The 71,859-nt window shown below is 45.3% G+C and overlaps 4 protein-coding genes across 4 annotated transcripts; 2 read left to right on the top strand and 2 right to left on the bottom strand.

Moving 5' to 3' along the window:
• Positions 1–1,569: 1,569 nt before the first annotated feature.
• LOC107194132 (transcription factor Sox-8-like) lies at positions 1,570–6,039 on the top strand. The gene is made up of 4 exons (XM_015583698.1): positions 1,570–1,690; positions 4,674–4,851; positions 4,926–5,013; positions 5,437–6,039. The coding sequence occupies exons 1-4, from the start codon at positions 1,570–1,572 to the stop codon at positions 6,037–6,039; spliced, it is 990 nt and encodes a 329-aa protein (XP_015439184.1).
• Positions 6,040–6,273: 234 nt separating this feature from the next.
• On the bottom strand, positions 6,274–9,288 carry LOC107194034 (85/88 kDa calcium-independent phospholipase A2). Its single transcript, XM_015583593.1, has 3 exons — positions 8,957–9,288; positions 8,785–8,875; positions 6,274–8,695 (listed from the first exon to the last, which is right to left on the bottom strand). The coding sequence occupies exons 1-3, from the start codon at positions 9,175–9,177 to the stop codon at positions 6,635–6,637; spliced, it is 2,373 nt and encodes a 790-aa protein (XP_015439079.1). The 5' UTR covers positions 9,178–9,288; the 3' UTR covers positions 6,274–6,634.
• A 1,017-nt stretch (positions 9,289–10,305) lies between these two features.
• Positions 10,306–26,026, top strand: LOC107194194 (guanine nucleotide-binding protein G(I)/G(S)/G(T) subunit beta-1). Its single transcript, XM_015583778.1, has 7 exons — positions 10,306–10,784; positions 19,601–20,100; positions 22,605–22,750; positions 22,838–23,131; positions 23,439–23,640; positions 23,759–23,975; positions 24,421–26,026. The coding sequence occupies exons 2-7, from the start codon at positions 20,044–20,046 to the stop codon at positions 24,525–24,527; spliced, it is 1,023 nt and encodes a 340-aa protein (XP_015439264.1). The 5' UTR covers positions 10,306–10,784; positions 19,601–20,043; the 3' UTR covers positions 24,528–26,026.
• A 6,917-nt stretch (positions 26,027–32,943) lies between these two features.
• Positions 32,944–36,014, bottom strand: LOC107193921. Its single transcript, XM_015583460.1, has 4 exons — positions 35,890–36,014; positions 34,166–35,770; positions 33,409–33,902; positions 32,944–33,237 (listed from the first exon to the last, which is right to left on the bottom strand). The coding sequence occupies exons 1-4, from the start codon at positions 35,930–35,932 to the stop codon at positions 32,944–32,946; spliced, it is 2,436 nt and encodes an 811-aa protein (XP_015438946.1). The 5' UTR covers positions 35,933–36,014.
• Positions 36,015–71,859: the final 35,845 nt, after the last annotated feature.

The following is a 71,859-nucleotide window of genomic DNA, read 5'->3' on the forward strand; positions in this document are numbered from 1 at the left end:
GGATCAAATAATCGTGGGCCAGAGCAAGCCAGCGAACTGATCCGCCTGGTACCGTAATCTTAATTAATAGATGTCATAGGTAGCTGCACGGGGGTTACGACGAATCCACTGCAGCGAGTTGTTCCCGCGGTTATTATACATATAGTGTCTTCCGGGGTATAATCGGGGTGAGTTCGTAAAAACAGCAAGGGCTTGGATCATCCACGCCTTTAAATATTCCGGTGGCAAATCAACCCCAGTGACAGTAAATGTATTATATTTCGCGGGTGGTTGTTGTTGGAGACTTAGAATATTTGTTATTCCCTTAAACAGTTTTAAGCCCTATAAAGAAGAAAATATTTCAAATTTGAAGGGTACAAAAAATATGTCAAATACGTAATCAAAGAAAGTAAACGGGACACATTTGGACCACATTGGTGGGAGGGCACAGTTAGCAGCTTGTACCCTTAAAGGTATCACACACTAATTGAGAGGGTCACACCTAAAGTCACTGTAGCTCGGGGAAGCGTTATATCTATCTATATCGTTCGATATGGCCGACCCACGTCACGCGCAAGAGAATCGACGAACAACGACGAGATCGACTCGATTGTATAAACTTTCGAAGAATAGGTACGCTCGGGGATAAGTAAGGCAGGATCCGAGCGCGAAGGACGCGAGAAAACGATCCGTGGAAGAGCAGAAAAGGAAGAAGATCCTAGGCACCTCCCCACCAAGAGAGAGCAGAGGTGGTCCACCGGGAACCGCCTCCACGATCTACCATCCAACGTTCGGTTGCGTGTGCCAGACGTGTGCTCGCTGTTTCGTGGACCAACCTGTGTGCCTGGTCCCTGAACAGAACCCTCCACACACCGACACCCGTGTCCCCGCATCCGTGTTTCTTCTCTAGTCAGTCAGTCAGCCATCGGAGTCTCTCCTTGATCATCCGCGCACGCCGTTTCTCCTCCGTGCTGGTACCTTCGCGCGATTCCGGCTCGAAAGTGTCCATTCCTGTTCGCAGCCGTTCGATCGTTCGTCGTGAATCCACGATATTCGAGGGTGATATAGTGCAAGTATATCGCGACAATGAATTCAATTGAATCGTCAACATTCTCGACGATAGTGGACGATTGAGACGCAGTACAGGATTACTCGTCGATCGGTCGTCGACACGCGAAAGATACTTATACTAGATAACGGGAGGATTCGACCAAGAAAACGACGGAAGTCGATGCGTCGCCGATATCGGATATTCGAGACAGGACGAGAGGGTCGAACCACCGATAAATTACGCGCTCCCGATAACCCTTGGGATTAATTGTCGTTCACTACGCCGCGGTCACGATTCTTTACGATCCGCCTTTTCACGTGAACGAAGGAGACAGAGTCCGCGATAAACGTGAAACCCCACCGATAAGTTCGACATTTCGCCGAAAATTTCTTACCGGGGACCTCGATCGGGGACTCCCTTCCCCCATCTGGATATCCTCCTATAGGGGCCCTGGCAACTCGAAGAACTCGTTCTCTCCCATCGCGAATGCGGAGAAACTGGATATTAGATAAGTGATCAACGAGAAGAATCCGAGAGTGATGGAGGCTCGTTGCGATAACGGCGTGTCGTCGGCGACGGAAACGAAAGCTGGACCTTCGTCGAGCAATGGCGAACAATGCAGCAGCACGTTGGACGACGCAGTGGGCAAGTTGCTACAAGGTTCGCTGTGAATCGATCATACAAGGTGACAAAAAATAAATGCATATTTTGGTTATAATTTCAATCAATCGGGACAAAAAAATAATACATGGCTATGAGCCTTATATGCCTTTCTGTGCATAGTTTGAAACGCTTGGGTAAAATGTTTCGCCACTCTCCGCACTACTTCGAGATTAAAATACGGACAATTAAATAAAACCAAGCATCTCTGAAATATATTGTGAAATTATTCTTCTAGGACAATTCACATTTTATTGCATTTATTTTTCGTCACTCTGTATTTATTACGTTGAATCTGTGTTCATTCAATTAGAATCTCTAGCTTGACTCACCGTCGAGATTTCTTATCGAGTAGACGCTTCACTCTGGACAAAAAAGAACGTTCATCGGAAATAGGATATTTCGGGGGAGATAGCGATCGACGGAGCTAAACGTATTATATTATGTACCCTGGATCACCCAACGTGCACGGTACATAAACGTTGCGCGTTCGTCGTCTTTTTCGTGTGTCGCGCTCGTTTGTCCGCGCGCGCGCTGTATAGACGGGCGTCTTCATTGGGTCGTTTAGGGAGGACACTTTAATTGGCACTGAAAGCCGGCTTCGGTGGCTGCCTCCTCAGATTTATCTGCGCGATACCGCGCTACGGAACGGCAGGGAAACACGGCCGAGCATGATGGAAGAGATCGTGTAGGACCGACAGGGGGGCCAAAGGGGTCGGAAGACCGCGGAAAGACGATTCCGTGGAAGATTTAAACGGCAGGTGCTGCGAACCGAGCGAGACCGCTGAACGTTTGCCACCGACGCTAATTATGCTAGTACGAAATTAAATCGGAGACATCGGCTCGGTTGGAGTACCTAGCGAAAATTATGGCGGAAGGTGGAGCCAAGAGGGCAAAACGGGGAGACCTGGGCGTTATTTACGAAAACGCATCACGTCCGAACTCTCCCTCTCTTTCTTCCACGATGCAGTTCGAACTACAAGTTTCCTTTTTTGAAACCATTACATTACACGATCATCCGATTCCGTTACCTTTTCTAGATACATTAATCGTTAGTATAATTTATGAAAAATTAAACGAAATTCATTGATCGCAATGATGGCATATATACGGGATCGTTTCTTGATCGAAAGATTGTGTTTATAGATAGGGTTTAACGTACGAACGAGATCAATTGATCTGGCACACGTGTCGGACCCCACGGCTCCCATCTCTCATTGGCCAATAGAGGAAGGTGTCGATGCGTTTAAGGGATCTCCTCGTTAACAAGACCGTCCGTCGGCATTGGACGGTCTTGTAAAGGAGTTAATGTAGCAAGCGTCGACGACAGGTCGGCATTGACGAGACGTACACCGGTTCATTCAGCGGGCCACAACCCCTTATTGTGAACCGGGCTCCCGATCTTCCCTGAAGGAGCCGTTCATACCACGACGGAAAAGTATCAAAGTTCTCGGTCAACCCGATCCCATCTCGGTCGATTAATCAATTCGTCGTTAGTTACGCGTACATATACATACCCGTTGTTTCGTTCGGAGCTGGCTCGAAACTTTGGCCGTCTGCTCGAAATTCGTGGCGATCGAAGGGGGGGGGGGTATTCTTCAGGGCTTCTGCTAGAGAAAAAGCAGCGTAGAAGAAAAGTCTTCTACCACTTGGTAAATTTATTCCAGATAGTGAAATAAATGTTAAATCGAATGTTAATTTGGCATAAATTTCAGAAACTTCCGAATTCAAATGGTAGAAGTCCCTTTCTCTACGCCACTTTTTCCCCTAGGGGAAGCAGAGTTTGCTCGCGAGTGTACATAACGTTTCGAACGGCTGAAGGAGACGGGCTTGTCGAATACGGGCGATTAGTGACGAAACCCATAACCTTTCCAGCCCATATATATTTTTCGCGCGAAACTTTTTCTATTCCCGTCGGTTTTTAGGGTGCGAGGTGCCCTTCCGCGTTTCCACGGAAAATATTCTGGGTCGGCGTGAAAGGGAACCGACAGAGAAGCCGCGTCGGTGGACCGTGTCCCTATGGTAATTAGCTCCCACCGAATCCACCAGGGTCCTCGGCTCCTGGTGACATTTTACCACGTGCACCGTCCTTCCATCTAACCTTCCTTCCCACTTGTGTGTTTTTTCCTCTCGACGATCACCCCGATGCGACAATTAGAAGCAGAAACGGTACGCACACTTCGAAACGATCTTCCGTCACCGTGGCTACACAACTCTTCCTCGTTTCGGCTCGTTCTCTCTTCCTTTTCCTCGTCTTTTTTTTTTCCTCTTCGGAGCTCGAAAGCCCCCGGGAACTTTCGTAACCGCATTAAACATAAAATAGATTTATACACGTTGCACGCTAGATCCGTTTTAACGAGAAGTAGCTTCACGTTTTATGTACCCCAGGCGGCACTCGTGTTCCCACGACGAAATCGAGCCGGTTAATTAAACCGAGAAAATGTACGAAACGGAACGATATTGTATACTTTGGTTCGAATTGGAATCTCTCGACTTGCGAGATGAAATTTCGCCGAACGGAAAACTCGCGATGACCCGAATAATGTTTCTCGAAGCAGCGGGGTCGGCTCGTACAGCGATACAGAGAGAGCAAAAAGGCAATAATAATTAGTCTCTTAATGCGCGTCTACGATCGGTCGATAAAGACCACCGTGCTCGGGAACTCTCTTTCATTTCCAACTCGTAAAACTTCTATCGCGGTTCGTCTTGGCCGAGGGGCCGCCAAACGTCGACGAACGAAGGTGGCGAAGGGAATGAAATCCTCGTCAAGCAGGTTTCGCAAAGGATACAGGTGTCGCTTTATCTGCTATATTCCTTTACGATTCAATTCCGCAGGAAGATAGGCCGCAACGCACGACTTCCGGTACCGCGTGTCCCGTATTTCCTCCGTTGAACGTTCACCCAACATGGAAATATAGATGTATATTTCTTAATATACGCTCGCGATTTCGTATGTATGAAATTGTGAAATTGTCTTTCGCAGGCTACGATTGGACCCTACTTCCGGTAACATCTCGCGCGGGAGGACGAAGGAGCGCCCACGTGAAACGTCCGATGAACGCGTTTATGGTCTGGGCTCAGGCGGCTAGACGCAGGTTAGCCGATCAGTATCCTCAGCTGCACAACGCCGAGTTGTCGAAAACGCTGGGAAAACTGTGGAGGTACATTGTCATCGTTGTTTGTTATCGTGACGATTATTATAGTCGCGGCGAATTGACGCACGTTCATCCGACAGAATTCTAAGCGACGGTGAGAAGCAACCGTTCGTAGAGGAGGCTGAGAGGCTGAGGAACGCTCACAAGAAACAGCATCCACATTACAAGGTGATTCACGTTTGTTCACTGTCTAGCTTCGTCATCATACTACGATCCTATAAGTGGGCGATGGAAAAGAAATAGGGTTCGTAACTTCTCGGGTAGATAGTTCTAATAAACATACGTTGAAAAACTAATATGTTCAAAAGTTATAAACAATTTTAATATGTTGTAAAAAGGATTCATATCCGTAAGAATTTAATTATAATTAAATTAAATTTTTTGATATCGTACCGCATGGAAACAAGGGATTACCTTATCACTGCATCTTTTCCTGGTTACGGTAGATTTTCTACAATTTTTGTTAGTTTTTTTTTAGAATTTTCCAAATACATTTCTTCGTCATTTGACGAGTACTCTATAGTACATACCCTAGAAGTTATAGACCCTTTTTTTGTATGACCCTCTATATTCACACGAATGAAATTCCAGTATCAACCACGTAGAAGGAAACCAAAACCGGAGGAACAGATGGGTATCGTGATGCATCGAGCTACCTTGTCGTCTCCTGGCACTTCTCTTGATTCTACGAGCTCGTCCGAGTGCACGTATCCCCGTCTGTATTCGGATACCGGGCTGAAAACGTACGAAAGACCAACGTATCACGAGAGCAAACCTACCTACGATCTGTCCAGGTCATCTTGGCCCAGCGACGCGACCAAGTACCCGACCGATCACGAGAGTAAACCGTACGAATCGAACGCGAAGAGTTACGTGGACGCGAAATGTTACGAGGCTGTCAAATATCACGAAGTGTCCGCAGCGAAATACCACGACGCAGTACCGAAATACTCGGAGCTGCAAGCGAAACCTTACGATTTACCGAAGTACCCGGAAAACTTGAAATATCCCGCGGACATGACGAGTCCTACTAAATCGTACGCGTGCGTGCATAGTCAGTATTATTCCGCTCCCGAGGGATACGCGATGCACGAGGACAACGATTATCAGACGCAGGGTGTATCGACTCATTCGTTTTATCCTTATATATCCGCGTCCATGACACAGCCTCCGTATTACATGGGACCCCGATAGAGATCGTTTCGTGTTTTTCTTCTCTCGTGGAATTCACCTGGATCGATAGGAATCTGTCGCGAAAAAAAATAAAAAAAGAAGCGTTTAAGGTGACCATAGGATGAGCGTGGAGCCTTTGGGGATAGATTTCGATAGACTGCTTGATGTTTCTTTCTCTACGTTTGCTATTTATTATTTGTCGGAACATTTTTCTTTTGCAGTTAAATAAAGAAACAAATAGATGAGTAAACGTACTCGAATAATATTAATATCAACGAGGTGTATCTACAATTTATATTTATATCTTACAATGGCGAGTATTGGCATTTCGACTACTCCCCATCCCCTCTAAAACCAGAACGACGGCGTTGAGGATACGAGGGACTGCAAATATTGAACTAAATAAATTACGCGTAATCCCAGGGCTATCTGCGATCGACAGTTAAGTGTATAATGAAAAATGATCTATAGTCTAGACATATCACGTAACTACATATTGGAAGCGATCGTTTTGATAATGCGTTCCACACAACGACGTAAATTTAATTTAGTGGGACTGTGTCCTCTTATTCCCCGTCTTCGATTTCAAAAGTAATATCAACAATTATGCAACATTTTAAACGTCACGATTAATCAACGCAGCTAATTCCTTTATTTGATTCCTATTCGCGTGCATGAACGCTTGCGCCGACCATATCATATCGGCCAGGATTTCGTCGTTCTTCTCATCCATAGCGATATCCTGCGAGAGTTGGGGATTGAATCTGTAATAAGGTACCCCGATCATTGAACACCAACTCCTGGCACGATCGACGACCCTGCCGTCGCTGGCTGTCGCCTGATCCACCAGCAGCTCCGCGAGAACCCGTATTCCCATGGCGAATTTGGCGGTATCCCATAGAGTCTCCGGAAGAAAGACATCTATATCTTTGAGTGGACTAGTAGGGACCAGCCCTGTGCCAAGAGACACCACCAACGAGAGGGGAGCGATGTCTCCGCGACCAATGGCCTTTAAAGCGAGATTATACTCGTGAATCTCGGTCATGGCATCCAACGTCGGGTTATTTGCTATTAGGCCACCGTCGAGGAACTTTCCAAACGCCCGAAAGTATGATGGAGCGGCGCCGGTTGCCCGTGCCGCATGCCACAATAACTGTTCGTTCGGCGGTAGATATGCGTTAGATGTCGAACTGTCTTGAACTTGTAGCAGTGCACTCGGAGAATCGTAATTGCGGAATAAGTGAAGCACGACTGGTTTCTTGTCCGCCAGAACACCGGTAATCATTACCTTCGGCTTCTTGATGTCTGACATGACCTTAGTTGCTCCCAGACTTTCCTGTAACAGGTTCTCCAGACCTTCGCTATTGTACGGTCGCATGCCAACAAAAGCTTGCTCCGTGATGCGGAAGTAGAGTGCCTGACATTCGCGCAGGGACTTGCCAGTCGCCAGGCCCAGTGCCAGAATACCACCGGTCGAAGTACCGGCGATCCAATCGAAACATTCTACGATAGGTTTCTTGAGAACCGATTCGATTTCCAAAAGAGTTTGCACAAGGATCAGGCCGCGAATACCTCCACCGTCGAGACAAAGCAGTCGACCACCCTCGACCCGGTTATTCTTCTGCGACGCCATCTGGTCCATGCCGGAGACATGAAGCATTTGATCTAGTATCGTTCGCGGAACAGCTGTGGGAGGTTGCTGCGGAGGGACACCATCGAAGTTTTCGTTGAACTTGCAGCCTATATTGCACTCATTCATATCAGATGAACAGCGCTGAGCCCCAACCGCATTCAGAATATACAGAATCTTCGGACCGTCGTTGTTTTTCATGTTGACTCGATGCCTCGGTGTCTCAGATTTCCAATTTCTAGCGTCGATGTCTGCTCCAAAACCTATTAGCATTTGAACTATCGCCGGTGTGCCTTCAGAGACCGCTAAGTGTAGCGGAGTGTTACCATCTTTGTCCACGATGTTTACAGAAGCCATGTGACTCAAAAGAGCTACTACGCAGGGTAGACGCTTCCTCATTGCCATTATGTGTAATGCCGTCCGACCGTCGAAGTTCAGAGCATCGATATCACAGTTAGTTTCGATCAGGGCGTTAATCACTTCCCTGCTTAGGGACCAGTGAAGTGGCGTTCCGCCGAATTTCATGTCTTCGGCATGAAGAACGTTCGGTTTACTATGAAGAAGATCGCCCACATATCCCGGACTAGAAGGTTCTCCCTCGGACGCAGGAATATTCACGTCCGCACCAATCAAAAGAAGCGCTTTCACGCAATCCGGTTTATTATTCAAACATGCGACGTGCATTGGTGTATGACCATTGCTATTACGACTATTCAAACTAGAAGGAAGGTGTCCACCTAGAGCTAGAATTATTTCTTTGGAAGATGTAGCTGCAAAATGATACACAGTGTTGGCATTATGGTCTAGATGCTCTAAGGAACTTTTAGCTTCGATCAGCATCTGTACTGTACGCAGATTATTGGTTTGTACTGCAACTTGCAGAGGAGATACTCCAGTCTCTATGTCTCCACTGTTTAACTGGCTGTTCACAACAGCATAAGTAAATGCATTGTATAAGGCGAAATACGCTGCCAAATGTGCCAATGTCCAAGTAGGATGTTCCACTAGAGTATCACATATTTTTTGTATCTTACCCACACTACACATCTATAGACAAAATATACATAAGTAATGATAATGTTAATTAACTACTTCCCCATTTCAGTCACCATAAGTACAAGACAAAATATAATTACCTCTTTACAAATTTGGACGAGTACAGGAACTTTGTCTTTGTACACAATGAAATGCTGTTCAGCTTGTTGCTTATCTTCCGACCTATATAAGCTGAAAACATTAAGTTAATAGATAATGCTACATGAAATAAACAGAAAGACAATATCAAACGAAAAGAATATATGAAAATACCTGTACGCCTGATGCAACGTTTCCGTGTAAGGTCTATGAAGAACGATTTCATACTTTTCATTTCTGGTTCCCGGGCCATAAAGAACGATGGCATCCTCGCGGCAGTGAATATGTCGATTACAATACTGGTCTGGCTTCACTTCCTGTACTATATGTGGCTGTACATCCGCATTAACAATGTTCCGAAGAACGTTATTGGCGATCGTTCCCAGCCAAGTCATAATAGAGAACTTTTAGGTTATCGATTGAAACGACGACAGCAACAATTTCTGATTATTTATTGAAGATGGTTCTACTGACTCAATATGCTATGTAATCCGTTATTAATCATTTCCAAGAATATGTAGTTATGACATAACGTCGGTGGTACAAAAAATAAAGTTAATGTGCGTCTGTATGATAACCATGCAACACATGCATGAAACTCAAGCCTTGAGTCTCAAGGTTAGGCACAAAAGCAACCTCATATTCTCTATAGACATTATAAACAAAAGTCCCGGAGACAGTACTGACAATGGATTTTCACGTGCTGATCGTCACCCCCCTAGCTTTGTGTCCCTATATACGTGAGATGTTCGTCGAAAAGACAATTTCTTTGGAAACAATTAGTCGACATTTTTGGCATTCCATACCATCAATTGTGATTCTGACGATGTCAAAGCTTCATAAGATTGCAATAAATAATTTGAGACCAAAGACAACATTCTTGAGTTGTTGCAAAGATGAGATATAGAATAGACCTAACACCCAGTGTAATTTCTGTCACATACTTCGGGGGCTCCAGAGCCCCCTATGTACTATTTCAGTATCAATATCTGACATTACCGATAAAGCATAAATTCTATGAGTACATACATGAAGGTTCCATCTGGCGTGACCTTTTACATTTAAAACATTACTCATCTGCCATCTCTCGGACTACTACTAAATAAAAATAATTCAAAACATTGTCGCTAGATGGCTATGGAATTTTTCATTTTGCAGCGGGACTGTAGGTGCATGGATGAAGAAGTACACGTAAAGAAGGAAAGGAAGACGTATTTCGTTCAGTTTGCGACTACACTTGTCATAAGAGACCCTAATATTGCATGTACAAATTGTAAGTTCTTAATTGCTTTATGTATCTCAATCAAATTTGCATTTGGCCAGAAGAAATAAAAAAATAATCGTCGGAAAGACGTCCCATTTCAATTTTGAAATTGGCGGCGCGCGACAGGAGGCGCCACCGGTGTTCGGGTTTCTTCGTGTACCGGCGACTTCGTACGGGGTGTACGGGGTCCACGAGACTGGAAGCACGGAGCCCCGCCCTGCCGCCCGCTAGAGCCGTGAAGCAGCAGCAGTAGCAGCGACAGCAGCTCCGCTTGCTTCGTCTCAGTAATTTTTTGTTATCAATGAAAACAACCGCCTGAACGCCGTACCGTTCGACTGGTTGAGACCAATCGCGGGATATACGTCGTGCCCGTGTTTTTATATCTATCCGTTCCACGTAGTGACTGAAGTTAACCTTAAACGAAGTGGCGGTCTCGGTGGTGTCGCGAAATAGTCCCGCGGCGGAGAGAGAGACTCGTCCCGGTCGTTAGACGTCGTCGACGAGAGTGCGTTTATTTCGCTCCGTTTCTCGGCCACAGTGTTTCGAGACGGAGACGTGTGAAAAGGAAAGTGCATCGTCATCGATGTGAGAGATCGAGGCTAGGAAGAAGGCCCGCCGCAGCAGGAGGGAGGGAGAGAAAGAGGGAGAGAGAGCGAGAAAGGAGTCGTTCGTGGGACAGAGAGGCCGTTACATCGAACCGGGAATTTTGGCAAGCGTCGCTCCGTTAGGGAGCTCCAGGTAGGACGATCATTATTTATTTATGATGATTCACTGTTTTCTATTTTCGTCGATCGTATCGCGTATTTAGATACGTGTTAGTCGTGGCCGCAGCCGGCCCTTCGACACGATTCCGAGTAGCAAAGATGGCGGCCGCCTAGGCTACGCTGTCAAATTTTCCCGTTCCGTCATCGCGGTTATTTTAACACCGAGACCGTGTTTCCGCCCAGTTCCTTGCTCCACGATACTATTCGACATTGTTCACCGGTGAGAAATATTCTCAATCTTGTTTGTATTCTAACGGATTGAACGTTCTTCGATCGATTTCTGGAGCCTATGAGTCAGAACCGCCGGCTCCAGCGGTAATGAGATTCTTCCTGCTTAAGCTGAACTTTCCTCGTACAAGAATTTTCACTGCGTAAAAGGAATCTGGGGGGACGGAAATTGTTAACGAGCCCGGCGCGGAATAGCGAACCACGAGAACTGGCTTTTTAACAGAACTTCTGGCTCGCTGGCAATACCCGAGATTACTGCAAATTTACATAGGGGATCAATAACCATTAATTCACGATGCAAGCCGGGGTATTTCATTATCTGTTAATGCACGCCTGCGTCTAGTATTTAGTAGCGGGATGTGTGCGAAATGTCCACTTCCTTCAGTTCTAGTTTCTTTCCGTACTACACTACATATTAATAATAATAATTAGATTAGGAATGTTTATGTCAAATCTTTATACGATATTTTACAAAAACCAGGATCAAAAACAGATTCCTCTCTATTGTTAGTTCTCCAAAAAATTGTTATAGTAATTTAAATTTGTATAGGTTAATTTTTAAGGGTGGACATTAAAGATTTCTTTCGTTCAGGGTTCCATTTGATTCAAAATCAAAGATAAGCTTCATTTACGTTCTTTAATTGTCGATCAATGATCACTGTGCAATAATTGAGATTGGATGATAGAAGCGGAATGGTAATATATTGCTTAGAAATTATTATTCATCCATTGGAAGAATAACATCGATATATTAACGCATAGCATTCGTTGTGTTTTTCTTTTTTGCATTATTACCATTCGTGAACACGCGCACGGACGTTCGCTGCGGTTTTCTTATCTCCGGTTTATAATTATGCACGAGTAGGAAGAAAACCGTGTAAAAATGAACGGGGGTCACGTACGAGAAACAGCCGATAAGATGGCGGGGAATTGTTTTCGTTGTGACACCCGCGTTGTTGACGTTTATTTAACTAGTAGCCCAGCCTACGCGAGTTATCGCACGGGCGGCACGAGGACCGTAATAAAAGGAGTCTTGCATAATGCGTCGAGGCCGAAATTTCCGCGCAAAACAAACTGCGGCCCATTGCGCGGCAGCCCCCGGGTGTATCGTGGACGCTATACTTTTGCGAAAACGTGAATCCGCCGGATAAAAATACCGCGACGCCACTTTGTGCATCGGGTACTACACGTGTTCGCCGAAAATATGACACTTTCATCATCGAGCCACACGTTTCATAATTATTACCCGAGGCTGAACATTTCACGCTCGTACGAGCCTTCGAGAAATGATCAATCACAGATTCGAGACTTACTTTGAAAAATTGCACTCCATTGCCAATCAACTTTCTGCGTTAGAGAGTCTTCGTTACGTTAAACGTAAATCTATTACTGATTTCTATATATTATTCTATTTCAAAGTTGAGATTGTTGAATAATATTTCATGCTAAACTATTAAACGTTATTTCGATTCATCGTTGAGTATCCTAGAAGTCAGACCAATGGAATTCAATGAAATGAGCCGTCTCGATATAAGCTTGTCCCGTTATTCCCATTCCGGACGTCTGCGACACGTTTGAGACCAGCGTTGATTTTCGAAATACAAAGAACGCGTCCTGTCCTTGTTGTACGGTTACTCCAAGGACACCCCCTATAGGGGTTGCTTTCCAAGAGCCGCGAAGAGACGAGCGTTACAAGCAATTTTCGAAACGACTCGTCTTAGAAAGGACGCAAACGACCAGAATTGCTGGATAATGCGCCGGTTGCTTTCGTTATCGTTACTTCGCTTCTCTGGCGCGGCGTTTGTGGCTGAGTTATTTACTCTGCCGATCAGTCTGAGTCACAGAGGGGAAAATGAACGACAAAGGAAATGGAATAACCGAGTTGCGCATCGGGGGGGGGGGCGACCTTGAGGAATTACCGGCCGATTTTGAAACGTTTCATTCTTATCGTCCGAAGATAATTTTAATCCGCGATTGATTCACCTTTTTGCACGGAGAATTCTATCCGTTCTTCGAGGAATTATAAGCTTTGACTGGGGAAAAGTCCACGGTTCTGTCGAGATCACGAGAAGAAACGCCGCGGTTCTGGCAAAGCAGGAAAAAAAAGACGACTCGGCCGGTACCGCGGGAAGACGCAGTCTGGTCCGCGATTGGCCGGCCAATTGCTGCTGGCAGCTGTCTTAATCGTCTTTAATTGGTTCGAAAGTCGTCGTAGTCCCCAAGACAAGTGGTGGTGTGTGCCTCCGGCTCAATTGACTGCGTTCCACTTGAAAGATGCGACGCCGATGGTATCTGTTATCGGTCCTGCACCCCTCGATTGACCGGGAATCAATTGCGTTTGGCCGCGAGTGACTCACACGGATCCGGCAGATAGCCGTGAATTCGCGGGAACGATAAGTGAACCTTTACCGATCAATAACTGAAAACGATATTTCTATCGATCGATCGCCATCGACTCAAACCTGACCATCTTAACGTTTTATCGACCGATCCGTTGGGTACATACATCCATTTAATGCTCGTGTTATAAGATTGAAATTTCTTGCCAAGTTTCTGGGGCATAGGCTGAAGTCTTCGTAGAAAACAAGGAGGTATATGACACTCTTGTGTTACAAACAAACATCGGTTTTCCCTTAGTTTAACGGAAATGATGTGTCGATAAGGTGTTCATCGGTCGAGCCATGTGAACGAGCTCGAAGTAACGTTTTCACAATTTATTGCAATTCGTCAGACGTAGAAGTTACATTCGCGATAACGTTCAAGGAGCAATCTTGATTCTCGGTGCGTGTAAATAATGCTTATCGACCCTGCTATTCGAAACCAGTCGAAATCCTCGTAGATAACAGGGCCGCGTATCGCGCACGCAGTATCCTCTCTGCACTCTTCTTCGATAGAAAACACGATCGCAAATGACGATCGGGTTTCGTAGGACGGTTAGTGGGTCGCCAGCTACTTAGCCGGCACGAAAGCAATGCCAATGATGTGTTTCACTGGCGAACCCCCTGTTCCTCCCTTCCTTCCTGTCACCCTCCAACCCCTCCTCTCCATTGCGGGGTCACGTCCTGTTGCGAGTTCCCCTTCGTCCGCCATGGGTTATCCCTCCTTTCGGCCTGCTCGTCGGACGGACCAGTTGAAAACGAGCCGACGAAAAAAGGGTTGTTGATTCTACAGCCGAAGCTACGTCCTCGACCGTTCGTGTCCAACTGAAACTTCCCCCGGGAGACTCGAATTTATTCTTTCGGAAACTTTATTCTCGAGTGTTACCGGATCTTCAACGGTACTATACTCTTGGCAATTACGCGGAGGGTACTAACGAAGATTAATGTATACAATCTGACCGAAAAGTCTAATCTTTGGCTCGTCCAGTGGTGCAATTGAACCAATCAGAGAATAACGCGACCGATAATGAACCGGTTCGGAGTGTTCGAACGACGGTATGCCTCTTCACGAGAGTCTAATTTCCTCGAAGCTGGTCCACGAGCCTTCTGGATTCTTGGTTAATCCAAACATTCAAGTGCCTGCTTCGCTCTCTCTCTCCCCTTCTGACGTCACGGTGATCCGTAAAAATAGCGAAACGATCTATTTGCGGCTTAATTTCTTCACGCAGCACAACGATGCGGTTCAACTCCATCGAAATTCGAACTCCGTTCAGAATTACCATTAAATATACAGCCACGTGTCTGTTCGAGGTTCCATTTTCCAAACCGATTGTAAACGTACGCATACGAAAATATTGAAAAATTCAAGGAGAGACATTAAGCTCGGTAAGTCGAATGAAATTCGTGCCAAATCGCGCCGCAGATCGTGAAAAGAAAGTCTTCCCATCGGAAGTTCCATATTCAGGTTACTTTCTGACGTCACACAGTCTGCCTTCTGACGTCATTCACCTGCCATCACCTCTGCAGTAGTGTATCGCCCATCCCGCCCCAGCCCGCTTGGGATTCGTCAACCCCTACACGTCCTCCTTTTCACAACCCCTTACGCTGGGTACGTATCTTAAATGTATCACCGACGTGTACGTTAGAAAAACCAAGGGAAAGAATTTCTCGACTGGATCATTACTCTCCCGTTTTGTTCCATCCCTTAGTATCCTCGATCAATTCTCGATCTCTCAGCACGCGTTTTTTGTTCGTCTGCGGTGGATCTATACTCACTTAGATTCAAAAAAATATTTTCTTTGAGAGAAATCGTCGATCGAAAGACCCCACCGACACATCCCTTTTTCGAACCCTTAGAGTATCTTGGGAACATTACAGGTGCTGGTCTTTGAGGTTGATTTCCTCACAGTTGAAGTCGATCTATGCTTTATGTATGTTTTTGTTCTTTATACTGCCTAGAGTCGCATATGATCGCGAATATAGACGTAGTGTCGCGTAGTTGGGTGACTCATAGCTGCACCTAAATTAACTTCTGCTCTGAATTCTTAAACGGGATTCGTATAGGAGTCGGTTAATTTTCGATTATGTTTTTTCTTTCTTCTCTGAGACAGTTTTATCGATAGTTGCACCACCACCTGCCTGGTAGTCACAGGCCGCGTTAAATAGATCGCCCGCGCGCGATTGTAGGTGCGCTCCTCGGAACGGGCACAATTTACGTCTGTCTTCGCGATCGATGCTTTCAAACGGGGAGAAGCCGTTCGGAACAAAACGAACAAGTGTTTCTCTTTGCGGTGCAGTTTGCAGATTGATTGATAGATCGATCGGCTTGCGTCACGGATTATTTTAAGCCTGACGCGTTCTTTATGCTCGTACCTATTCTCAGACGGTGTGTCTGTGTGTGTTTTCACGCCGAAAGTTGGAGGATTCGCAAGGAAAATGTATTCTTTATGAATTTCGAGCTTGAAATTCGTGACCAGGACCGATGTGAATCAACCGCGATGTTTGTTGTCGGCGATCGCGAATGATTCTCGACTACTCTGTCTGATCGATAGAACGTTTATTAACAGAACCTAACAATCCAGCCACATCGTGTGTCGCTGCTGGAAGCTCGATCATCTCTGATTCCACGCGTTTCGAAAGTAGGTCGTGCTGATGTGAATTACAGTCATCAGCTGTAATGCCACTATATCATTTCTCGGACAGAGACGGAACGGGCTGTAACGTAGCCGTTTCACCTAAGAATACATTGTAATTAATATCGTTAGGATCCATTTGATCATCGTTTAGGCCCAATTATTCGCGGCCGATGTTGTAATTCCTCGAACGTGTGGGATCTAGAGATCGGTTGCTGAGTTCTCTAAGATACTAGAACAAGAGTAATGACCTTAGGCAATCACTTAAATAACATTTTCACACTCTGTTCACATTACGTTAGGTAGATGTGTGGCTGATGTTCAAGGCTCAAGCATCGGTTCATTCACTGGAACCGAAGTACACACTCCTTTCGATTATCGTCTGGCTTGTCCTACACGATTATTGTCCAGGCGTTATTCCACCGTGGAAACCGCTTTTGTTGCTCGGGCTTCGGACAAAAAACGAACATACGAGGGTCTGAAACATTTCTCCCTACAAGATTATTGTCCCGATGCGGACCTGACTTCGAGACAATAATCGAGAAGAGTCTGTACAATCATTACAAGTGCAACGATTTCGATTACGAAAAGAGAAATTGTCTTTCTAAATACTGAATCTATCAGGGATCGATAACTGAAATGATTTCCGCATGTTCAGCGGCTGGCAACAGTTTACCCCGAAAAAAAAAAAAAAAGAAAACGAAAGGTGTTGGCGAAGCATCGAGGCACGCTGACCAGGTAAACACACCCAGAGGGTTACTCGGTGATTGGAACCGAGTGGTGGCAGGTGCAACTCCAACAGGCGTCCAACGTAAACCGTTGGCACGGTTCTGTGTATCGGGGTTCGCTAGACCTTTCGTTCTCGGTTTCTCTGCCATTCTTTGTCGCCCGTTGCGGAGACCGTTGGGCCGTGCCAGGGTTCTCCGTCGAAGTACACACTTGGTGTGAGGTACTTGGCAGCCTCGCGGTTGTGTACAGTCGGTTCGAAGCAGATGGGGAGACCGGCAGAGTAAGAGAGAGATAGAGACCGTATTGGACGTTGACCCGTGTGGTTCAACTGTTGCTCCCATTTGTGCATCCGGGAACGCGTGTAGGATGATGGCCTAGGTATCCCTTCGATGATAGAGGAGCCTCTGGTCCCCACCAGCCACGGGAACGACGGAGCTAGACGATTCGCGTGGATATTACACGGGGAATCGTTTTCCGCTTCTTCCGTGATAACGGCGATAAAATGGTATGTAGGTCGTACCCGTTAGGGCGGAGGAGTTTTTCTATGATAAATCTCATATACGCGTTCTACTTCGTTAATTGCACATTCCGCCGTGGATTGAGCTCCTGGCGCCTGATTGAACATTTTCCCTCGCGCAACCCGTAAAAACTCGAACCAAGAACTGGGTGACATGGTTGGGACTTTTGCGAGTAGATTCTTCTGGGATTGTTTCGAGGGTTGATCGATACCAGTCCCTCAGAAATTAATAGAATTTCGGAGCATCCTGGGAGGGAGGGTTCGCGAAGCGATGATACTCCAACTTTCCAGACAGCCCATCAAGCTCTTGAGGATCTAATTTAGAGTGAATCCTCGGTGTCTGAAATTCCTTCCAGTTACTCCCAAACGTGTATATATCCTCTAACAGGTTGACCAGACAGGTAACCCATCCCTAAAATTCGAACCCTCTCCTTCAAGTTCATCATCGATGAGTCCTTTTAGCGGAAAAAAAAAGTGGCCGTCATGATATCAGAACCGCCAAACAACGGCAACCTGTCACACGCTCGACAATGGCGTCCTGTCGACGCCGGTAGTCAGCCGGTACACAGGCGCCGTGGCGCCAGCGTCGCTTATCCCTTCCCTCCCCCGTTTGCTTTCATCCGCCCAGGCGGCGATCTTCTCTCGAAACCACGGCGTTGTTCCTCCCTGGGTGTGGTTCCGGTAAACCGCGTGTAAGATCGTGGTCTCTCGTCGTGCATTCGAACCGACACAATAAACGCGTGTCGTGGGTGGAAGATATCGTGTGGGATACGGTGTCGTCTCGCGTGTTGTGCACCCCCGAGGCGAGCAACAGCCGACAGAAAGGGTAGGGTGCGATAGAGTGAGAGAGAACGTTGCCGTAGGGTGAAAGCGCGAGTGAGACGGAACGAGTGGGGCGAGCCGCCGCCACGACTGTTCATCGATTCTTTGCTTCGACGGTTCTTGTGAACGCGGCATGAAAAGAGAACTCGCACCAATGGGCGCGTTTCACCGGTCCTACGTGTGCGTGCGTATCGTAGCCGTCGTACCTCTACCGTGCTAGAGCACCACGGGCACTCGCGTTTTGCAGGACTTTTTCCCTCTACCTGGGTGACACCTTTTACCGGAATTTCTCTGGCGTTCCATCGACGGCGCAATCTGGCGGTGGAAGACGGGTTCCTTGAAGCTACTCGTCGCCCTTCTCAGGAACGTTGCTCGCCGGGAGGTTATGTTTCCTCGGGATCCATGACGCTCTGACAAGAGTGGAAGACGAACGGAGCGTGTAAGTTCGTCTGGCTGGTCGTTTCAGTGCTCTGATAGAGGTTTAGGCTTGGGGTTGTAATTTGAATATGTGCGGTTCGTGTGGTTTTAGTGTGTTTCTTATTATGGAAAGAGCTTAGGGGAGATGCATCGGTTTTTGTTAACGATAGATTGGTTTTTCATCGAGACACCGGGTATCGTGCTCGGTGTCACAGTGCTTGCTCATGCGCCGAGCGATTCCATCGGTTCCGGAAAATGAGAACACCTTGCGGCAGATCGACAACCCTCGGATTCCCCGGGTTGTGAGACCTTTTGGAGGTGAAGGACGCTCGTTGCCCACCGAATTCCGATGGAAACTGAAAAATTAACCGACCGGGGAAATTATTCGGTGTACAGAGCGAATGTATAGTTAACATGGAGTGACGCGAAATTGTGGAAAATATGGTCGATGTCGAGGGAACGGCCGTAAGTTTCGGATCTAGTCGAGAGACCAGAACTTGTTAATAATGGGTTTCCTGGAAAAAAATTCATAGATTACCTCAGCTGGGACGTAATCTGTTCGGTTAGTTAAAAATAGCCACGGGTAAACTTCGAGAAACATTCATGTTTCGTCGGGTTCACCGAGCGGCGTGAATTCAAGCCGGGAATAGAAGACAGCGGGGGAGTCGGTTCTCGTAAAAACCGAGAGCTGGATATCATCTTTATCTAACGGAAGATTAATGATGCTCTACTAATGCACAAACGTAAAAAAGAAATGTTCCGTCCGTGACACGAATGCGCCGAGTCGGAAGATGAAAATAGAACAGTAAATATGTTTCCGTGGACCGTGTGTAGTCTGAGACGATAAATTATCTAATACATTGCAAAAAACCACAATATTCTATTCCAGCACTCTATTGTTTGACCATCCAATGAATCAGTATTCGAAAGTTAAAGTTGGAGAAGCAGAAGGTTTTTAAGTCTGGAAGACTTGAAAACCTTTGAATCGATCGATTCTTTTTGTCTTTATGGTAAGATGGATATATAGAGCATCGAAGGAATCTAATTCTCACGAATTTGTTATCAGGGGTGGCAACGGTCTCGCTAGGAGGTGTCGAAGCTGGCGCGAGGGGCGGGAGAGTCAGCGGTGGCCTGGCTCTGGTTCCGGTGGTAGCGGCGGAAACGGAAGCCGTGACAGCAGCAGATCAGAGAGAGGGCCTGGGAGTGAACGGTGGGACCTGCTGGAGGGGGAGGCTCGTTCTTCTTGCTCCTCTTCCTGTTCCCGGTGGTGGAAAGCCTGAGGACATTCGTTGGCCGCCGGAAAAAGCGTCGACGGCGTGACACCGGGCCCCGACCGACCGCCTCCGTGTGAGAACTCGAGCGAGATAGAAGCCGCTCGTCGCCCCCTCGAGAACCACGTTTTAAGCTTCGCCGGGGGGTGCAACCACCTCCACCACCTCCTTACGAGACACCCACTTCCCACCCTTGACGGGTGTTCTCCCGTGATCGACGTATCGCTAGACGGGCATCATGAGCGAGCTCGACAACCTCCGTCAGGAGGCGGAGGCCCTGAAGAATGCCGTTCGAGTAAGTTCATCCCCATTTATTCTAAATGAACGTAATTAACAGGTGTGCTGCTGTTATTCGGTTATTGTATTTGCAACTGTTTACTTGTGTTTATTACGTTTAAATTAACCCTCCAATGGTAAGGTGGGTTTTAAGGTTGTATTTGATAAGGTGGGGTCAGATCCGATCCGAGATTTTTTTTACCATTTTCAGACGGGTATTAAAGTTATTATCTTGTACTTGTATTTCTGTTTATTGATGTGATAAGGAACAATAATTGAGGTATATGAGTTATAGTAAATAGAGTAAAAGAAGAATAATGAAAAAGAGTGGGGACAGCACAAGAGGAATTATAGGATCGAGTACGACCTCGTGGGTTAATTGAGGGGAGGGGTTGGTGACTTGATAATCAATGTTAATAGAATAATTTTTAGGTGCGTAGAATTATGGAACGTTTACCTTAGATTCTTAATCGATAAAGATTTTCAGTCCATTGCTCTTTAATTTATGTACGAGCATTTAATACCACTATGTTTCTTCAGTTGGTTTATTGGTTTATATATTTCAACACGGTACGGAATTTCATATCACGGCAGTTTCCTGCCAATGAATTATCTCCAAACCGTAACCGATAGCGAGTCGAGATAGCATTGGGCGGTATTCTCGATATTTGCCCGCAACGCTTTAACACGGACTGCTCCAGAATAATTTCGTTGACATATGTCGTTGCTAAACAAAAGGGGCTGGCTAGGCTTTGTCGTTAAAATTGGTCCGACACTTTCGCACATTCTGCTTGTTTGCTGGCGATCTCGGAGACATCGGGGGCAAAGCAACAGTTCTCCATGCAACAGCGGTTGTATTGTCTGAAATGAAGAAAAAAAAAAGTCTAGGGCGTCTCTTGGCTCGAAGTGCACTTGGCATTAAACAACCAACCCCTGTTCCGTCCCTAACGACTCAGCAATTTTTTTTATTTTCCGTCCTCGACCCTAAGGGGTTGAAACGGAATCGTCAACGTTATTCGTAAAAGAATTATTTCCGTCGGCCCTTCTTCGAATATTTTACAGCCCATCTCTGTTTTACAGCCTCCCTTCGCATCTACAATTAATATACATACACACTTAATTCGCAATCGCTGTTTCCTAAACCCTGTTACACACGTATTACACAGGTACATTTTGTTCCTCCCAAAATCAATATTCGGTACCACGATAAAATCCTTTTATAAATAGTATTATGAGATCGCCTGCCCTATCATCCCCGAATCCACTCGTCCCATTCAAGCATCGGTAAGACCGAACAATGTCGTTCTTCCTTGTAACTCCGTTGAAAAAAAAGAGAGAGAGAGTAATTCACGCTGAACCATTCGATCCCCTATACTAGCCCCCATAAGACAAACATCAAAATCCGATCGATTACCGGTCAGTTGGATCTATATTTCCCAATCGTCCCACCGTGTGTATCGTTCGGGATCTCTTATCAACGTTACCGATGAATTAGGAGTTTCTTTCCAGTGGAAAATCCTCATCGATGCCAATCGGTACCCCCACCCCCCTGTGTACACGGTGAAAACGTGGAAGCAACGAGACATGGTGGAGCAGAGGTGTGTGTGTGGTGTGTGGTGGTGGTAGGGCGCGGCATAACCGTCGCTTCTCTCTGATCAATACGCCACCGTCCCGCTCCGTCTTTCCCTCTGTCTCTCTCTCTCTCTCTTTTGCCCCTGCTTCCCGTCGTGTTTCTTCTCTATCCTCGTGTTTCTCTTTTTCTCCCTTCGTCCAGCGTGCGTAAAATTACACGCATCGGTCGACCGTGTATGTGTGTGCACGGTAATACCCGCGCGGGCTTGCGATAAATAGAACGAACGTTTTTAACGTACATCGACGATATTTCAACGACTCGATTTTCTGCCCGTATTCCTGTTTTCTTCCTTCGATTTCGAAATCGTGCTGGAACTCATTTAAGCATGTTCGTTCGTATTTTCCATGGAAACAGATTCGTATTCTCCTCGTACCTATCTGGAAGGAACGCGCCGTTAATTAGGACTCCTCCAGCCGTGTATCATAAGTGCATTCTTCGAGTATGAGCACGCTGTTGCATTCTCAGTTACATGCTTCCCGAAAGGTCAATGGAAAGAGTCGTCGACTCTGCGCGATTTGTCCGGCCGGTTCTTTCGGATCGTGAATCTCTTTGCTTTTTCTTTTGTTTCTTCCAGGAGTTTCGCTGTAATTTATGGGATTCTTCGGGTTTCCGCATCCACGAAATTGTGTGTCGCTATTCGAGCGCGACATTTGACCTTTTCGTCGATGAGGTTCGTACACGCGCACCGTGAGGTCGGAACGAAAGTTTTTTTTTTTCGCGAGGCTCATTAGCCTTCCCGCGGTCGATTGACGTGTACCTTGGAAATGGTTGACGTTTAGTCTGTAATGAACCGTTTGAGCTGAGAGAGTAAAAGAAAAAAAGAAATAGAGTCTGTTTCGTCACGATGTTTCGATTAATTGTTTCGTTTTTTTTTTTTTTTTGGTGTTCAGGATGCTAGGAAAGCAGCATGCGACACGACGTTGGTTCAGGCCACGTCCGGCATGGAGCCAATTGGTCGGATACAGATGCGCACGAGACGCACGCTTCGCGGTCACTTAGCCAAGATTTACGCGATGCATTGGGGTAGTGATTCAAGGTACGGTATTATACTTGATCCTGTGATTGTAATGAAATTTTCTAGCGAAACATTCGAAGCGTAATCCTTGTTTCCTTTGCTCGCCAGAAACTTAGTGTCGGCGTCGCAAGATGGAAAACTAATTGTCTGGGATAGTTACACCACCAACAAAGTTCACGCGATCCCCCTGCGGTCCTCGTGGGTGATGACCTGTGCGTATGCACCGTCTGGTAGTTACGTGGCATGCGGTGGGCTGGACAACATTTGCTCCATCTATAGTCTTAAAACTAGGGAAGGAAACGTAAGAGTCAGCAGAGAACTACCTGGTCACACTGGGTACTTGTCTTGCTGTCGATTCTATGACGACAACCAAATTGTCACTAGTTCTGGGGACATGACTTGGTAAGGGAACGTTTATTTTATCGCCTCGATGATCCACCACGTTGCTCCGGATTCCTATTAACAGCTACCGTCAGTTACTTTCGAATTCGAATTAAAGCAGTGAGAGTAATCTAGTTTCACTTCGGACGATGATGCATTGTAAACGCAGTAGCGAAGACTAAAAATGATTGTACAATAAAAATCGCACAATGATCCATCTTTTCCCACTGTTCACACGGCATCCCATTTCCCAATTGGTAATTATATCATCCGCAGGAGTGTTTTTAGACCCTTAGCAATGGACACTTTTTTTATTTTTCTTAACCAGTGCCCTGTGGGACATAGAAACTGGTCAACAGTGTACCTCCTTTATTGGACACACGGGCGACGTAATGTCCCTCTCCTTGGCACCAGACACCCGCACATTCGTTTCCGGTGCGTGTGACGCCAGTGCAAAGCTCTGGGACATTCGTGAGGGATCTTGCAAGCAGACCTTCCCGGGTCACGAGAGTGACATCAACGCTGTCACGGTAAGGGCTTGTCTTTTTTCAATGTCTGAGCTCTTGTCCCTTCGTTATTTTAGATTACCCGGAGAAAGTTAAATCGACACGCTGAGTCATGAACAAAATTTCATTTTATCGTACACAGTTCTTCCCTAATGGATACGCTTTCGCGACGGGTTCGGACGACGCGACTTGCAGACTGTTCGACATCAGGGCGGATCAGCAACTGGCGATGTATAGCCACGACAATATTATCTGCGGTATCACGAGCGTAGCGTTCAGCAAGAGCGGTAGATTATTGCTGGCCGGCTACGACGACTTCAACTGCAACGTCTGGGACTCCATGAAGGTTGAACGAGCTGGTACGTTCTTATTTCTGTTGACAGCAATAATCCTACGAGAGACGAGAAATTTTATTTCAAGCCCTTCTCTCTTGGTTCACTCTTTACGTACTTTCCACTCATACAGCATATTTTACTTTTGTTTTCTTGTAATATTTAAACAGGACTTCCAGTTTCTACTGTGTTTTTAATAACTAGCTCAACTTAGAGAGCTCAGTGACCAAGACACATGTCAGTACTCAAATTGACTCGCTAATTGGATTAACAAGAGTCTTCCATAGTTAATATATTTCTCTTCCTAAGGCAGAAGAACCTTATCGTCACATTCACCTCTTGTTTCGTATATTTGACTCTTTTGTCGAAATTATTATTCTGATTCACAAATACTGTGTACTTTCTAGTGATAAACGTGTTCGAGGAGATGAAACCACGGGTTTCTCCGAAGTGTCTTATTTTTGTTTCGTAGGAATCCTTGCCGGCCACGATAATCGTGTATCTTGTCTGGGCGTCACGGAGGATGGTATGGCGGTAGCGACGGGCTCCTGGGACTCGTTCCTACGTATTTGGAACTAACTTGGGGTTAATCCCAAGACGTTCCTCCAAAGAACCAACTGCAGCCAATCAGCATACAGTATAAGCATTAAGTACCACCACTTGACCACCGAAGTCGGCGTGTCCGTATCCTCGATGGAGGCGAACTACTCGCCTGGTTCACCAGAGTTGACTTTGATCAGAAAGTTTGGACAACCGATAGACACGAACAACAGCAAGACCAAGAACAGTAGTAAGAAAGGCCACGACGGCGGCAGCAACAGCAGCGGCGGCGGCGGCAGCAGCAGCGAATTTAAGAACGTTTTGGGTTGTGGTGGTAAAAAAGACTACCGGAGACGCGTCGTCGACTTGACCTGGCGACGTGGCAAGGTCGGCGATAAAATGACTCGTGAATATCAGCGCTTCTAGTACGAATACACACATCGTTCGCCCGACGATCGAACGTATATTATCAATGGATGATCGAGGAAAAAAAAGCGCGCGGTGAAAGGAAGAACGGCGAAACGGAGAGGAGCACCAAGGCGTAGACAGAGCCAAATCTCTCCGGGTGTCGTGTGCACACTTCTTTTCTCTAATACCCTTTCTCAACGATCACTGTTGGCGAACCTACGAAGAGCACGTGCTGTTACACACACACCAAACACACACACGTACACGTACACACCTTCGATAGCCTCTCCTCGATGATTATCCCAGCTTACGAAGGTTACAGACCAGAAAACGTAGACGATCATCGTACGGCCGGTGGCTCGTTCCACGGAAGAAAGAAGCGTTTCTATTACGAACAAATATATATAAAAAAAAATAAAGATTCCGAGCGTTCACTGCCGATGAAGCGCCGACACGGCTGCTCCGGCGATTGATTTTATGTTCTTCTCGACACGCACGAAGCAAGTCGTACCAGGCGAGATACAATGAAAGAACGAAAAACACGGCCGCTCGTGCATGGCACAAAAGCAAATACACGATCATGAAAACTATGTGTATATATATATATATATGTGTGTGTGTATATATATATATATATACGTATGTTGACGGGCGGCCAAAGTTACGATAATCTCGCATATTGCATTCAACCTACACGCACACCGTACGCACGTGTATTAAATACGTACATAGAAAAACTACATACATTTGCACACAAACGCGAAGTACCGTAAACAAAAGGTATCCGCCATTAATTACGTAACAGGCGATCCACGAACCCATGGACGTATTAAAGTCACACTATCTCCGATCATGTTTTACCTTATTTCTTATTCGTCTAATTCTTGTTTTCCCGTTCTTTTCTTTTCGATCTTTCGATTTGTCATGTTTCTTCGCGAGCCATCTTGCCGGCCCTATTCCGGGGGTGCGAACGAACGACACGGGGGGGGGAAAAAAGGATCGGCGAAGATTGAAGTCGTTTCTTGTGACTGTATCCGCCGAGTTTGCATTAATATCTTTGATTAATTTTTTATAGATGTATCATTATTTATTTTGTATAGACCTCTGCTATATAGACCATCCTAAACTTTCTTGTTCTTTTGTTTCTTTTTTTTTTTTATATATGTATCTGTTCTGTTTTTCGACATGCTGAGTGAATGTTCGTGTTACAAGAGATTGTTAAGAAGATGAACGAATTTCGGATGTGCAAGGTTGAGCGAAAGGTCTCGAAGCCGCGCGCGCGTGGCTCATACATGTCAATCAAAATGAGAATCCACACGAGAGAAAGAAAGAGAAAAAGAAAAACACAGTGAAACACGGCAAAAGAATCATGATACTCCTAAGTTGTTCCTTCAAGCCAATTGTTACGCATCTTTCGTACGAAATTTATTCGGATCCGTTGCACGTGAAATGGACACATCGTTGAACGCAGACGGACAAAGTAACGATAAAAAGACGAGTTCACACGGATGAGAGTATCCTGAATTCTATGTATTTTCGCCTCGCCGCGGGTCTATGCACGCACGCACGCGAGGGGACCAGCATAAAAATACGAAGAGAGGGGAATATTTAATGTAACGTGTAATCGTTTAGTTTGTAGCCTCTATTCCCTATTCCTCTAGATAGAAGGCAGCGAGACCGAGAAGAGTTCCTCCTAACTCTCGCCAGAGCAGAGTCCCACAATCTTTCTCTAGTATCGGTCCAGCACCGAGCAGCCCTCGAACGTACGAGGAAGGCACGTGTTCTCGACGCGAAAAATCGTCCTAGAAGTTCCATTGAAATAGGACCCAAAGAATTACGGATCGAAGCTACGGACCGCGAGACCAAACCTTCTCTCTCTCTCTCTCTCTCTCTCTCTCTCTCTCTCTCTCTCTCTCTCTTTCACACCCTCGTCGTTCTTTCGTCTCTTCTTTTCTCTCTTCAATGTCCCTGTCCTTTTTCACTCTCTACTATCATCCCTGAAAAAACAAATTTCGTTTCTTTGCCCGTTTTTTTTGCCTATCGTGTGTTTCTCAATTCTACTTACCCCACCCACGACTCTTTCCATTCATGTCTATTCCCTCCGTCGCTCCTCCATTCATCTCTTTCTCTCCTTACCCTATTCTGTACTCTTTTTGTCGGAAAAAAAATAGGTGTTTAAACTGTGTATGCATTTAAAGTAATAATATTAATGATAATGTTTAATATTAATATTAACGATGATTGTAATTTATAATTATTAATATTTAATATATAAATATCTAAGGAGAATGATAATGTTTAATATTAATATTAACGATGATTGTAATTTATAATTATTAATATTTAATATATAAGTATCTAAGGAGATAACGATGGATCCACTTGTTCAGTACCGTAGGATTACGGTCCAATCGCTTTCCGGCGACCACGCTGCCATACTGTCTTTTGTTGTTTTTTTTTTTTTATTTCTTTTTAATTCGTTTCCTCGACTCTCGGTCAAGCGTTGTTCGTTTTCTCTCGTATATTTTATATTGTATTCCCGTTCGGTAGCGACAAACGGAACTTCGTGTACGTTTTCGTTTTCCTTTGAGTACAATTGTTTGTGCTAACTGACCTGTCGATCATTTCTGTCGGTATCATCGGCGGGGTATAGAATGATGGAATATCACGGTGAAAGCGAAGCGTGGCTTCCGGAACGCGAATAGCAACAATTGTTTTCCTAACGGGACAAGCGTGTGTAATCTGACTAATAACGGTTGAAGAAAAAAAAAATGGGGGGAGAAAACCGAGAAATCTCTGAGAGGAGTTTACTAAAGACGTATTATTCTACATCGCGTTTACGAGTGGACGAGAAAACAAACCTACACTTTCTTGAAACGGTAACATTTATAATCGGTTTTTTGATATAACTCTTTTCGACTAATCTCGCTTATGTCACACGCCTCCATATCTTCTAGCGACCAATTAGGCAAACGAAAGAGACACAGAAGCAACAAAAAAAAAAAAACGAAAACGATCATTTCTCCGCGCCATCGTGGCGATATGGAGAGAGAACCTTCTTCCTTCGGTTTCGACGCGACGAAACTTCATCGTCGCGATTTCGAACGGGATCACGAGACAGGGACAATATAGAACGCGGCGTGCACATTAGATCCACCGAGACGAAGGAAGAAGGATACTGGACGAGAAAATTACGAAAAAAAATAAACAAACAAACTAAATGGAAACAGAAGATCTGTGCTTTTTGTATTTCGCGATTCCGTGGCCTCTTCGGTGGAGGCTTCTCATTTTTGTATTTCGAAGCCTCGAGCCACAGAAGCAATATGGTTTCTTATTCTTTGTACGAATACAACATAAAAAAAAATATATATATATATATATACTGTCGACGAATAGCATGCAAAATTACCGATTTATTAAGTCTCTAGTCATAGTAACGGTACGCGCAAGAGAATGCAACTAAAAGAAAGACGGAAGAAGGCACAAAAGTTTGCGAGCCAGAACACTTTGTCGTTCTTTTTATTTTTTCGTTCTCTTTCGAAAATGTTTTTCTTATCCACGGACACGGATACGAGGAACTGTTCTTTAAAAAAAAAAAAAAAATAAAAAAAAAGGATACGTTTGATTTATCGAGTGCATGGGAACACGTTTATTATCGAATCGAGTGTGACGCATCAGCGGCCGACAGATAAACGGCGAGAAAGTAAGAGAAGGAATCAGCCTTTTTTTGGAAATCGTACGAGTATAAGGTGAATAAAAGTACTTGGAAAAAAAATGAAACGTGGCGTTTCAGTTATTTTTTTAAAACCGCCAGCTCGCTCAGTTCTCGTCACACATATACACACCTCCGACGTTTTTTTTCTTTCAAACGACATTTGCGAATCACAATAGGCCCTTTTCGTTTCTTTTTTTTTTTTTGTGAGTTCACCGTTCGATCGCTGATATTTAGACAGAGACGGGTTCTCTTGGGTCCTATTTCAGCGCGGAAAAATCGATCGGCGCGATAGCGTGCACAGAAACAGAATGAAGGAAGGAAAAGGAAAGACGTGCCGATACGGATGTCAGTTTTTGGTGACTTCCTTTTACGATGGAGAAGCCATCGAGGAATACTGCCTCTTTCAAGTCACGAACGAACACATAGTACGATATACTCAATATGCATACAGTACGTGTATTATATACATATATTACATACATATAGAAAAAGAAGCTACAGCGCTGTCGAAAGAAACTCCAGGACGTGGCTGAACGTGAACGGAGACCGATGAAAATGGGAAAGATGAAGAATGTGGAGGATCGAGGTTTCTTTACATAAAGACAACAAAGAAAATACGTCTTCACTGTTAAACGATAGATAGTTACAAAAATCTCATCACTTTTTTATATATAAAAGTATATATATATATATATATATATATATATATATATATATATATATATATGTATATATATACGTATATACATATAATGATAATAACAACAATAATTATGATAAATTATGATCGACGGTTAGACTAGCTCATTCGAGTATCATCCATCGTGGACGTTGCTTTAGACAGGACACGAAAGTCGGCGATTCCTCGCGTTTTTATCATCCTCGTGAACACGTCGAAAATTTAGCACCCGTGTTCTCCACGAAGAAGAGAGCAAAGTTTCCTCACGTACACGAAAGAAGACATTGATACTTTTGCCCCAACGACGTGTTACCAGCCTAGTGAATGTCCCTCTGATCCACGTTCATAGGATGCGTCGAGGGAAAGTACACCAAGGACTGAAAAATATTTCGAGTGTAACAAGACGAGAGCTAAACGAGGAAAGGAATAATTCTTCGAGAATCGACCGTGTCAGGAGGCATTCGTGCTACACAACTTAAGTAATTAATCGAGTTAGGGGACCTTTATATAAGATGATTTCATCCAAGATCTCGGAGCTCGATTATCGCTCGTGATTGAATTACGAACGAAGTGCTCGTGAACGTCACGAATTACGAGGAGTTCTGCGCGAACTTCAGCAGTTTGGTTGCTTCGCGTAACGAGAGCGACATATTTTATTAATTCTTATTTACCTTGTTTTAACTGCCATCGACGTTTGAACGATTGTAAGATACGACGAGAAAGAATATTCGTTCGAAGAATTTAGAGTAATTGTCAAGCGCGTCGCGGATCGTACACGTAACACGGCGTAACTTTACTTTCCTCGCTTTACTCGATCGAATTTGCAATCATGCCGATGATTTTGTGAAATCATCGTCACATAAAGTCGCAACATTCTGTAATGCCAAGTATGATTTAACCCCTTGCTTTATAAAATCGAGTCAGACTCGTGGTGACGATATCAAAATGGATTCAACAAACAGAAATATTAGTCGTTATCTTTGAGTCAAAGCGAAAGACTAGTTCGCTGATATTAATATTTAACTTTTAGAGTAAATTGCGATAAGTACACGAATTCCTTTCATTTCTGGGGAATTATTGATGATAAAGTAATTCTGTAGACATCAAGAAAATCATAAAGCAAGGGGTTAACGTTGGTAATCAACGGTTTCAGAACTTGAAGTAACGTTCTAACTTGTAAACTTTTTATACTTTTATTTCTGCGGTTCATCATTTCATTTGCATTGAAATCTATATTCTTGTCACCGTTTTCATCATCGCGAATGTACATCGTAACATATCCCTCGGATGCATTTACCATTTTTCTTTCTTTTTCTCGGAATATTTCGTTGAATCTTGCGCACGCGGCGACGCGAAAGACACCAACGCACGATGACAATCCTCCTTAAAACCAAAGAATTAAAAAAAAAAAGTAACAATCGTAGTACAAAGACGAGCAAACTTTCACATGGACCGTGAAAGGTTCTCGCTGCACTTAACCGTACGAGAAGTGCACGAGCCGCTTGTTTTATCACAATAAAGGCGGACCGACGCGGCCGATGATAGCTCGTCTAAGAAAAAAAAAAAAAAAATCAGGGAACAAGAGTACGCGAAGAATCAACGGGGATCGACGTTATTTTTCTCGGACTAGAAATAAAGAAGACTGACAAGCGCTCGAACCCGCGGCCTGTTCGAAATGAACCGCATGAATTTCCCCCAACGACAAGGTTTTTCTACTGTTCCGTTTTCGACTCTCAGATTTTCCCATGATTGCAAATTCGCGGGACAATTTTTCGCGTCTACGTTTTTCTTTTTCGTTCTTGTAACCACTTCCGGGGGTGGGGCTGAAAAAATCGCCGCGTGTTACTCCACAGGATCAGCGGGAGGAAATGGAAAAACTCTCCTGGGATCTTGGGAGGAAGATCTCTGAGAATGATTTTTTTCCAGCGAGTCGATGAAACTCTTTAATAGTAAGAAAAAAGAAAGCATAGGCGTTAAGGCACTCTTTCTGTAACGTAACGCGTTATAAGGGCTGTCTGATGGATCGCATAACTAATTAATACGCGGTGGACGAAACAGCGATCGACACTATACCTCATTCAACCGGTCGAGTCGGTAACCTTGAACAAAGGGAGAATACAATGACCATTTTGAGTGGAACTGGGACCGAGACAATTGCCAGTCGATACCTGGGCTTTTAGCAGGCGAATGCTTCGGGTTATTTTTACTGACTCGTCTTGTTGGACGGACCATATATATGTATAAACAAATACGATAATAAGCGAGGGTAAACCCAAAGGGACATATGTACGCGACGTGGATGGGGGAAGCCTTTGTTCGACGATCCCTTCGAGGTTCCAACTGATAATTGCCTCCCCGTTCGAATCGACGACACCACGGTGTACCGTACACTCTCTGTGCACCTTCTGATCGCAGTCCGTCGATCGCGACTTCCTCGACAACCGGTATAGGTCCAGGAAGATAACTTACAATTAGGGAGCAACCATGAATACGTCTGTCTGTGTGTGTGTGTGTGTGTGTGTGTGTGAAAGCACGAAACGCTGTACGAGAGAAGAATTCTACGACTGACGTGCGTGTGTGGACGTGTTGAAATTTTTGCCTGGTCTGGGTGTTGTGAAAGAAATGAGAGCGTGGACATTTATAAATCTATTATTGTAATAATTATATCGTGACAGTGGAGCATAATGTAATCTGTACGGTTTCTTTACTTACTGCGGTTAGCCAGATAGCAGTGAGGTATACTCGTTAAGAGCACCTGAAAAGAATGATATATAATCGTGTATTGCGTGTGTGTGTGTGTGTGTCGCGAGTGTAAACGAGTGAAACGAACGTAAAGAGAAATGGTCGAACAGAAACAAAATGGACGACGCCTGACAGGAGAGGAAATCTATCGAGACTAAATAGACGAAACGGTTCGATCGCGCGACACGGCCAGCGGGTGAGATATTTCGTTACGAATATCATCCTATTATAAACGTGTAAAGTGTCGTTACGAGCTTTTCGCCAAGCTTTCGTACAGGGGACAGGTATTTTTCGTGATGAATCTCGGCCGGACCTCCCCGAGAACGACGGGAAACGCAAGAGAAACATCGGTGTGACTAAATATATATTTGTTTCGTTCGCAAGCCAACCGATACGTCATTACGCATAATTACGGATTAATTGTTCTTACTATTAATTACAGTTCACCGGATCACCGCCATCATCGTTATTATTATTATATAATTGATGTGAGTGTGGACAGAAAAGAACAAAAATAAAGTGTACGTAGTAGAAGCACCGTCTCCACTTTAGGCACATCGGACCGGGCGTACCTGTTTTTCTTTCGATTTTGTCCAAGTGGACTCTTCTCAGCGAATAAAATTTTTCAACACACCATCGATATTTTGAGGGGGTAAACAGTTTTTGCCCGTCGACAGAAGCGTTTATGTTTTCTTTTTAGTAGTTCGTTTCGTTCGATGGGCAAGAGAAATTGAAATGCAACAGGTCTTTATTTCAATACAAGAACAGGAAATACAGAGCTCGATGCATTCAATACAAGAACAGGAAATACAGATCGATCACAGTTTAACTTGCAGAATCTACGGCATTTATCCGTATGAATTAATGTATCACTGAAACTTTACAGAATTTTCAGACCTCTGACAGGAATCTCAGTTCTCTTGAATGACCTGCATCTCTAAACTTTTTTTTATTCTCCCTCTGTGCTCTTCCTTCGCGTCCGAAACACCGTTTTCCCGTTTACCCATCCCATCAGCAGGGGAATATGGTACCTCCGTTGTTTTTTCTAACTTTGCAATCTCATCCTGCGATGTTTCTATCTGTACTTTTTCAGTTTTTACGTCCAACCCGTTGTTCCTCTCATCGACAGAATCGACGCCCCTCGCTTCCTGCTCAACGTCCTCCTTCAGCAGATTCATGAAGAATTTCCTGCTGTCGTCCGGTTGCTGGGAACAACAAAAAAATATATCGAGAGAATCTCACCGAGGACACGAGAATCTGGTAAGCATAGAATCAATATCTAACGAGCTTTTTCATTGAAACTAAAATATGATGACACACACGATATCAGATAAAAAAGAAACAGCGACACGATATAAAAATTCGACATTACTAACTCGTTGCTGATTGCACATAATCGAGGGTTCCTGTAAAAGCGATTTTCCCATCGCCATTGCTTCTCTGGATGTTCTCATCAATTTCTCCGCCGATCTTTTCCCCCTTTCTTTCTGCTCCTCGCTTTTCGGCGCGTTTATGCTCCTCAATATTCGGTCTCTTAACGCTGGATCCATTGCTGGTTCGTCAGGGTCGGCAGGTGGTTCTTCAGGTTCTGGGATCGCGTCCAGATTCTCCGAGATTACCTCGATCAGTTTGCTTGTTTGTTTCTTCTTCGACTGTTTGGTCTCCCTTGACGATAGACCGTCGCGTTTCTTTTCCGTAGGATCTATTCGGTTGTTCTTCATAAAATCGGGCTTGATCGGCACCTTGCTTTTTCTAGTCAGTCGCTCACAGTGCTTGTAGAAATCCTTATAGAGATCCAGGTTGTGTTTCCCCTGCAACTTGTCGCTCATTCCAATGGCTTCGGTTTCCTCTATTAGGTCACGCAGAATATCTGTGAACAAAATGATTGTCAGTACAGATAATGTAGAAGATTGCATGATACAAAGAAATATCATGCAAGATCATTTTCGAATATTTTTAAATTATACAGGGGCCTTGCGATTATTGTCTGCGTCGGGAGAATAATTGTGGACTAGACGCAACAAAGTGTGCGCTTGCGGGGTTCCACAGCCTCCTCCCCAGTGGTGGGGATGACGCATGGACAATAATCGTAGATCAACAATCAGTCAATAATCGCGAGGTTCCTGTATTTACCAGCGTCATTGGAAACGGATGCTGTCTCACGAGATTGCGTTTCTGTAGACTCGATTTTAGGGAACCGTTCGGAAGTGTTAAGGACAGAAGATGACGTGAAACTCATAGCCGTACAGCCGAAAAAGTCTTGGCGATCTTGGTCCCCGAATTTCCAACTTCCTTCCAGTCTGTTCGTTATCAAACTCTCTATGCATCTCTCGATTAAAGGCGATTCTTTCTGCATGAATTTCTTTGCTTCTTTCGTTACATGATCTCTGCACCGTTCAGACACTTCGCTGCCACTCCTTCGATTCACCGAGACTCTCTCAGACTCTACATCTACTTCCTCGATCAAATGCGATTTCTTGCTGGCCATTTCCAGATTCTCGGAGTCGTGCATTCTTTTACGTGTTTTCGCGGTTTGACTCGACTTTTCGTCGTGCAACGAAGTTAAAGGTGCGACCAAAGCTTGCGTATCAGAACCTGAGTTCTCGTTGTCGTGATTCTGGACTGCGACACTTTCGGACAGCTCGGAAGAACCTTGGGGTTTACTTTCCAGTGAAAAGGTCGCCGATGTATTCGCACTTCTCGATTTAAGACGGTGCCTGTCGTAGAGATCGATCACAGTTATCACCGATTCCTTGTCCGATTCATCGTCTTCAGATGAATTGGAAGATCCGACGTCATTGGGACCAGCTTCTGCAATTTCGACTCGAACCGGTTCCATTTTAAGTATCCCTTGATTGGTTCCCGATTTCGAGGTGTTCGATAACGTGGAACCGCACTTGTTCAACTGATTAGGTTCTCGCACTGTCTCCTCGACAGTTTCCTCCGTCTCCTCTATCGCTAACAGTTTATGAGAACTGTGTGATTTCAAGCTTTGTTTAGAGTTCCGCCGATTTCTATGATCCAATTCGTTAAGCAGAGAATGAAACACCCCCGAGGAAGTGTCTCCTTTGTTTTCGGTCATGCTCGATTTAGAAAACGTGTGGTCGTCTGTATGTTCAGGGTATGTCTTTACATCTTCTAGAAGAATTTCGGAACAGGTCTTCAGATTCAACAGATCGTAGACACCTTCCTTCTTTTCTCTAGTTTCTCCTGTACAGTCATCGTTTGGATTTCTTTCTGGAGCATCCTCGATGATTTCGACTCCTTGTACCTCTATTTTCTTCCCCGCCTGCCGACCCGCTTCCTCTTCTCTTTTTCTCATGCACTCCGTAACTTTCAGCTTTCTTTCCGTCGTGCTCCACCACTTGAAGTCACCGTTTCCTTCGTTCGGCGCGGACGATTGCTTTCCGTCCGGTTTGCCCTCGTGTACCAACGGCGAATTCACGTTTCCCACACCCCAGAATCGTTTGACATCGCCGTTCTCGTACACGATTTTATTGTCCTCGACGAACTTGTCCATGTCGGCGCAGAACTCTTTCATGCCCTCCCGTATGCTGCTCAACTGCGTGCTCAAATGGTGTCGGTCGTCCTTTCTTCGGTAATCGTACGAAACGTCTTTGTAGGGGCTTTCTTCCTCCGCCATATCCGTGACTTTGGTGTTCGTCGTTTTATTGTCCTCGCGATTGGAAATGTCGCAGGAAACCCCGGTGTTCGCGAACGATATCCTTTTTTCATCGGCTGAAAATCGAACAGAACGAAAAATAACTGAAAAGTTCGCTAACAAAGAATAGTATACGAGCCTCGTACGAATTGCCAACGGGGCCATTGATCGTATTCGAAATTGGTGTGTAATTTACTATCGTCGATCTTCGGCTCGCTCGTGCATGATTCCGGAGCCATTTCGGTCTCGTTGGTCGTCTGCGGGACAATTCTATCGAGATGGGACAGTCTTGTTTCCAGAACATGACTACACGGTGGATCCTCCGTCAATTCCGCGTCATCTGCCACGTATTCCTTTTTTGTTTCTGTTATTTCTTCCACTAATTTCGGAGACCTCTGACTCTTGGTCGTCTACGAACGCAGAAAAGTAAACTTTTAGTGAACCGAATGCAATTCGAGGTTTATAGAAAATTTGAAGTAAAAGGTATAGAACAGGTAGTTACTTTGATTATCGATAAATCGTTATAATAATTTTTACGCTACGATCGAGCAAAGTTTTAGGATTGATCGTATCGTAGTAGAGGGTTAGCAAGGTGGCTGAAACCATTGGTGAAACAGAAAAATCTTTACTTCCGTTCTCCAGGGCAACAAAAGCTCCCCAGCGGTCGCGCCCGTGGCTTTCCTTTCTTCCTCCGCCATTGGCCTCCTTCCGTCACTTTTCTCGGCTCCTTTTTTCCCCGTTCCGTCGTTCTCCACCTCTTCGTCCGATGACGAGGACGCTGAGGAGCCGGAGGAGGATGAGACGACCGACTTTTTCTTCTTCTCCAGGTGGAGCTTGAAGGTTCACCAAGGCGCATGAAGGGGGTTTCGCCGTGGTGAATGATCAAATAGTAGATGGGGGCCCCCGATCGGTGGTGATATTATTCGAAGCACGAATTCTGTACCAGACCTTGACAAAACTAGTTCTTACCAGTTCGTTGCTCGTGCACACAAGCGTCGTGGCTACTTCTTCGTCGTCCTCCTTCGTCTTCTTCTTATCCTCCGCCTCCTTTTCGGACGTCCCGACCGGTTTGTACAGGTTCCTTTTGTTTATCAGGGCTTTCGAGGGCGGATCGGAGGTCCACGGATAAACACACGAATCAATTAAAATCGATCTTGCGTTGTCTAGCGTTCTCTAGAGCTGCTCGCGATGCGTGTCTGATTCAAGGGTACCCAGAGAGGCAGAAGATCGCGCGCGGGACTTTCGATTTTTATAATACATATGATACCTTGCACGCTGTCGTTAAGCTTCTTCTGTTTCGCTTTGATCCAACGTATCCTCTCGGCCTCTTCTGCATTGACACCTCCATTCATCCTGCCTTGGTGACGGTTTTGTTAGCTTTTAATTGTCAAATGCCGTACCAAGAGTGTACTCTAAACATCCAAATCGTTCTGATTCGAAGGCACGATCGAAGACCGATACACCTACCAAGCGATCGTGCATGCACGCTCCCTCGGGGACACCGGTCTGTCATCGAGATAAGTAAGATTCTTGCAGTTCATGATCATCGTCTTTCGGTACAGCGTAATTGTCTTCAGCGCCGGATTGCCTATAAAGTGGACCACGCGCAAATTTTCCATCGATGCCAGTATCTGCAACGAAACATCGATATTTCACTATCTCTAGCTAATTTTATTCCAAATCGACAATCCCCCTAACCAACGATACATCTTTCATCTACGTGATCCGATTCGTGTGTATATTCTCACAAAGTTGCATCGTGCCAAGATCGGGACACTTCTCGTCACGGAAACACAAGTGTCCCCTTTCGTAAAACTGCGAGTTACATCACACACGGAACACGCACCGGGGGGACTAACAGCCCGTCGAAGCGACGCTAGTGGCCTGCGCGCGCGCGCGCGCGCCCGCTAGCTTACTCGAGCGATCAAGGGGACATAACGGACTCACGTTAACGACGTCTACGGTGTTTATCCTGTTGTGAGAAATATCCAGCACCGAGACACTGTTTAGCAAACGGAGATGCTCGATGTCCGCGGTTTCTTGCAGGTAGTTGTACGCCAGGTTCAGTGAGCTCAGGGACTTCAGGCAGTCTGAAAGCAAAGGGACCACACGTCAAGGTCAAGGTTACCACAACGAGGGGTGGGGGGATCGTACACGCGTCTGCGTGTATCACCGAGATTCTCGATCCTCCGTATAACGTTGTGCGAGAGGTTCAGAGTGTCGAGCATGGTAAGACGTTCGAGGTTCTCGATTCGGTTGATCACGTTGTTGTGAAGCTGCAGGCACCGTAGGTTGCTCTGATTCTCCAGATTGGCGATCTCGCGGATCCCGTTGTTCTGTAGCCATAGACACTTAAGACCGGTGTACTCTTCGAGATTCTCGATGAAGGAGAAACCTGAAAAGTGACTCGGTCGAAACGTTTGTAATATAGAAACATTTGCTTAGTGTTACACCGACGAGCAAACTCGGCTTCCATAGGGGAAAAAATCGAGGTAGGCGACGGGCCTCCTACCATTTAGTTTTGGCAGTTACTGAAATTTAGGATAAATTAATATTCGGTTTAACATTTATTTCGGTACTTGACATAAATGTACTTAATGCTATCTGGGGAGATGTAGCCCTGGGCCCTAGATCTGAACCGTCCATTTCGTTGTGATAAAAATGTTATTTAATTTTATTTAAACTAAACTTCAATTTCTTGGGATTTATATATTTTGTTGTGCTGTATTAGAAAAAATCCCACCTTCCCCGGGTCTTCAATCAAGGGGGGGGGGGCCACAAAAAATCTTAATCCGGCCTGGGTACGTCGTCGTGTACTTAGTATGTAAATACGAGAGTTAGTTTGGAAATTTACCTTTGAAATGCAGATACAGCACGTTGTTCAGATGCGGGGTCTGGTAGAGCTTATTCTTCTTGCAGAGCTCCTTCAGAAACTGCTTTGTCATTCTGGAATCAGGTATCGCTTATTTTACCAAACATAAAGTCGCGAGGAAGGCGTTGCAAGCTTTCCACGGAATTCCATTGAGCTTCGCGCTGTACCTGGTACCGTGCTTCTTCTCGTCGAAATCGTACACCTTTCCCTTGATGTACGTTCTCTCTGGTTCCACGGGGAACTGCCAGAACAGGGAGTCTTCGGTGTCGGCTATAATGTCCTCGACAATGCTCTTGACCACCGTTTCTGCAAGTTTCGAATCTTTATTTTCTCTCGAATCAGGAGTAACGCGTGCACTTTCAGAATATATAGCCTCTTGGGCTATCTCTGACGATATCGTTGTAAAGATTCGAGCGACGTTGCTCTTCTCCTCTTCAAGATCTATTTCAGACTTCATCGGAATTTCATTGTCAATTAATTCTTTTTCCTGAACAGTTTCGACCTCCTCCGTTTGCGGGATCACCTGCAAGCATTCTTGCAACAGTTCTGTACGACGTTGCTCCTCTTCAACGAGGTCCTTCGAGGTGTTCTTGATCTTAAAACTTTCCGTCACTTCGTCCTTCGTCAAAGGCATTTGAACCTCTTCGCCTGTGTTCCCTTCGTTCAGACTGTCGTCGGATTCACTGTTGTCGTCTGGTGCCGTGCCAATGGACGGACTCTTTTCCTCGAAAGCTCTCTGCTCCGCAACAAGCTTCTCCACTTCGTTGAACTCTATCGATAGATCCCTCAAAGCCTCGTTCTTTCTGTTCTCTATTTCCGCTTTTCCCTCCGCGATCTTCTTCAACGTCTGCTGCGCCTCTTCCTCCGTTCTAGGACAACTCGATTCTGTGATCTCCGCCAGCTTCTCTAAGTAATTCTCTGCAGAAGTTGGCCTCGTTTCGTCAACAGGAGAACTTTCTTCCACTTCTTCTGTCGTGTTCTGAACACACACTTCATTTTCTAACACTTCCTGCGACTCCGTAATCTCAGTTATCTCGCACGACGACGTGTTGTCGTTTAGAATCTTCGATTCGAACCTCGATTCCTTAATGGTCTCTCTAAATTCAACGTAATCAGACACGTTTATATTGGGGGAAGAGTATATCAACTGTGTCACGTCTTCGTCTGTGTCGCTGGAAGAGTCACGACGATCCAACTCTTCGATCTCTTGCTCATTTCGTGGGTCTTCCAATTGATTGTCCGCATTATCTTCACTAATATCATCTGACCAATTGTCACGATACTTGCTGTCTAAATTATATTCTACGCATATAGCGTACTGAGTCGCATCCTTAGGTTCACTCTGATCGCGAATTATCTCCGTTATAGACATTGTCGGGACGATGGAATCATCGTCGTTCGTTTCACGAACATCATCGACGAATCGTTCGCCACTAGAACTCTTGAAAGTGACGTCGGAGGCCGAATCGCAGTCGAAATACGACAGGCAGCAACTGTCGTCGTTCTCCATTTCCGGTATCGCATCTGGCACCGCTGTGCTGTCGGTTGACACTCGATTATCGGTCGCGTACTCGCCATTTTCCGCCTCGAGGTTTATCCTCGAGAAAACCTCCGAGGACGAGGTCACCAGAATGTCGATGTCCACCGACGAATCCTTGGGCGCTATAGTAAGCTATAGCAAAAAGATCAACGGAAGTTGTACATTATTGAAAATTCAGTAGACAGTGAATTTCTATTTGACCACAATTTCTGTTAACACATTCCCGGAGAGATCTATTTAAAAATTTCATTCTAACCGTTTCACTAATTTCTGTTTCCGGTATGGAGCCACCGTTCTCGGAAACGTCAGTCCTAGCCTCAGTCGAAAGTTTCTTCTCCACGAGGGCGGATTGAAAACCACACTGCTCCATCCCACCAAGATCTCTTCACCGCGACCAGTCGTTTGATATCAAAAATAAATCTTCCTCGAATCCACGGTTCGTAGACGCCGTCTGAAAACACTGGAAAACACAAGAAACTCGTCATGGTAACTGGACACCGCTTAGTTTTCGTTTAATCGATATTCCTTGGGTTATATGTTGTATCTGCTGTGGCGGCACTACCTCCCTACGTTCGCCACTAGAGGTCTACCGAGTTGACACCATTCCCGCAACTATGTACACCCGCGAGCAAACTCGGCTTCCACTAGGGGAAAAAGTGGCGCGAGAGAAAGGCCTTTCCAAGTATTGAAATAAATGTTAAATCGAACATTAATTCAACATAAATTTCAGTAATTCCCAATACCAAGAGGTACCATGGTAGGAGGCCCTTCCCCTACGTCACTTTTTCCCCTAGCGGAAGCTGAGTTCGCTCTTGAGTATACCTGAATTCTTCCTCGTTCATTTCTGTTCCTTCGTTAGTTTCTTTAACTTTTTTGCAGTCTCGAGCTATCCGTTCATTACTGTTTAAATCAAAGGTACAGAAAGATCCACAAAACGAGGTTCTCCAAATAGTTGTTTTAGAATCTCTAGCCGTCGACTCTCGTTTCCCCGATCCAGTGTCCCCGCGAAATAACCGGAAAATCGGGAAAGTCTCGCAGCCCTCACGTTCTTCCACTGGTAGAAAATGCGCTGCAGTTGATTGCAGGTGGGGCCGGACTTTGTTATTTTGTTTATAGGGTATCTCGGTCTCGTATCTATTCCTCTCCGTCAGGGGGAAGGGGGGGAAGCTCGCTTTGCTTTCGTTGCGTCTGGTATGCCCCCCCTGCGACGAATGGCCGTTTGTTTTTCCACACGGTACCGGCGGCGGCGAGCCCGACGATGATGCTATCAGCATAATGCATCAGAAAAAAAGGCTCAACGGCGATTCGCAGAGCGTCGCGACGAATCTGGGATCGATGGAAAAAGGGGAAATCGGCGGCTTGTCGCGGGGAGTCGCGGTTGCTTTCAGCGCTAGTCCGACCCGCATCCTCCTTTTTTTCCCTCAAGGCGATCCCCGGTCGTCTACACATACCCAAGACGCGTCTTTCTGCGCAGCTAGCCACCTCTCGGCTTCCCCCTTCCCCCGTCTTCGCCGTTTTCTTCTTTCAACCCCGACGTGATAACGGACGATTTCGTTCGTGATTCGCCGATTCTGACTCGCGATCTCGTTCGCCCGGACGCGACCTGTCTCGTTCGCCATTGCTACGGCCGCGGTGTGCTCTCCATTTTGAGCGGCACTGTTTGCACATTTGCTGGTTGGCCTTGTGCCTACCGCACTGTTCAACTTTCGTCGGTGCATTTCGAACAGATCGAGACACCTTGGTGCTTTTGTATAATCTTTTGTTTTTTTTTATTTAATGGCTACTTGGTTAACTGAAGTGATATACGGGGTAAAAGAAAGAAAGGGTTCATAACTTCTGGGGTTGGTAGTACTACTTGCCAAATGATGGGAAACGTTCTCCATAAACATGGATAATTCATATTTTCACAGTTGTTTCGGTTTAACCGAGTGACGATTTCACTTCGGGAGCTATCGTACCGTACGGAAATTAATGGATTATCATCCAGATTTGAGAGAGAGATGCTTACAGGAGAAGTCTGGGTAATCATGATTTGCCTGTGCATCCCATTGCAAGTTTCGTTCTACGGACCAGAAGTTGATTAGAACTGTATAAGTGAATGCCTATTTTGTTTCGTTGAACAGAGAGCATTTTCCATCGGGACACACGAATTATTCATCCACCGCAGCCGTTAATTCCTCCCCTTTTCCACGCTCCATTTCTTCCTCCCCCCCCCCCTTGGGCGTCGCGCGTCGCAGGGATTCTCTGTGTTACCGTGTCGAGATAATCAAGCCAAGGTTCCGAAAGGGAGGGGGCATCGTCGGGAGTGGCGGCCCGGCGAAAAGAAAGCAAAAAATCAAATATTAATCCTGCACAGTTCCCTCGGGTTCGATCCTGTTGTTTTATTCATCCGTGCGAGGACGATGCAAAATATCAGGTGGCCGGAATTAAAATAGATTACGACCGTATTACCGCATACGAGATTTTGTTCTTGCCGTGGCAAAGTAGACACCTCGGCACAGTGTCGGCGGAAACGGGAAATTGCACCACAGCTCCATATCCGAGCACCGCGGCATCAACAACGGCAGCAAGCAGCTTCCCTCGTTTTTTTCTTCTACTTCTCTCAGACGCGCCTTCCTGCGCAGTTTTCTTCGCCGCGAGACGCCGCTATCTCAAACCGTGTGGAAATTAGATACTACTCGGCGTTACACTGTATGCAATCGAACCAACGACCATCGCCCCTGAAAAGCAACGCGAGCCCGAGGGCTCTCGAAGTCGTCGAATCGGAACAATAGACATCGTACGAATCCGTAATCGATCTGAGCGATCATAAAAATTGCTAAGATATGCTTGTCGTCGATTAAATGCAATCCTTGAAGTCTTCGAGAGTTAATCTGTAAATCAGGGACTTCTACCGAAACGTAACATATTTTCGGTTGTACCTTCGTCCTATATAACTATAGAAGCCCTACCTTTATAGAAACCGAAAAAATACCGGTATTTATTTCGGTTTTCAGTAATATATCGGTTTCGTGATAGCTTTGATGGCAGAATACTGATGTCAAAATCATACTGGTTTAAGTCCCTGCTATAAATCATCTATTCTGTGAATTGTTCAAATTCTTTTCTTTTTTTTTAGAATGTTTTTTAGGTCGACAAAAGCATAGATCACGGTCGGTTTAGAGGTGAATAGGTGGAAATATTTGCTCGTTGTCGAAATAACCCCGCGGCGGTGCCACGAAATGCATTTTTGCCAGAAATCGGCGGCTCGTATTACTGTTATGGTCAACCGTCCGAAAATACGGGTGTACGCGTGACTAAATTCCGATCGTGGTTAGTGACAGTGCACTCTTGGTACTAGATAATATTTCTGGAACGCTTGACGTGTGCTGACACAGAAAGCCGAGAAGATTACAAGGAAGTTACACGTGTATCTTGACGCCGCGTAATGGGACACTTATGCTTCGGCCGATAGCAACATGAGTGATACCCGGTCGAGGTTTTTTGGTGCATCGATATTGCGCAACGTCGCATCTTTTTAATGGCCGCACAAAAAAAAAAGCCATCAATAAAACCGTTCGTATGCAAAATAAGGGAGCATCATTGGACGGGATTGAAATGAAAAAAAAAAGAAAAATTTGAAACACACGAATCGTTTTTCATTCCGATAAGAGACAACTGAAGGGGGACGTCTCGTGTAAACGGAAAAAAAAACAGATTCTTAGGAATTTTTTTTACACAAGGCAGATTTAATCAAACCATAACAAGAAATTTGAGTTCCATTGTGCAATTAAAATCATTTGATTTGAAAATTATATTGATTTTCGAGGTTCATTCGGTGAAGAATGTAATTTTTTATATGCTTGCACCAGGAGACCCCGATCGGATAAATAGTTTTTTAGTTAAATTGTACACCGTTTTGAAAACAGTGGTTTCAACAAAAACACGTTTAAAGTTTTCTGTTAACGTTCCCAACTGCTCGACGCACGGTCAAAAACTCGACTATAACTACAGTTAGAGGCCAAATATCGATCTGTAAATTTAGGAACACATTCTCTACATTCCTTAGAGTTGATTTAAGCAACAACAAAAAAATCGATTTTTTTGACGGATTACACGAGACGCCCCCCTTAAGCATCGCAGATGCAATGGTAACATAGTTCGAACTATGAGGGATAAGGATTTTTTTTATGGTAAAGCGATTCAATGACTGGAAAACAATTTCGAGTCGCGACTCTTGGCTTTCATGAGCCTCAGCCGCGTGACCATGACCTCGGCGATCAACTTCCCCTGCTTCTAGACCGCGTTCACCTAGCTTTTCAATCACTTCTTTTTTTTTTTCCCTCTCCTGTGACCGTGTCGGTTCCAGTTCACCGTCCACGCTCGCCACGGCAAAAAACCCGATAATAGCGCGGCACGACTGGAACCGGAAAAACAAATCATTTCAAGAGTGCTCCCCGGCTCAGCGCATCCCGTCGTCGTACACGATCGATCCACTCGATCGCCGTGTTCGAGGGTGGTGATCGGCGGCGAAATAACGGAGAAAAAAAAGAAAAATGATTCAGCAACGAAACACAACTCGGCGTGTTGAATTATTGAACCGTCCCGCGAAGGAACCTAAGAGGATTAAAAGGCTAGAGAGGGATTAGAATTTCAAGAGACGAAGCGGTAAAAATATTCAACCGCGACTAAATTTACTTCACGATGGATATCTACGCGGCCTTGATTGTGAAGATCGGTCTCTTCGGATGGTCCTTCGGGCGTTTTGGTATGCAAACGTGAAACGGGAATAACTAAGAGACACGAATGAATCAATTAGTTCAATGCCTGTTAAATGTAACAATCCACGAACGTTCGAAAGAGTACCATGTGAAACAATGTACACGTCCAACAAACTGATACTAGGTTGTTCGGAAACTTCGTAGCATTTTTAAGGGCAGTGTTACAATCTATATCTTTTTATTTATATCGTATTCTTATTCATGTAATAGTTTTTTTACGATTTGTTTACAGTTTTTGATTAACTTCATTGTACCAGTTATATACATATAACTTAGATTCTATGAGCTAAAAAAGACACTTTAACCTGTTTCTAGATGGATTTTGCTTTCGAAGTTTTCCCCCTGATACAGAATATTCTAGCGATATAAAGGAATAATCTAGTCTAATTAGTTGGGTAGATGCTACAAAATCTTCCAGTCGAGGTACTTCAACTTTTTCTTTACAATTTCAATAGACCGTAATGAAAATATAATTTATGACGGTTTCGCGGTATTTCTCCCAGAAAACGTCGAGCAACTTATCCAGCAAATATTCAATCCACACCTGGAGAATAGTATTTACCTATTCACCAGATCAAACGTCTGTTCCTTCGCCCAATAAAAATCTAACGAAGATACTCTGCTCAAAACTCTACGAACTACTCATCCTTAAAATTCTTACAAAACCAATAGTCTTTTTCATTAAATGTAGCTTTCCAAAATTTATCAATCCAACATGGCAGTCGATGCCAAATTCGAAAAGTGTCGAGGAAATGTAACAGAAGAAGCGAGAACGTTTCGTGAAAAGGTTTACGGTCTGAAATTTTCGGGGGCACGGATAAACTCGTTCCCCTGCGAGACGCCCGGTGACCGTGACCTCGAGGATCGCCCATCAACCATACAACCGAGAGAGATCCCCTTTCGTGTACCGATACACGCGGGGCCGGATCGAGACGGGTTGAAGGGGAGGGGCGAAGAGATCGGGCCCGTGCTCGCCATGGATCACGATTCGAATGCATTATGTAATTGACGACTTCCCCCTTTCCTCGTCCGTCCAGGGGCCTCCTTGTCTCGCCTCGTACGCCCCCTCCCCCAGGTGGATAAAAGAGGTTTTTTGAAAAGCAAAGTAGTCGTGGGTGAGCAGCTTCTTCTCCTTGAGAATTAAGGATCACGCGGGCGCAACAGTGGAGGAGGCGGAATCCTATTTGAATACACTTTGAATCTGCGATCGGCCATGAAATTCGTCGATTTAAAGAGCCACGGAAGATCCACACGCTTCGAAATTGACCGAACCACCCCTCACCCACCCATCCATCGATTGTAAAGTGTAATTCCTCTTTGTCGCGTGATCTGGGCTACGATGAAGTTTGTTAATCGATCTGGATGATCGTTTGCGATTATTACTCGATCCTTACTTGACGAAGGAACATTTCGGATAATGGGTGTGTCGTCAGGTGAACCGTCGAACGATCTTCAGTTTTACGGTTTTGCAATGGGGAATTAAGAAACTTCGAGTCTACCGAGAAGATATCCGAACGGAGCGGGACGTTCCGTTTCCTACAGAACCTCGATGATATCTTGTGCAACAAGGTTTACGTGATGAAGTTTCTTTGGGAAAGCGAAGTGGTTCGATCGAGACCATCCACGTGTAGCATACCCGGCGAAGATAACTATATCGTTGGGGAATTATAGTCACGTGGATCGTGGAGAAGCGTGACGAAAAAAAAAAAAAGGATACAAAAATTGGAGGTCAATTAGCAAGTATAATCAGCGGCACAGCCGACCTATGACAACGTAACCCCGTCGTCGTTCTAAGGGCATGGCGCAATTTTGTATAAATTATCGAACCGCCACGGGACGCGTTCGGATCTCGATCAGCCCGGCGAGAGATCAGCAAGTATAATATAATCGACTATCAGCTGACCTATGACAACGTGTCATCCGAAATCGAGATTCGTCCATTTTGTGGGCCAACGGAGGGCCCTACGTGTCGAAACTGTTCTAATGATTCGAAATTCGAGGCTTGGAGAGAGAGTGGAGGAGGGAAAACAAAATTTCGCCATTTCGAGAATCGTTCCACGATCCATCGGAGACATTCCTTGACCGGTAATAAAACGTGCTCCAAGGTGGAGGTATCGTCTTGGGATTACAGCTCGCGCAGGAAGACAGTTACCGACGCGTGGAACATCGCATCGAAGCTGCTCGAATCAGGAACGCCGTGCACGGTCGTTCTCGTGCGTTAAAACTCGGGGCAGCAACTTTGTAACGGAATGCAACGAAGTTACAGAACCATCAAGAAAATATAAAAGGAAAGAAGCCGGCTGTAGCCAATCGGACGAAGAGGTCGCCTCGTTGCTACCTGCACCTTGTTGCATAGCGTTTTCAGACTCTGCGAAGAATAAGAATGACAACAGACTCGAATAGAATCAAGTATATCCTATACAACTAGACAATTAATAAATCATTGTACAGTTACAAATATGTAGCAGTGAAAAATATCGAGGAACGATTCGCTCCCTGAGGATACATCAACGGAAGAAAAGGAAGTGTTCATGATAAATCCGTGATACGGTTTCAGGAAAATTTCATTCAGCCGACTGCAATTCTACGGTACCTTCCGTTTCGAGGTAACACGAGAAAAATCGTGTGAAATTGAATAAATTACGCCACCCTCGGTTCAAGTCAAAGTCTCTTGACGAGCACACACACGCGTTGTCGGAAAAGCCCCTGCAGTGACGCTTTTATCATGGAGGATCGACGGCAGTGTGGCATGACCAGTCGGAAAATTCATAAATAATTGATACGAAACGAGGAGACTACGACGATGTTGCACCGCATCGTCCCCGAGACTTCCGATTCGTTTATTGTTTATAGATTTTCACTGATTCCACCGCGATATAGGCAACCATAAAATCGCATCGGGTGCGGGTTTTCCATAAATTTGAATAACAATTTCACTTCCTGCGCTACCGCGTGGACCCCCCACCAGTAGGTGAGACGGTCTGCTGCGCGCGCGACGATAATCCCGCCACGGTGACCTCGCCCTTAGAAGGTAGGATTTTACATTTTATTCGGAAAAATCCTGGAAACTATTGTCCTCCAACCCTCTGACTCACTAAACGCCCTAAATGATAAACGTGATCAAGATAGTGTGTCCAAAAACAGAGAAATCGGTAAAGGCAATTCTTCAATCCTCTTCGGTTTTTTTCTAATGTTTACCGTTTACGAAAAAAACAACGGTACAAACTATCGCGAACACCCTGTATAATATGTCTAATACCGAAAAATCTACAATCGTAAGCAATAGTACTTCGAGTTGTTTCTCAGTGTACACAATCGATTAGTTTACGAAATAGTCTTTTACACTTATGGTGCCCTCTTGGAATTCAATTTGTTATTGACAATTTCAATTCCGTATTTCTCTTGCACTTGTGGGTATCCAATAATATTATTAGTCGCTGTTCCATGGGCTTCCTCCTCTCTCTTTCTTCCTCGAGCTATTTCATTATCTTACTCACCTGCCCCGTTCTACTTTCTCGTATCGATTCATAGTTACTCTTTGACTACCATCTCTCCCCTTTCTGTAACTTCTCGTATAATTCACTCGGACCGATTGAACGCCAAGTAACGATTCGCAGAATATTTTTTTTTTTTCCTTATCGTTGATTCCTCGAACCGCGATTCGAAGTCCAGATGGTCAGCGAATAAAAAGTATCGCTCCGTATCCGATTTTCCCGCGCGGGGGGTTGGTTTTCCCTTTCTCGAGCTATTTATAAACCGAACAGGAGTGCATAGTCGTGTATGTGGGTGTGTGGGGGCGATCAGTAAGCTTAGAGCTCACGACGTTTTGATGAGCCAAGGCGACCTCGCGCATCGTGATCGAATTAAGGCCACAATATCGAAAGATCTTCTCCTGGAATCGACGTTCGGTCGGACATACTTCGAGAAACCGAAACAAAGTGCAACGCTCCACAGTGTAACGGTTTCGATTTGTTATTCGACACCCGGAACGATTGTCCGTGGTTCCTGGAAAACCCGTGTTTCGGGAAGTCGAAAGCAGCAGCCGATCGTAAAATCGCCCCGGCCACTGTTTCGCATTCTAATCGGGCCCACGGGACCGAAAAATCTGCTGCGCATCGCCCCCCCCCCCCCCCCAGATCACCTTTTGCCCACCACTCTCTCGGGCACCCAGACCCTGGATCCCCCTCCCGAGCAACCTCGCCATTTCTCTTTCCGCGTGACCCACGTGTTTATGCAGAAACGACTTGATTTGCTCCAGGAACTACATACCGTGCAGCTTGATCGTCTCGTCGGTTTGTTTTGGTTTATCTGGAGTCAGCCGAATCTCGGTATAATCGAACCAGTACTTTTGTCAACACCTTTGATTCGTGAAATACTCGATTTATAATGGTGGAGAGTTTTGAGAGGGTTAAAGGGTTAAGCTAGAAGTTCACGTGCTATGGTTAGATTTTCTCCTAGACCTTTAGTTGTTGAAACAAATTAAAGGATATCAGCAAAAAGTGGTGCGTTTTCGGTGTCCTTTTCACTTTAAACATTATTTAAACATATTTAGATGTCTATAATATAATAATAATTTATATTATTTTGTTAGGAAGAGTCCAGAGAATTATATCGTGTCAAAAGAAATTGCATATCTATTACTGCGAAAACACAACACAGTTCCAAAGTTGAAAATTTGCAATTTTTTTTAATGTTGAACAGTATAATGTTTAAAAAGTAGTAGGGTAACAAAAACGTGAGTCCACCTTTCGAGGGTTAAAGCGCAATGTTGCCGCCTGTTTGTCGTGTTTCCACGATTCGGGTCTTGTGGTACCAGGAAAAATATTTTTCAGTAATTTATCACGAGAAGTCTGACAGGAAACGCAGTTTCGCGGTCTATTTTAAGTACGGATGATTTTAACGGTGCACGTCGCATTTAAATATCATGTTTAAAAGGAAACACGTGAATCACCTTTACTTTGCCTCTCCCGGCCCCCCACCATTACCTGACGTTTGCCCCCTCCGCTCCTTTCTCCTGCCATTTCTCTTTCTTCGCGAACCAACGGAGTTTATGCAGCGAAGATACACCCGTTTCCCTTCTTAAGGATCCACATAAGTACTCGTAATAAATACATAATTCGTTCTACAGACGGTTCCTGGAGACAATAGGGCATTTGTATCTGGAGAATTGAGAAAATTCACGGAACATATCAAAATTTCAATACATATATACAAATTTTATGGGAAAACGAAGGTCGCGAGATATTTCACTTCAACTTCACCTCCGCTCGAGGTGGATTATTTTCCTCCTCGATCCGTCGTTCGCGATAAGAGATCGTATAAATTTGTAATGACCAAGCAGCGCGCACGGAAACGGTCAGGACATCGTGAATTTCGTCCTGGTAAAGGGTTTTCCAAATAAGAACGATATGATTTTACAATGAAATAAAATAAAAACTATTTTAGATACAACCAAACTTTTTATATTATTTTAAAGTACAGTTCATTGCATTATGTTTTGAATAACACATCATTTAAGTGTCCACCTCGACTTCGTACACACGAGCGAATTCGATGACTTTATTATCCTCTCATCGAACTGTTCTTTCAATACGTCGATAGTGGCATTAGCCACAAATAACGTTCTTGAAGCGTGTATTTAGCCATGATGAATTGTCAGAGTATACTAAAGGCAAATGACAACTAGTGACAATTATAACATTTTAAACATGGTTGCCATTTCATTTCAAAATCATTCTTCTTAGTGGAAAACCCTTTACAATCCCCGGATGTGGGAATCACGCGGAACCGGGTCAGCAAAACAAAATCCGATCCGCACGATTTGCCGGAAAAGGATTAGCATACACGCGAGCGCGAAACCGCTCCTCGTGACTTCTCTTTCTCTACTCTGGGTTTTTTCCTGAAGAAATTCGTGCTCCCTCGTGTGTTCTGTCATTGTCATCCGGATTTCCCGTTATATTTTGCTCGTGATTTCTTCGCCGGTAACGGATCGACCGCGTGTCTACCTATCGAGAACACTCGATAACAAATTACGGTTATTCTGTTTGTTCCTTCTCCCCGAATTTCCGCGTGTTATCGACGTGTAATATATACAAAACAACTATGTGCTCTACATGAAAGCAAGAGCCGTTGTTTTGCACACTTCTGTAATTTCAGATTCGATCGACCGGTTTTCCTTTTTCTTTTTCTAGGCGTTCCCAAAATGGATACCAGTGATAACGAAAGTGTTAAAGGCCGTTGTTGGCGTGTGCTCAGTGGTGTTCCGTATCAGTGCCAGGAAATTAGGATAGCAGCTTCGACGATCATTTCGAGTCCACCAAGGCGTCCCAGTGATCTTCCAGCGAGGCTGCCCGGAGAGCCGTGCCGCGGCCTTGAACATTCCATATTCATATATATCGGCATTAGCTACAATTCGTATGAAGGAGAAGGTTTTGAGTACACCTGTACGCCGAGTAAGGCCGACTACTTTTTGCGGCCTGTGGACGAAACCTTTATTTTGTCCGATCAGAGGGCTCATCGCGCTGCTGCGCCGCTACGGGGCTGCGTCGTTTGAATTTTACGATAGGAGATTCGTTAGCGGGGCCGATTCGCGGGTTCCATCCGGTCGAGAAACGATGCAGACGCCACTATCTTCGGGGTCCTGTTTCTTTTTTTTTTTACTTGCAACATCAAAGAAGAGGGAAAAGAGGAGTTTCGTGTTTGAAGGCAGTTCTTCATGGGTTCTGCAAGGAACCACAAGCGTTGGAAGATTTTCAAAGACGTTGCCTTCAGAGGAGGAGAATTATCGATGACGGACAGGTCCTTCCTGATCTGTTTCGCGATCTCGAGCATCGATTGTTGTTTGGCGCGTGGACTCTGAAGAAACGCTCGTGTTCGCCGACGATCAGATGCGTCAAAACAAAATCGGCTGCCGGTATGTATTCACGAGCCGCTCCTGTTACGCGATGGGCGGGATCAGTCAGTGGAGCAAAAAGAAAGTACCGCTATTCTTAGGCCTTCGCGATCCTTATCAGTCCCGCTCCGCCTGTATCGGTAATGTCTTTTTACGTCGGATCTTACAGACTCGCTGAAAACCCGTGAATTCAGGAAAATTAGGCCACCGGTGGGGAGCTGTCCAACGCGTATCGAGGAATTGGAACGCAAAACGCCGCAGAACGACCTTAGTATGGCTGCTCTGAAATCGGGTACGAATGCTCGCAAACAATGTAATACATTGTATTCGAAATAATTATTGTAAAGCTTTCATTCTTTTAATTTTCAGAACTGACGGGAGTCGAGACACCTGGCGTACATGATCACCGGCAAAAGCTCATACAAGGTAGAATCTAGAGGCCCAGATCCTTAAATCTCCATATCCTATTCGACGATTTTTTGACCTGAAAATTCAAATTCGCCGCTAATGTAGACGCACATGATCGTGCATTCAAGCAGACGCAAATGCTGGCCTTTTGGCATAACGCGATCTCATTACGCCATTGGTGACATAACTTTCACGCTTTCAACGGGTACAGATCCGAAACGATCGATAACCACCGTTTCGTCAAGGTTTTTACGGTTAATTAATTTTTTATCTAAATAATCGACCCCATAAGTTCATTATTCCATTAGTCGACATTTCACCGTGCGATTTACCTGTATACTAGAGTTCATTAGAATGCTAATTCATCTCTCTGTATCTCGCGGTGGAAACTTCAGCAACCGAGCTGAGAACCGCACGAGTCAGCGTCATCACATCAGGTGTCCACGGTGAAATCACACAGCGGGGGGGGGGGAATACTGTTTCAAGCTTGGTCTCCGTTTCCATTTCATGGTCAGTGCTTCCGAAACACGACATGTTTCCAAGGACAGACTTGTTCCGTAACTTCGATCGGTTCCCTCGAGACTTCATTCGGCGTCTCGTGCATGTTCCAACCTGGAATCCAACCTGGATTGGTGTGTCGCCTAGAGCCGACCGCTTCCGCGAGGGCCACGAAAACGTGCTGTTGGATTCCAGGTGAAGGAATATTAACCCCTTGCCATACGATTTTTTTTAGGACGTCCCTCTCAAAAATTGTTTTATCGTTAATATTTTCCCAGATACAAAAGGAATTCAATATTACATTTATTGTAGGCCTTAAATGTCAATACCAGCGAAAGAGTACAACGCGGTTTTACCGAATCTCTCTAGGACGAATCCGCCTTACTAAACAAAGATCGCATACAACGTGAAATCGCAAAACAGGCAGGTGAAACAGGACACCCGGCCTGATGACTGCGGGGGTTCGCCTGCTCTCCAGCGATAAATTTAGAATCAGCGCAAAGTTGAGCCCAGTGGCCAGCACGTGTACGCTTTTGAACAACGTGCTCGTGCGTATATGTGTAAGACATAATTATATAGAATATAGAACATAATTATATAATAAAGTATAAAGGCGTAATTATATCGGAAGGCATGTTCAGGCCATTGAGAGCGAGCCTGCCTGACTCAATGGCCTGAACATGCCTTCTAATATAATCACGCCTTTATACTTTGTATAATTATGTCTTACATATGTTCCTCCTCGACCGTCCATCTGCACAATATGGTACACACGCTATCTTACGGCTGTGTCCTCCGCGAGGATAGTATACATACATATTGACGATTCAGTGGACCTATGAGAAAATACCTGACTAGTTCAGGGTTGCATGTTAAACGACAGAATATCAAGTCCAAGTCCAGACTTTCGGAAGATCGAGTGATTCCGGCGGGATCGTAACTAACCGGAGGGAACGCGTGAGAAGCCCATGGCGGTCGAATTACTTCTGTCCCGATGGATTTATCGTTCTATAGATTCCAATTGTCGGTCCATTCGTTTGGTTCCTCGTATCACTTTTCGAGCTATTATACCTTTACACGCTTTTTGGAGATTCGATAAAACGCAGATTTCCGTCAGCGAAATGAATATGATTTTCCCAATCTCCTCCGCGAAACGATGAAAAATGCATCGATTCCCGAAGCGACCAATCGCCACGCGCAATCGCGAAGTGAAAGAGAAAGTGACGAGAAGATAATGACGTTGCGAGGCCTGCGTGCGCGCGGGTGATTGTGCAAAAGTGCAACGAAGTTTAAATCGCAGTCACCGCGCTGTGAGGGAAAAGAAAAAAATAATTCGGCGGACGTGTTGTGTTTCAAGCGAGCGAAACGCGTCCTGGAAGGCCGAGCTTTCTAAGGAAGTGAATTATCGTTCGCGATCCAGAAACGAAGGAGAAAGTGTCACGGCGAAGCGTGGCCCGATCTAATCCACGCACGTTCCACTTCTTTTTTTTTTCTTCTCTTTAAATCGCATCTGGCTCGGTCGCGAAGTATTTTACTACTGTTCCCTCGGTTATTATACCAGAGACTGTGACCCACATTAGATCGTTCGTGGCTTCTCGCGAGCATCATAGTTTAACAATAATTGTCATTAACCCTCATCCGTCCCTCTGTCAATTTGACACATTTTTTCCTTAAGAAATGATGCCATTCTGTCATGTGCAAGTAAATTTAGCTGAAACTCCGTGATTTTATTTTGGAGAAATTGCAAATTTAACTATTTATCTCTTCGTTATATTCATTTTTCACCACTGTGTTAATTAATTCTGCTGCGTTCGTTGTATCCCTACAAACTTGATATTTTTAATGAACAGTAAAGTTGTTAAAGCGAAAAGAACGAGTATTTTCAAAAGAGATCATTTTTATTCTCGAGGAAAAATCGTTCGGAAAGAAAGAATAACGCAGACAAGATTTTCAAGAAATTGTTCCACTTATTTAACTGAGATCGCATGCGAATCGACGACGAACCGAATCGATAGCAAGGACAACGCGCGAAACGCTCGATGATCTGCTGAATAGAAGCGGGTAATTCAAATTAATCCACGTAAACGCGAGGACTTTTAAATAGGGCGCACCACACGCAGAGACCAATTGCAAACGGAGTCACCTACTAAACTCTCAGCCCGAATGCAAATCGCATTCAAGCCTCGCACGTGTGGTGCACTACTCCATTCGTCGGTTGTTACCAGACTCCTGGCAACGTTTGGTAACAGACAATTATGTATACGCGCAGACGAAAAAGAACACGTAACCCTGCTAACCGCTGTAACAATCTTCATTATACTTTCACCGAATTTACTCGTTGAATTTAACAACCTACCAGTCGATACAAAAGCCTGGTAGCTGTGACTCTTCGATTTCAACATTCTCATCCATTCAAGAAAACTAGAGGAATGCAAAAATTTTTGGTTTCATTGCTGAAAATGATGTCACCTAGTGCCGTTAATAGTTAATCAAAAAATCAGATGTCACTGTTAAGGGAGCATGCAGAATGTTGTCCATGAGCAAACTCGGATTCCATTAGGGGAATAAGTAACGTAGGGAAAAAATTAACATTCGATTTACTTGAAATAAGTTTACCAAGTGCTAGAAGGCATTTCTACGTCACAGAAGGAATACATGTTCAGCTAGCAACGCAAGTGAATCTAGTCCCAGGTCAGCATCTCGAAACCAGAACCTTTCATGCGGGAGAAAAATCACCGCTAATCCAATGGTCACGGTGGCCCAGATCGGGCCATTTCAGAATTCTCATGCAATAATTGCAATCGACGCCTGGTCTCGCGCAACCGCGATCGTTGCAACCGTGACTCGTTTCAGCCGTAAATTTTCCGCGAGCTGGAACTTTCACCTGGTGCACGGCGCACCACCGCGTTCTCCGGTGACGTGTCGCAGCTACCTGGCTCCCGACGTTCGTTCGGTCGGTTACACGCGAAACCGAGACCCCGAGACCCCGAGACCCAGTTTACCGCCACGACCCGACACGTTCTATTAATCCAATAATGCCGCGTGCACGCATGTCCGGACAAAACGATTCTCGACGTTACTGCACGAGCAATATCCATTAAATCGAAACACCCTTATTTCAGCAACGAAAACGAAGAAAACGATCTGTACGAACCACGATATCTCGGGACGTTTAATTTCGGAGTCTCACCGAAGCTCGTGAACATCAAGTTAATTGTATATAATATCTCGTAGACTGGATGGGCGACCGTGTTATAAATAATAATGAAGACCGTAGAAAAATCTACATACTTATACATATCAGAATCGAGATGCACAATTTTCCGAACGTGCTCCTCGAAGACTAGATACACCGATGGCTGTTAAATCGATAATCGTCTAAAATACATTAATAACCGAACCAGTGGCTGAAATATGCTAATAGATCGACCGTATCTAGGAGCTGATTATACAACATAGCGATTTAATATGCCGCAAATACGAGCCCGAGAATGAGTATTTTGTATCAACAATTCTTTATCTATCTACGGATCTCCTCCGTCCACTCTCGAACGGCCGGGAGAAGGAGGATCAAAAGTGTTCTCTTCTCTGCATTTTTATCGTTCCTTCTAGGGGCCCCACGTACGAATACACCGTGAAGGTGCTCACGAATGCTCATTTGGCCCCTGTGCGGAGGGGGGACACCAATTTTCACGACAGGTTTTTTCAGTGGCGCTTCGTCCGGTCGTAGGGGGACGAAGGGACGGGGGATAAAGCTGACGAGCGGGAGCGTCCCCAAATGCAACAAAGTATCCGAAGAAGATCGTGTCTCCCCTCTTGAATATTCAAATTACGTCTGGCTAGGTCAAGGGTGTGGGAAGCGACTAAAAAAACCCAAGCTAGGCCAGCCCCTGGCGGGGCCATTCTCCCTTTCCCCCATAACCCGAGAAGACAAAGTGGACGAAGAGATCGAAGGAAGAAACATTAGAACACGACGGGGATATCGTTCCACCGTTGAAATTTCATCGAAGGGGACCGACCTGATGCGCTCATAATATAGCGATTAAGGCTAAACGCAGACGCATAAAAATGCAGCCGACCGAGAGACCGAGTCCCGAGATTGTTACAAAGTAAACAAGCACCTCCGCCCTTTCCAGGGCTCCCGGGCATTCTGTATTCAAGGACGAAGATCGAGATCCTCCCGTTGGCGAAGCCACCACCGTCCAGAGTGCATCCGAGCGGCACAGAAAAGGAAGAGGAATCTCCCGGAGGCGGTGGCCGCTCTGGTGCAGCTGGGCTAGAAAGAAGAGCCTGCATTCTTCTTTCCACGTAGGGCTTAGGGTACTACACGCGCTTGGATAGGAAAGAATGTCGTTCCGCGAAGAAAAGGCTACCGTTTCGATCGTACATACTCGTCTGGGTATATGCACGACGTCGAACAAATGGGACACATTACCAGTCACTCGATCACCTTCTTCCATTTTATTCTACCGTGTAATTTATACACATTTCGAACGGTTTTGTGGGTGGACCTAAGGAAACAATTACACAAGACAAACGTTGATTATTTAATGTAACATGTGCAGTGTCCTTAATTCAAATAATACAGGAGACGGTTTTCGTCAGGGACTTCTACCGAAACGTAAAATACCGGTATTTTCGGTTGTACCTTCTCCCTATATAAGCCCTACCCTTATAGAAATCTAAAGAATACCGGTATCAAAGTCATACCGGTTTATGTCCGTGCTTTTCGTCCGAAAACATTTGTCCGGTACCGTATGTGAAGAACGTGCTATTGTAATACATAGATGTTCGTTGGTTCAAGGTCTGTAGGCTCAAGTAGAGAAGGTACTCGTTAGATCGTTTTAAAGCGAAATTACAGGTAGCTCACGCTTCCATGCACTCCTCTGTTTTCTAATGTAAGAGACAATGAAATTACCTGTACGGTTAATCCCGTCGGGGCACGTAGACGCGTGTGAACCTGCTTCGACTGCCAGCCCCGTGATCGCACGTACCAACGCGAGAGGGATGTACATACGTGTATAAACAAGCGACAGAATTTCATTATGCATGGATTGACCCCAGATCGTTCTTCGGCACGGCATCAGCATAGATTGAAATCGAATCGAGGGAATTTTCGAGGGGATGACTCCTTTCGTGTGTTGGCCAGTCACTACATGGCCAGGCATAATCGGGTCGCGTCGACTGGTACGATCCTTTTGATCCTGCTAGGTCACATCGTTTCCGTAACGTTTCGAGAACACCATCCGGCCACGACGGTGTCGTAAATATGTGGCAATGATATTATTAAATCTATTCAAGTATACAAATTTTATTATATATTCCTCGACGTTCATTACTCCCCTACCTTTGGCGTCAACTATAAAACGGGAATTTATAGAGAATATGTAGGGTAAGGTCGCTATCGTTCGATCGTGAATTACCCATTCAACGTTAACGGCGATAGGAAAATCTTGTCAATGGGTTAGCTGGGCTTCTTCATTCGCGTTGAATGGCGACTGCATAATACTTACACACACCAAGGATATCTTGCATATTATACGAATATCGCCCGGGCTATAATGTCCATCTTTGCACGAGAAATAGCAGGAAAAACAACAGGTATAACCGAATATCATTCGAAGAGGAGTCTTTATTGTGCCCCTGATCGATGACGAATTCACGCCCTCCTATCGAACAGAGGACAAGGTCGAACGAGGAGTAGTTTTCCATCGACATTTGCATTCGATTCCCTTCCCATGGAAAGGCACTCTTCCTTCCGGTACGAATCGTCCGTGATCAATCTCTCTGATACCCACTAAAGAAAGATGTATGTCTTTATCGACGATGGAAAAATCACGTTTATTCTTCTCACATTTTTTTTCGGTTGTTCGCTACGGGCGTAAACAAGACTGGCAACCAGGCCCCGTAACGTCCATTGACGTAAGAGCGAGTAAGTAGTCGGTCAGACGTGATCGAAATGTTTGCGATCCTCGAGCCCACGCGTCACGAAGTACCATCGAGAGAGACGACGACGAAAAGAGGGAACGCTTTCTTCGTACGTCACTTCGCGTAAAACGAGCTGGTTCCCATTATACAAGACACGAAGAACTTCGAGACGTTCGAGCGTAATTTTTTCTCTGGTAGATTGCAGGGCAGAGAGCGTGGGATTAAATTCAAGAAAAGACGACGACGGAATCACGGAAGACAAGCGGGGAGTGCATGTCGCGGATGAGGAAAAAATTGGGCAATCATCTGTGTGTGTGTGTGTGTGTCACCATGCAAATCGAAGCGGCAAAAGTCGACGACACCCAGATATCCAGAGGATTCCATTGCAAGTCGTAAACCCGTCTTCATCGACGGTGTGGCATAACAGGTTTCGGTGAAATTCGTACCAACACAACGCCGTTGCCCCCCCCCCCTAACAAACACACGCGTGGAACAGAGAGGAAATCCACCCGTGGACGACCTGGAAGCAAATTACGTCAGATCGACCTGGGGTCCAACGAACCCAGATACCAACTCGGCTTTTACTACTTTCCGTTCAGTTCACGGAAGAAAATAACGATCGTCTCATCGGTCATCGCGGAATACGTAATAACCGAACACACCCGAAAGAAGCGTCTACCTCATCCCTGGTGTATCTGTAAATTAATCGAAGGGTATCGAATTTTTTATAGATCGAACAGGTCGACGTATTCATAGGCTGCCCAGACCTTCCGAAGGATCAGATTTATCGGAATTGCCCGTTGAAATATTGGACGGTAGATAATAGGCCGAGTTCTCCGAAAAGAACAGGCAATTCTGAAAAACGATCGGAGACGACTGACCGTCCCTGTTTAATAAAGTCAGCGATCAGGTGCAGGTAGTCCAGGTTCAAAGGACTTTTGGTTCGTTGCTCGAAACTGCAGCCCTCGGGCCAGACTATAAAAAGAGGAAGAGGACCTAAACCAGGCCTAGCCTAGCCCATCAATTTGGATAGAAAAAGGACTGACTGGACCGAGTCTAGCCGTATAAGGAAACCTTCGAATCTTCAGCTCCCTTCGGTGAACGACAGACGGGTCAGAGACTCCTCTCGCCGTTTCAATCTGACGATTTTACTCGTGTGTTCCACTTCGATGACGTTAGACCAGCGTAAAACGTTTCGATTGCGTTTTCTGCGAACCGTATACGTTTCGATTCGCGAATCAGAACGGCACACGAGCACCGGATTACCGTTTTATTCCACGAATCACCGGTGCAATCGTCGATCTATCTGACGTATCGTTTTCGAAAGTGTCCACACTGATTCACCTCCCGTTTCCACCACCGGGACAGACCCAGTTCTTTTCCCTGAGACGTGGCCTACGCATGCAAATAATGTAGGTACGCATACGCACACGTAGGTTGGTACCAACGATAGCGGTGTGGAAATCGACGGAGACTGTGTTCTCGGTGCCAGGCTCCACAGGATAGCTAATTTTTACGATTTATTTTAATTACGATGGCCAGAGGTTCCGAACCGATTAGGTCACTTTGGATCGATGGAGAGTTTTCGAAGACCGGTTCTACCAAACGCCACAATCGTTGTCATAACGTTTCCACGCTGTCGAGGTAACTGTATTCTGTATTGCAAAATGCACTAGTCGAAGTAGAGCTACCCAGTCCCATATAATAAAATAGTCTCTCGACGATCCGACAAACTTTGTATCGTCGGTGTCGAGTGGAATAAGAGTTAATTTTCACGTATATACTTGGACGAAGATATACTGGACCTACCAGTTAAAAAATACGAATTTAACAATCGAAATTCGTAGGCAATTTAAAGGGAAAGACGTCCAATCGAGGGTGAACTGTAGAAGAAAAAGAAACTGGTGGTCGTTACGTGAATCGTTACGGGAGCTGGCTAAACAAAATCTTGTTGCCGTGTTTATCTCCGCGTAAAACTTGAGCAAGGAAGTTTCTGAAGTACTACCTGACCCAGACGATCGAGACTCGTTCATCCCTACCCTTCCTTCCTGGTCGGTCAAGGCCAACATCATCTCCCGCATCTCATTAGTTCTTTTTGCGCTCAGTTTCATTCACTTATCGCGCAAAAACGTATGGGCGTGTACGTTCCCATTAAATGTGCATACCTCCGGCACGGACACACAAACAGAGAAAGGGAGAGAAAGAGAGAGAGAGAATACCTTATGGTATCCAAGGACCATCCTTAGGGAATACACCGTGGTCCCAGCGAAAAGACGAAGAGAAAGGTAGTAAAAGCTTTTTCTTCACTCGCGAATTTTCGATGAGCGTGAACACCTTGACAACCACTTGTGTACAACTTTTGAACGAATTGTCAGCAAATAATGATAAAAATTGTCTAAAAACCATAACCATCTGTTTCTCCATTTTACTTATAGATTTTGCAGGCAACACCAGCTGACAAGATGGTAAAACAAATTGGCAGCAAGTCTTGCAACTGTGTCAAATTAAGGCTAAAAATAGAACAGACTCTGCGCAATCCACTTTGCTGCATACGTTGCTACCAATGTGGGCAGAAATTTTTTATAGCAAATCTTGCATCAAACTTGTAGTCATAACTTTATAACAGGCATTTTGGCCTGACTGGGTAGCTACAAAGTTTACCATTAGATTTCCATTTAATTAGCATGTTTAATCGTTTTCAATGAATTCGTACGTTTTATCAGCTACACGATGCGATCACCTGTTCCTTCGACGATTTTTCTTTCTCTTTCGATCGTTCGAAAGAATAAGATAATCAGTTGTCAACGGAGGTGGGAATTCTGCCAGGGCAAATTACCCTCGGCATCATCGCGGAACGTTGCCCCATAAATAATCCAAGACGTCGCGGTTCTGGGTAGTCGTTAATTTGTTTCCTCCGATGCTCGTGCAGGAGCCATCGGTGAATGTCAAGGCCAGCATCCTCGTTCCCATTGGCCGGCGGCCATTACCCCGGAAGCGCTCTCGCGGGTTCGGCTTCGCCGATCGCGGATCCGACGAAAAAGAAACACACCCCGCCACGTACGGACGGATGATATCTATCCTGATAACGCTTGGCCGACGTGTTCACGCGTCGATACAAGGTGAGAAAGTCTCGTTAGAAATTAACATGGTCGCTGGAACAATTACTAGTCGATCGATTGGAAATGAAAATAAAAGGTGCACAGGTCGTGTCTTTGAATTCATTTGACGATTAGCTACAGGTGAACCGCCCACCCCTTTTTTAACCCGTAACTGCTGCTAAGCTGTTATAGATACGCTCACACTGCTAGCCTACTAGTATTTTCTCTATATGTATTTTCATTACATTGAAGGTTAGTAGTTACCACTAATTACATCCTTAAATTTTCCCTTATAATATTTATTTGTTTCGCCACACCCCTCCCCTTCATTCCTAAAATGAAATAAATAAGTACATAGAACAAATCGTCAAAATTATAGCATTTATTGAAGTAAACATAATCATATTAGATACTAAAATGGTGAAGCTGAAAATTTCATATGCATTTTTTGTAAATATGTCTCGAGCATCATTCTTTTTTTGCAGGACATAACTAACACGTCTTACGTTTTGGTAATTAAATGTCTTGAGAAGTAGCACGTCTACAAGTCGACTGACAATCAGAATATTAGAAAATACTGACCGGATAGCAGCAGTTAAGGGTTAACATATCTCGAATCACTTTCTACCTTATAGCGAAATCTATCGGTATGTGACATTTATTTCATTAGTCACTCGTCATGTCATAGAAGGATCCACGATGAATTTATAATTAGTGATGTACAATTCCTCGACCAGCTGTGTCGGGTTACAATATAACAGTGGTCAATCTTTGTTGCCGCGGTGTGGAGTTAAAGGCGAACTTAAGTAGTGATTCATCGTGCAACCTGGGAGTCTCAATTACACCAATGACGCGATCGGTATTTCGTGGAGGGCACATAGGGTCGAAGATTCTCCTCCACAGGCGTTACGGAGCGTTGACCAATGAACAGTAAGTGGCGAACCGAGAGTCTTGTGTTTCGACGACGGTGTTAACGTTTTTAAGATCCAATTACGATTCCCCCGGTACACACAAGGACTAGCCGTGTTTCGTGGAAACTTTGGCGGGCTCAGGTCCACGACGATACGATCGAGAGAAGGCTCTCGAAACCAGGAAGTAGGGAACGCGTGATTCGTGATTGTATCCTCGGATTCTCGGAATCGGTTGACCGTTGCCCGTGGATGAGGAAGAGAGAGAGAGAGAGAGAGAGAGAGAGAGAATTTCATTTTGACATTGGAATAATTTACGAAGTGGTTTTACTACGCAGCATCGGCGATTCCATCGGTGTTAGTCAGGATTTGTTTTGATACCCATCCTGATTCCGTAGTTCGAACACGGAACCCGGCAGTCCGTTGAACTTCGTCACAGATGCTACTCGGGCCATGGTCCGATCACGAATGTAGGCCCGGGGCTGACGTTAGTGCCGCGCCACCCGATTTCCACGCGGCTGCTACGTCATCGGAAAGGTTAACGAGATGGATAAGGATTTGGTAAATGCATCATGTCCGATCGTCGCCGACGTCATAGGAATACCTTACCATTTCGTAGGCGAACCGAATCGGTTGCAGTTCGTTGAACCTTATTTTCAAATGATTCCTCAACTCCTTATTAGATTCACGTTACGTAATGTATCGTTCCCGTGCCATCGAGAATAAACAAAACAGAACTCGAATTAAAAGATCGAAATTTGGACAATTCGTCACTAGTGATTTCGACCCTGCAGTTACCTGAGGTCTGTCGAATTTTTGGCGGGTACTGTCCAAGCAGGATTCCATCATCCACGATAGAGAAACCACGAGTGGTCGATCGCGTTGCTTAGAATCCGTCTGTGTGTTTTCTCTGTACGTGTGTGTAGTCGTAGAAGTCGATTCCCCCGGTGTGCTCGTTCGTGGTAGACCATCGTAGGGTCTAGTGCTAGTACTACCTGTGCTTACAGGTTTTAGTACGTCGTATCTAGGCGCTAGGCGGTGTTGCTTAGCGACCGGATTCCTAGTCGGATGCATTCAGCTAGCCTGGCGTATAGATGCCAGGCATCTAAGCACACCGCTGCGTCAGGAATCCCTCGAGGAGAGAGCAGGGAAAATAAAAGTCCTCCTCCTTAAGGCGATCGACGCGTCCGTCCGTTCTATCCCGTGAGCAATTTCTGATCGGCGAACCACAACTTGATGCGCGGCAACTAATCCCGCGGCCTTAGGAATCAACGTTCGATACCAGGCCTTTAGCTCCGCCGTGTTCTTCCACGCTAGTACACGTGGAATATTCATTGGGATTTATTGGTGTATTTTTCGGTAACTTGTACGGTTTAAACAGTGTTTCCCAACCTTTTTTGGAACGCTTCGATGACCACTCTAGCATAATAATACACGAAATTCTGGAAAGTTCATGAAACAGTAATAACTGTTATATATAAAAAAATCGATGAATGTCGTTGATTTTGTTAATTGCCCCCCAGAATATTCAAATTGCCCCTCGGTGGGGCGACGCTTCACGTTGGGAAACACTAGGTTAAAGTAGAAGTAATTCTGAACCTCGTCGATGCGAAGGAGCAATAGAATTTGAATAGAAATAAAATTGATAGATTCTTCAAGGTGTAAGTTTAATTAAGTTTATTTTTTTCTTACTATTTGTAGGATGTTCGAAGCGAATTAATCCTGTTTTTGAAAGTAAGCCACAAGAGCGAAGTCCTCCGCACGCGTCTGATCTCTTTTTCTGTTAGCGGGTCGCAGCCAGGTCAGATTGTCCGGATGAAATTCGAAAGAGGGGCCCGCGCGTGTAAACGTATCTGCGATACCGATTTGATCCTGCGATTCGGGGTATTCCGCTGCCCGCGCAACAGGATACCGTGGATTTATGTGCATTTTGATGCGCGACTGATATACCCGTGGGCGTATCGAGTCCTCCCCAGGTACAATTTCACGAACACGTATTTTTTTTTTCTTTTTTCGGTGTCCAGTCTAACGTTCGTTGCATATCGATGATTTCTATCGAACGGTTGACGGTGTCCTCCGATCGTGCTCGCTCTTCTAGTGGACGGTGGCGTTAGGAGGAAGGCATGAATTGCCTTTAAAACAGAATACAGGTGACAATACTGTGGTCTTTATCGAATCTTAACTTTCTAAACAATACTTTCGAATTACAAAATCGTAGTAATTACAGTTCATGATTTACTTTCTCTGTAGATCCTTCTCACGAAGGACCCCATTTTTCGATAGATCAGAATTACTTACCAGTCGTTCGATCGTTTTGGAAAACGAAATCGCTTTCTGCGAGGAAAAGTGATCGCGCTAAGCGGAACGCGCAACGCTTAATTGAGTTTTCTCCGGAGTAACACTTACCTAATGCATAATTTAATCGGCGAAACGTATACATACACATATGTATATATTCGCTGCCGTTCACAGCGCCACGGTCCTCTGATTATAGCACAACTTAGACCGCGTCGTTAACTTGATCTCGAATAAGGCGTGGTATCTGGGTGCTAGTGGTTCTTCGTTTTTTTTTTTTTTTTCTTTATTTTCTTGTTCTTTTTTCATCACCGGCGAGATGCAGTTCGACTGCAACGCGGCTGATTACGCGTATAAGACGTAATTGGAATACGGGTTAAGCAGCGAAGGTTTAGATCGAGTCAAGAACGAGTTCGAGGCTCGGTTTTTCACAGGGAAAAAAAAGGAACACCGAACAACAGTTATCGGGTTTAACGAGGTCGCTTCCTACCCTCTTGCATTTCTGTTTTTTTCTTTCTTTATTTTTTTTTTTTTTTTTTTTTGGACTACCCGAAGCTGCGACGGTTTTCCTTTACGATCACGCTGAAACCTCGGATCCAAGTGCCACGTCTGAAATATCCCTTACACCAGGGAAAGTGATCGAAACATCTTCGAAGCATATTGTGATTCGCTTCAGAAATCATATTCGCTACCAGACTTCCAATCGGATTTCAAACATTTCAACGATACCGATATAATCAGACGACCTTATTAATATAGTTCACGAATATTTATAAAAACTTCGTCAAGAACATTCTTTATTATCTGATTCTCAATATACATCAATAAACAGGCGAACAACGATCCAACGGTTGTCCGACTGCCGAAGTATTATTCCGAGGATTTTAGGTATTGCCGAATTTTGCAAGTTCGATGTATTGTCCGGCACGAAAATGAAAATCGTGTATAATGTATGCGCCGGGCCACGAATATTTTTCGGATGCAACGGCCCCAGGACGGTGTGTCTCGGGGTCGACGGGACGTCGTCGTTGGATCGTGTCGCGGCTAGACCGCCGAAAGTTAGGCAGATGCACCCGGTCCGGACGGATTTGAAATCCAAATCAGCGGTCGCTGCATCAAAATCACCGGTTCCACCGGGCCGGCGAATACATTTGTCCTGGTCGTGTTCCTCTCTTTTTTCTCTCCTGCTTCTCTCCCTCGATCCTTTGACCGTTGTTTTTTCGTCGGACAGGATCGCCGCCCGGTTCCCTCGAGCCGTGAAAATGACGAACGATCCAGGCTGGGATCTGGTCCACCGGTCTTCTCGTTATGCTAAACCCCCCCTCCCCCCTATGATACTGGTCTACTCGACGGGATCGACGAACACGATCAGCTTGAACCTCGCCGTTTGCCGAATAAAGCCCCCCCCCCCCCCCCCCCCCCCCCCCCCCCCCCCCCAAGCAGGCTAAGTGGTCGCTATTTTTGCTTCCCCTCCCTCCCGCCCCTCGACCTTGAGTCTATAAAAAGGGCCGGGGGATCACCTTGAAAACGGGACCATACGCTATCGATCAAAGCTCACATGTAGGTACCTAGAGAGCAGATATACACGGTCTGGTCGCCGAGCCTCGTTGATGTCCATAGGGACTAGTTTAACCTGACCACTCCGGGGTCTAGTGGATCCCCCTGGCGTTTAGTCCGTCCTGTTGGATCCGGTGAATAGTAAACGACCGACTAGCTTAGTCCAAGCAAGTTGGTCGTGACCTCGGATTGGTCGATAGACGACGAGCCACCTGGGTACTGATTTCTTGTCCTAGGTTCCGGCGGTGGACTCGACTACCTTGACGCAAATCCACGTGAACTTGCCACGGGCGTCGAAGAAGCGGCTGGACTTAGAAAGGCGAGTTACGATCGAATATACTTAGGTATCTATCATTGCCCCGACGATGGTGTTCTAGAAACAAGTTTTGTTACGAAAAAAATCATTCTGAAATGTGTAACTAATTTTCCAAATTTATTTAACTTCGATTCTCTATCGAACGGTATTATAGACATCGATTGTTCCCTGTTCGTAGAGATAATCGGCCACGTCCCAGAGTCTCTTGGCCGAAATATCGAAAGTTTGGAAACACAATTGTTCAAGGGACACGCAGTTCGACTATTACGATGTACGTACTTTCGATTTTGGACAGCGAAGGCAATGGCGAACGGTGCCAAAACTGACCCAAACGAATTTCCCTTTTATCGATCGGCCGGTATAATTGGACGGCTCATCGCGAAAGTTCGTCCCCCCCCCCCCCCCCCTACGGGTGAAATTAAACGGCGCGACATTCAAATGAACGAGGCCTCCCTGAAAACCGGTTTACGTTCGTCGTCGTCGGATCTCTGTCGCTCTGCCTGGTCGGGCAGCAGGCGGCCGGTCCGCTCTGGAGATAAATCGACACGGAAGAGTGTCGTAATCGGGGCCGGGGTACCGTGGTACCCCACGTGGTGTGTGACGCAGGTGCAACACACCGCCTGTATATGCTCTCTTTCCTCCCCCTTTCTCTCCTTCACGCCGGTTTCCTCTTCCTCTCCGGCATGGGCTCTGCTCTTCATTTATTCGTCGTTCGCCTGGCCAATTCGATTCTAGCTCAGGTGTCCAGCTCTCGTTAGATCGGCGACGGTTCGTTGCATTGTCAGCGGTGGCTTTAATAAAAATAGTGGAAGTATATACTTATTTTTTTTTTTGTAGAATTCTTTCGATTTGATTGAATTGTACATTGTAAGAAAAAAATCACATATTTTTGAGGATGTGTCATTATCAGTCCAGCGAGCAGGGTCTCGTCCGAAGGCTCGATAAAGGAAGAAGGGGGAGGGGGATGATGTGATGCAGGCCTCTTGATAGGCTACGGAAAGGATGCGTGGAGAAGATGCACGGACTACTTTTTACCGTTGTCGCTTTTTCTTGCTCCCAATTTCGTCGATTCCCTCCGAGAGCCAAACCTGTCCGAGTCCCAGTTTTGGCCAAACGATGATCATCTTCTTTCATCTTTTCACGAACTACACAGCACAATCTTCAATCAACGTATTCGTCCGTTAAGCTGTTCCTAATCGACAAAGTCATTAGCAAAAATTACAATGTTAATTATGATCGTACGGGACCAGGATATTAAGGCCATGGATCGTTCACGAGATGATCGAGAACCATGCCTTTGTACTAGGTCAAGTGATTTGTGAATCGGTTCAGTTATCGAATCGACGACGGAAAAACGGTGAAAACACGATATTGGTAATTCAGTTAGGTGGGGCACGCAACGATTTCAAGGGAGAGGTGATCACGGACCGGGCAACCTCGATAGATCCTAATGATCGATTTACCGGTGCCGCGAACGTGATCGTTCGCAGCCCCGGCGCCGTGTTACGCAACGTCCCAATTCCATCGTGGCGTGAAACGTGGAAGACTTCCTGTATCCCGGTCGCGAGACAGAAAAAACTTTTACCTTCGATCGGCATTAGCATCCACCGCTTACACCCGTAACGATCCATCGATCGCGTAAGCCACACGCCTGGGGAATCAGTAGCGACCACCCGGCTTCGCTCCATAAATGTATCCGTCGCGAATTTTGCAAGCGTGCATTTCCACCGTGCGAATAATCTGTTCCCGTTTTACCGTCTTACGCTGTCAACGTACCCAAACATATTACACGTGAAATAACGCGTAACCACGCGTCAAATAAATATGAATTAAAGAAAAATATATTATTATTTATTAAACAGGTAGTAAGTCCTTTGGTATACATCTACAGGCAAACATAGGGGAGAGTTGCCTATATTGGACCAGCTCCTAGATTGGACCATTTCTGAAAACGAGATTACTTAGATAGTATAGAAATTAAATTACATCTAAAGGTGTGGAAAGAACTAAAACAGTCAATCTGATCGCTATACAGGTTAATATTAGGGATAATTCTATTTGTCCCATTATATTGGCCATTTATCGTATGATACAACGATGCGTCAAAAACTTTTCTAACATAGTTTACACAATATTTATTAGCATATTCTAGTAGCCTATCCATCTCGGTCCAATTCAATTTTCGTGAAGTAAAATTATTCCCCAAAAATGCTTTATAGTCTACATTCGTTTTTTCGTATCGAAGAATGGTTTTGTAATCTAATGATCATATGGTAGAATAACGTAATGCTTCGAATAGAATCGTTTCACGATGTTGTTGAATAGGTTCTCTGAAACGGCGGAACGTTTGCGAACGTACGCGCTTATGTATAAGCCGTCACTCTGACCGTTAGAGCGTAATGCACGACCGCTACATGCAGATCAACGTTGCCGGGACGCGGTCTTTTCCGATGCACGAGAGAAGGGATAAGCGTGGAATACGGGGGCAGGCCGTTATGTTTTCAATAATTTCTTACATAACACGTGATCCAGCAAGCCGGAACTAACCGTTGATCTGGGACAGTGGAATACTCTCGAGCTTTTCGGCTGGCACAGCTTTCTAGACGTTTCGTTTTGTATTCCTGATTCATGCGAAACGCTTATTACCGTCACTAACGACACCCATACGTTTCCGTTGTCAGTTACACGCACAATTCGCGCAATAATTCGGAACCTTGACAAAAGGACCGAGAGTGAATTCACGGTCCAGCGCACGAAACAGAAGAGTCCCCACCTCCAATCTGTGAATTTTATTCATTGCTAATCCGAGCAACCTTGATTTTCGGTACTGGTCACCTTCGTATCGAGGCATACGAATACCAAACGTATTCCTCGGCTCTTTTATCCGACCGATCTATCTACCCGGAGTGTCGACGGGCCATCATTGAAATCTTCCAAAAATAAACGTATGTCTCCCCTTTGGTCGAAATTTTGTACGACCGATTGTCCTCGATTAACGAGGAAAACTGATCAAAGTACCGATATATTTCTTTCGAGAAAAAGCTCTTATCGATCAGTTCTCTAATGGTAATCTGTACAGGAATGAGACGAGAGCGTTTAATTGCATTAGTTACGATTGGTTACGGAAATGTGTGTCACTGAAACGCCTCGGTTGTTTCACTTTCTTCGAGTTCCCTCTTGTTCTTAAAACAATCGATGTCGTTTTCTTCATCGTACACTACAGTTCGTATAATTTTACGATATCCTACCAAGAACGATAAAGGACTTAAACCGGCATGATTTTGATACCGGTATTATGCCATCGAAGCTATACCGAAACCGATATATTACCGAAAATCGAAATAAATACTGGTATTTTCTTTATTTCTATAAGGGTCGGACTTAATTAGGATTATATAGGGCGAAGGTACAGCCGAAAATACCGGTATAATACCGATATATTACCGAAAATCGAAATAAATACCGGTACTTTACGTTTCGGTAATAGTCTCTGTTCAGGAGTAACAGTTCACGCCACCTCTAGGGTAGATACGTGCCGTAAGAATAATCTGTGTTACATCCGGTATCGTTTCGTTGTTAAAACAACTCACTGGCGGCGGCAGAGCCTTGATTTTTGCGCGACACGACGGGACGCACGGGACCTTCGTACCAAGTCTGGGGCCGGTTTACCCGATATTCGTCAAGAAACGGATCGAATCGATCCGTCTCGCACCTCCTCGACCCTCCTCGAGTCAGCGCGCGTCGTCCGGCTCCGGCCGCTGGTTTCGCGGACGTGTCGGCGATCTTGAGATTCCCCTGTCTGGCCCAAGGCGTTTCGCTGCGTGGGATCAAGATCGCGAGAAAACACGACCGTCTTCGGCGAATCCAGCCAGCGATTCTGCTTAATCGGATCTGCAACTGTGGTGGATCATTCTACAGGGAATTCTTTCTCGTTTAACCCCTTGCAACATCGAGTCAGACACGTGACAACGATTTCAAACTGAATTTAGGTGAACATGTATACATATTATTCGTTTCGTTCGAGTGAAATACTGTTCCGCTGGTATTAACATTTAAGGTTTGGAATAAATGTAACCACTTGCCGTGGGAATAGATATTCCTTTGGTATTCGGAAAAATATCAACGAGAAAGTAATTCTTGAGAGTGAAGTAAAAGAAATCGTATGGCAAGGGGTTAACTCTCGTGGTAGATTCTTCGAAATTTTCTAGTTATCTGGGAATATTTCAGGGATATCTCAATATCCAGGGACCCACGAATCCGTGCCAGGAACGGCGTCGGTCTTCGCGTGACTCGTGATATTCTAATAGATAATAGGTAGCTGGCCAGCAATTTCATTTCGCGTGCAGCTGACGAGAGCCCCTCCCCCTCTTTCAGTCATCTTGCTTCACGGGGGATGAGGAAATTTCATTTCTTGAAACGTCCCCTTTCGAGGGACCATCACCGATACGAAATTCCCCGGATATTATACCGATCTGTGGTCAGGCCAGCCGTGAACAGAAAGAGAGACCAGCGGAGAGGACTCGCGAGTAGCAATCGATTGAAAGCGAAATGAAAAATTCCACGGGTGGGGGGAGGGGGGCAAAAGACAGGGCAGAAATGGAGCTTCTTCGGAGCTCGACCAGAAACACAGTCCGAGAGGAGCTTTTCCCGTTACGCGCCTCTCCTCTCCTAAGCCGATTTCGAGCTGCCGGGCAGAGGCCGGGTACCGCTAGCTTCCCAGAAATCGACGCTCGATAATGCCTCTCGATACGGATGAAGCAATCTCTCCTACTGTTTTGCCGCGTGATGCGAGAAGGGAAAAAAACCCCCCCCCCCCCCCTCGCCTCTTCATCGTGACAGGGAGGGGGGAGGGAGGAATCGAGCAGGTCGCGTGGTGGGGAGAAGTCGCACATATAGCCAACACCAGCTAGCCTCATGTTTTATTCATCGATTTAAAACAAATTCGAGAGGTGTGCTCCTCTGTCGCGGCGCTTCCTCATCGTCACACCCGATAACGCGATCGTGTGTCTCTCCCTCTCTATCTCCCGAAGCTTTCAAGGGCTTACCTCCCTTGTTCAGGGTCGTGACAAGATTTTTCGTCTGTAATGACGTTTC

This window comes from Dufourea novaeangliae, unplaced genomic scaffold (assembly GCF_001272555.1).
Source record: "Dufourea novaeangliae isolate 0120121106 unplaced genomic scaffold, ASM127255v1 scaffold21, whole genome shotgun sequence".
NCBI classification, from domain to species: Eukaryota; Metazoa; Arthropoda; class Insecta; order Hymenoptera; family Halictidae; genus Dufourea; species Dufourea novaeangliae.

Coding starts and splice junctions, on each gene's coding strand:
- LOC107194194 (XM_015583778.1), top strand. CDS start 20,044: ATGAGCGAGCTCGACAACCTCCGTCAGGAGGCGGAGGCCCTGAAGAAT. Junction 22,751..22,837: donor CATTGGGGTAGTGATTCAAG/GTACGGTATTAT, acceptor TTTGCTCGCCAG/AAACTTAGTGTCGGCGTCGC. Junction 23,976..24,420: donor CATGAAGGTTGAACGAGCTG/GTACGTTCTTAT, acceptor TTTGTTTCGTAG/GAATCCTTGCCGGCCACGAT.
- LOC107194034 (XM_015583593.1), bottom strand. CDS start 9,177: ATGACTTGGCTGGGAACGATCGCCAATAACGTTCTTCGGAACATTGTT. Junction 8,876..8,956: donor ACGTTGCATCAGGCGTACAG/GTATTTTCATAT, acceptor TAATGTTTTCAG/CTTATATAGGTCGGAAGATA. Junction 8,696..8,784: donor TCGTCCAAATTTGTAAAGAG/GTAATTATATTT, acceptor TTTTGTCTATAG/ATGTGTAGTGTGGGTAAGAT.
- LOC107193921 (XM_015583460.1), bottom strand. CDS start 35,932: ATGGCTCCGGAATCATGCACGAGCGAGCCGAAGATCGACGATA. Junction 35,771..35,889: donor CGAGCCGAAGATCGACGATA/GTAAATTACACA, acceptor TTCGATTTTCAG/CCGATGAAAAAAGGATATCG. Junction 33,238..33,408: donor TTATGTGCAATCAGCAACGA/GTTAGTAATGTC, acceptor TGTTGTTCCCAG/CAACCGGACGACAGCAGGAA.
- LOC107194132 (XM_015583698.1), top strand. CDS start 1,570: ATGGAGGCTCGTTGCGATAACGGCGTGTCGTCGGCGACGGAAACGAAA. Junction 1,691..4,673: donor AGTGGGCAAGTTGCTACAAG/GTTCGCTGTGAA, acceptor TGTCTTTCGCAG/GCTACGATTGGACCCTACTT. Junction 4,852..4,925: donor ACGCTGGGAAAACTGTGGAG/GTACATTGTCAT, acceptor TTCATCCGACAG/AATTCTAAGCGACGGTGAGA.